This window comes from Nelumbo lutea, chromosome 5 (genome assembly GCF_056320005.1).
Source record: "Nelumbo lutea isolate HS-2025 chromosome 5, American lotus-T2T, whole genome shotgun sequence".
NCBI lineage: Eukaryota > Viridiplantae > Streptophyta > Magnoliopsida > Proteales > Nelumbonaceae > Nelumbo > Nelumbo lutea.
In genome coordinates, this window is record NC_142688.1 from 35,529,098 (window position 1) to 35,601,186 (window position 72,089).

At 44.1% G+C, this 72,089-nt stretch overlaps 1 protein-coding gene and 1 pseudogene across 3 annotated transcripts; both read right to left on the reverse strand.

Moving 5' to 3' along the window:
• Positions 1–17,907: 17,907 nt before the first annotated feature.
• Positions 17,908–32,492, reverse strand: LOC148851673 (bifunctional dihydroflavonol 4-reductase/flavanone 4-reductase-like). 3 transcript variants are annotated; one of them, XR_016098686.1, is made up of 7 exons: positions 32,209–32,442; positions 31,942–32,111; positions 31,010–31,204; positions 19,751–19,910; positions 19,258–19,450; positions 18,590–18,684; positions 17,908–18,358 (listed from the first exon to the last, which is right to left on the reverse strand). XR_016098686.1 is itself a non-coding variant. In XM_088942557.1 (6 exons), exons 1-6 carry the CDS (start codon positions 32,330–32,332, stop codon positions 18,175–18,177), a joined length of 1,026 nt encoding a protein of 341 aa, XP_088798683.1. In that variant the 5' UTR covers positions 32,333–32,492; the 3' UTR covers positions 17,908–18,174. The 3 variants fall into 3 exon arrangements, 2 of the variants coding, with proteins under 2 accessions (XP_088798683.1, XP_088798684.1); XM_088942557.1 differs by lacking the exon at positions 18,590–18,684 and having other exon boundaries at positions 32,209–32,492; XM_088942558.1 differs by lacking the exons at positions 18,590–18,684; positions 31,010–31,204 and having other exon boundaries at positions 32,209–32,418.
• Positions 32,493–64,397: 31,905 nt separating this feature from the next.
• On the reverse strand, positions 64,398–64,745 carry LOC148851674 (small ribosomal subunit protein uS7 pseudogene; annotated as a pseudogene).
• Positions 64,746–72,089: the final 7,344 nt, after the last annotated feature.

Genomic DNA, 72,089 nt, shown 5'->3' on the forward strand with positions numbered 1-72,089 from the left:
ATTGAGAATTTGGTTTGGCCTCTATTTCATTTTCTTGAGAAAGAAGATGATGAATAGTGTGTTTTATTTTTAAGGGTAAATTTGGCATTTTCAAAAGTATTAAATAGCACATCAGGTCACTTGATATACATAACTAACGGTCCATTAATGGTAGGTACTAGATTGTTGCATTTCAAAAGTTTGGGTACTAGATTGTCACGTTTTAAAGTTCGGTTACTAAATTGGCACTTAGCCTAAAGTATAGGGTATCTATCGGGAATTTTCCCTTAAAAATATATTACAATAATCGGTAAAGAAATGATCACAGGTGTCTATTTTTTAAAGTTTAGGGTACTTAAGTTTTGCATTCAAAAGTTCAAGGTACCTATCTTTTATTACCCCCAAAGTTAGGGCTGCAAGTCGGGCCAGGTTAGGTCGGGTTGATGCCAACCCTAGCCCAATCCTAAGTTCTAAACCCTAACCCAACCTGACCAACCCAAACCTAACCCTAACCCTAACTAAATTCCTTCAACCCTAACCCAACCCAACCTGATGTCAATTTTGGGTTGGGTTGGGCTCGGTTTGGGCCCATCCCTTAATTTTATTTTTTTGGTACACAATTAAGAAAAACAAGTGTTAGAAATAACTATAGTTTATTATGAGTTATGGTTTACAATAGATCTTTCTTGGGTGACAAACAACATAGAGGAGATGAAGAACAAAATTTTCAAAAAAACATAAAATAATATTATTAAGGTTTTAGTCTTTCTTATTAGGATTAAGTGAAGTGATTATCTTAAAAGAAATACATGATACTATGTGGTGGGGGTTATAGTATTATTGGGTCGGGTTGGCTAAGGGGTCAACCCTAACCCAACCCAAAGTAAAGTTGGGTTCATGAATTTCAAACCTAACCCTAACCCGAACATCAACCTGACCCAACCCAACCCAATTTTTCGAGTTGAGTTAGGGTTGAGTTTGGGGACACCAGCGGACCGAACTCCCTACTGAGGGTCCGAACTCACCCTTGGCCCAAAACCGTAAAGTAATCCAAACTGGCCAACCTTGTAACAGCTCGGGGTATACCTCGCCGAACTGGCCAAACTTGTAACAGCTCGGGGTATACCTCGCCGAACTGGCCAACCTTGTAACAGCTCGGGGTATACCTCGTCGAACTGGCCAACCTTGTAACAGTTCGGGATACGCCTCGCCGAACTGACCTGCCCTATAGATATCTCCGAACTCAAGACTTCGCCTCGCTCACCACTCCGCATCACCTTCTGGTCACCAAAACCAAAAGTCGTACCATGCCTGACACTGAGGAAGTCCGTGCCCGAGGGCGCCACCCCTGACTGACTTGGGGTCTGACGCTTGGCGGCCGCACTCTAAACGGCCACCTGCCACCACCACTGACACCGCCATCTCCAGTTAGAGAGACGGTTAGGCAGTGACGGTTCTGTCCTAGCAGAAAGGATGACGGCCGAATTGACAAGCGCAAGGGTAATCATACCCGACCTGACAAGGGCCTCGGAGCGAGTGCGCGAAGTGATTATAAGAGCCCCCTGCCCCCAACAAACAAGGTATGCAAACTTTGCGCTATCTGATTTTATCTTGTTTTTGAAGGATTATAACTTAAGCTTCGGAGCCGTTACACCGGGTTCCCCCCGGAGCTTCCTCATCCCCTCCGTTTCAGGTTCCCTGCTACTCAGTTTAGAAGCAAGGTCGTTGACAGCTAAGATTGGCCTGATCGCGCATCATCAATTGGCACCGTCTGTGGGGACGCTTCAAAAAGCCTCCCTCCAAACTTCCATAACCCTTTTTCTTCAAAAAACCCAACACTCATGGCCTCCTCTAGCAATGCAGGACGTGGCACGGAGACAAACACCACCGGGGAACAACTTCAAGTCCCCGTGGTGTGCATTGGACAGTTCACCATCCCCCTTTCGGTGGATGGGATCCCCAGCTTGAACGCGCCACAAGCAGTGGCGCACGTAAACCTTCCTGCCACAAGCATCCCCTTTCCTCCCCCTATTGAGACAACCTTTACTGAACCGACTGTCGTCCCCTGGCAGCCAGCCAAAACCGGTTGGACAACCTGATGCAGTGCATGCGGGCAATGCAAGCCCAAATGCAATAGTTCCAGCAGCACCAGCTTCACCAGCACCAAATGCTGCACAACATCTCCTAGTATCACTATCAACAGCAGTTCCCCCAACTGCCACTGAACCAACCACTACTTCCACTTCGTCATCCCGCTCCGAGGCCGGTCAAGGCCTCCTCACAGGATGGACGCCCCCACCAAGGAAAGGTCTCCCGGCCCCAGAACCCACCTAACAGCCAGGCCTCGTCCCTGGGCCGAAGAGAGAAAAAAACCATCCCCGCCTCGCAGCTCGCAGGCGGGCCGGGAACCTCGCCTGCAAGACCGGCACCTCGGTGCTCCAAGCCCGAGTTCCTGCTCACGGAAAACCGATTCGGCGCCCTGGCGGCAGACTACCAACATTCTAGGCCCATCGAGCTCGGCAACACGGAGGCCAGCAGCGCCAGTACAAGGCCCACTCAACAGCGAAGTCGCCTACCCGCCACCCACGTCTTGTCAGAGCTCAGAGGCAAAGAAGAGACGAGCTCGGACGAGGTAGGAGCTGCCTTGATTCTCTCGGTTCCTTCCCCCCTCGCATCAGAACTCCTGGCGGTCCCCTTACCCAGAAATTTCAAGCTCCCACCTTTGGACAAGTACGACGGGTCCTTCGACTCCAACGACCACATTGACGCTTTCCAGTCCCAAATGCACATCGCCAGGGCCAGCGAATCGTGCATGTGCGTGGCCTTCACCACCATCCTCAGGGGGATAGCCCGCACTTGGTATAGGAACCTGGCCCCCGGGTCGATAAAGTGCTGGGCCCAGTTCGTGCAGGTCTTCACCGCACACTGTCACCAGCCAATGGTGCCCCATAACAGAGGAAAGCATCTTCGGAGTAGTCCAAAGGGAAGGAGAATCCATTCGGGGCTACATCAAGTGATTCAACGAAGCATGCTTGCAAATATCGCGGTTGGACCCCGCAGTGCAGCTCGCGGTGGCCAAAAGAGGGGTAACGCATAAAGAATTCAAATGGTACATGGTGGCTAACCAGCCCACAACCGTGGCCGAATTCCTCAAGCTCGCGGACAAGTTCATGAGGACAGTGGAAGAAATCAACCAACGAACCGAAGGCGGGAACGAGAAAAGAAAGAGGGAAGGTGAGCTCTCCAACCCAGTCGATAGGAAAAACCCGGCCCGGGAGCCGAAGCCGAACCAGTCGTTCCGAGCTCCCCTAGCAGTTCGGACGAATTACACGCCGTTAAACACAAGGTGGACCGAGATCTTATTGACGATCAAGGACGCCCCATACGTGAAGTGGCCACCTCACCTAAAGGGAAGTCCGAACGAGAGAAATAAGAATTTGTATTGTAGTTTCCATAGAGACCATGGTCATAGTACTGAGCAGTGTAATAACCTCCGGGACGAGATAGAGGGGCTCATCCGTCGCGGATACTTGAGAAACTTTGTACAGCACAACAATAATAATAATAAGGCAGGTCGGCAAGGGGAGCACGAAAAGGATGCCCCCAAGTCTAGCAACAGACCTGCCGAACCGTTGTAGCGATAGCCTCCGGAAGAGAGGCCAGTTCGGGGAACTATCCATGTAATTGTGGGAGGTTCGGTGGTAGCAAGGTGTACCTTGGCAGCGGCCCGGACTTCAGTTCACGAAGTGGCCCTCGAGGAACGGAACCCCCCAAAGAGACCAAAGACCGAAGAACCAATCTTCTTCATGGAGGACGACGCGGGAGGGGTCCGCTACCCCCATGATGACGCGCTTGTCATTAAACTAAGGATCAACAACTTCGAGGTCAGACGCGTACTCGTAGATTCGGGCAGCTCAACGGACATCCTCTTTAAATCAGCGTTTGACCAGCTATAGTTACAGAGGAGCGAGCTGAAGCCCGCGAACACTCCCCTAGTGGGTTTCAGTGGAGAGGAAGTCAGGCCCCTCGGAAAAATAACAGTACCTGTGGAAGTTGGCACATGGCCTTGTGCGGTCAGACTCAACCATGATTTCCTGGTGGTCACGACCCCTCCCCATACAATGCCATAATAGGGCGGCCGATCACGCATACCTTACGGGCGGTGGTCTCCACCTACTATTTGGCCATGAAGTTCCCTACGGACTTCAGTGTGGGGGTAGCACGGGGTGACCAACTCGAGTCCCGCAAGTGTTATGTTGCAGTCATGAAGGGAAAAACCAAGGCAGCTGACGACCTCGAACTAGAGCGGCCTGCGGAGCAAGGTGAGGAACGAGATTCGCCCACAGAGGAAACGGTTGCGATCCCAACTTCGGCTACGGACCCAGCTCGCACACTTCAGATCGGAGCTTCCGTCGAGGAACCCCTACGAACCGAACTGGTGAGTTTTTTACTTCAAATTTTAGATATTTTTGTCTGATCCGTGACTGACATGCCCGACATTAGCCCCGACCTGATAACTCACAAACTTTTAATACTAACCCTGTAGTCAGACCCGTTAGACAGAAGAAACGCAACTTAGCCCCAGAACGCTAGAGGGCGATCGACGAGGAGGTCGAGAAGCTCCTCACAACAGACTTCATAAGGGAACTCCATTACTCGAGCTGGGTGGCCAACCCAGTGTTGGTAAAAAAGGCAAACGGCAAGTGGCGCATGTGCGTCAACTACACTGACATGAACCGAGCTTTCCCGAAAGATTGCTTCCCCCTCCCCAGAATTGACTGCCTAGTGGACGCGACCTTGGGACATGAGTTGTTAAGCTTCCTGGATGCCTACTCGGGCTACAACCAAATCCGGATGGACCCATCCGATGAAGAAAAAACCAGCTTCATAACCAAGTTCGGCCTATATTGCTACAAAGTCATGCCCTTCGGATTAAAAAATGCCGGGGTGACTTTCCAAAGGCTTGTAAATAGGCTATTTCGGCCCCTGATTGGCACGAAGATAGAGTGCTATGTAGACGACATGGTCGTCAAGACTCAGTTTTCACAAGAATTAATACAAGACTTGGATTCTGTCTTCCAAATCCTGCGTCAGTTTAGCATGAAATTGAACCCCAACAAATGTGTCTTTGGCGTCACCTCGGGCAAATTCCTAGGGTAAATTGTCAATCGGCGCGGTATTGAGGCCAACCCAGACAAGATAAAAGCCATTCTAGATATGAGACCACCTCGGAAAGTAAAAGAAGTTCAGAGGCTAAACGGCCGCATAGCCGCTCTAAGCCGCTTCATGACCAAATCGACAGACCGCTGCCTACCTTTCTTCAAAGCAATCAAAGGCAAAGGGTTTGAGTGGACCAGGACTGCCAACTCGCGTTTGACGAGCTAAAAGGTCACCTCGCAAGTGTGCCGACCTTAGCCCGGCCCGAGGAGGGCGAGATCTTAGAACTGTACCTCTCGGCAAGCGATGAGGTGGTCAGTTCGGTACTAATAAAAGAAACAGACCGGGTCCAGCAACCCATCTATTGTGTTAGTAAAATTTTGTAGGGAGCAGAGACAAGGTACCCGCAGATAGAAAAGCTAGCATATGCACTGGTGATAGCAGCTCGGAAACTCTGCCCATACTTCTAGGCTCACACCGTCATCGTCCTGACTGACAAACCTCTGAGACAAGTTTTATTCAAACCCGAGGTTTCCGGTCGACTAACGAAATGGGCCATCGAAATCAGCGAGTACAACCTCCAGTACAAGCTAAGAACTGCTATTAAGGCCCAAGCTTTGGTAGATTTTATCGTCGAGTGCACTTTCAGCTATGAAGCCCTGCAGGTCGAGCCCGAGGTCCCCAGTTCGGGCGAACCCGGAGCTCCCGAGCCAATAGAGTCTGAACCCCGTGAAGTAGCAGCCAATGTGGCATCTCTCCTGGTAAGGTGAAACGCGAACTGGGATGAGGAGCCCTGGATCCTTCACGTGGATGGTTCCTCGAACCGGCAAGGCAGCGGAGCTGGAATAGTCTTATAAGGCCCGGGCGACACAAAATTAGAATACGCACTACGCTTTGAGTTCATGACATCCAACAACGAGGCAGAGTACGAAGCACTGATAGCTGGGTTGGACCTAGCGCGAAAGGTAAAGGCAAAACACTTGGTCATCTGTAGCGACTCCCAGCTCGTGGTCAACCAAGTTACGGACGAGTATGAAGCACGCGAGCTCTCCATGATCGCATATTTGGCGAAAGTAAAAGAGGCCCTGCTCAACTTCTAGTCACACTTCATCAGGCAAATCCCGAGGTCAGAGAACACTGAGGCTGACGCTCTGTCCCGGTTAGCCAGCACAAGTCACAACAACATGAGAACTGTGTACATAGAGGACTTACCTCGGCCTAGTATTCTCAGGAAGACAGAGGAGGTCGCTCCCATCCTGTAAGCAGAGCCGAGCTGGATCGACCCACTCGCGAGCTTCTTGATAGACGTAACCCTCCCTGCAGAACGCAATGCGGCCAAGAGGGTGCAGCGCCAGGCAGCCAAATACGTCATAATAGACGAACGGTTATACCGACGGTCCTACACGCTCCTCTACTTGCGTTGCCTGCGACCTGCCGAAGCCGAGTTCGTACTCCGCGACAATCATGAAGGCCTATGCGGCGGACACTTGGGGGGCAGAGCACTCGCCCAAAAAGCACTTCGACAAGGATACTACTAGCCAACGATGATGGCAGAAGCTGTCGAGCTCGTCAGAAAATGCGACAAGTGTCAGAAGCACGCCAATATCTACCATCAACCTGCCTCCAACCTCAAATACCTCGCCAGCCTGTGGCCCTTTGCACAATGGGGCATCGACCTCCTGGGGCCATTCTCACCAGCAACTGGTGGAAGAAAATTCCTAGTCGTTGCAGTAGATTACTTTACGAAGTGGATAGAAGCCGAACCTCTAGCAACTGTTACGGCCCGAAACATACAAAACTTCTTTTGGAAGAACATAGTATGTCGCTTTGGGTTACCTCGGGTACTAATCTCTGACAACGGCAACCAGTTCGAGGATATCAAGTTCCAAGAGTGGTGCCAGAACATGGGGATTCGGCAAAACATCACATCAGTCGCGCACCCGCAGGCAAATGGTCAAACAGAAGTAATGAACAGAGCCATCCTGCGCGGACTGAAAGCACGTCTAGATCAAGCTAAGGGATTGTGGGCCAAAGAGCTACCAAGTTTCTTGTGGGCTCACCGAACTACAGAAAAAACTGCCACGGGAGAAACCCCCTTCAACCTCGCCTACAACACTGAAGCAGTGATCCCGACGGAAATCGAAGTACCAACGTTGTGACTAGAAACATACGACGATCGGACAAACGGAGATGAGTTACGTACCAACCTTGACCTATTGGACGAGGTAAGGGACCTCGCGCACATCCGGACAGCGGCATACCAGCAGCAGGTAGCTTGCTACTACAATGCCAGAGTAAAGCAACGAAGCTTCCGAGTCGGCGACTTGGTCCTTCGTAAGATTATGGTGCCCGAACTCGGCGTGGGCAAACTTGGACCAAACTGGGAAGGGCCCTACAAAGTAAAGAGAGCCCTCAGGGGGGCATACGAACTCGAAACCTTGGAAGGCAAACAAGTACCTCGAGCATGGAACATCGTGAACTTAAGGCGATACTACCTATAAACCGCCAAGCGAAGTGGACGAAATCAAGTCCTATGGGCCATGATGCAGAGCCAAGAGGAACCTCGGCGTAAACAAGCAAAGAAAAGTCGGGCATATTATCAGCTCGGCAAAAAATCAATTCGTTGCAAAAGCCTTCGCGGCAAAACAGGTCACGAAAGTATAATAACCCGGACAAGAAAGTGGCGTATTCAGTTCGACAAAGAATCAGTTCTTGGAAAAGGAACATGGGCAAAAAGATTATCTATTCCGTTGTAAGAAACAGGAGTACATTGGCCATCAGAAGGCACTTAAAAAAAAAAAAAAGAAAAGATTATCTTTACATGCCCGGAGCTACTTCTTCCCCATCAGAAGGCACTTCAACAACACCCGAAGGCCCTGCCTCTCCTTCAGAGTCCGGCTCGCCATCGGCAGCATTGGCCATCTCCTGAGTTATACACGAAGTGGATATGGCACTAACATCGAGGTCGGGGTATGTGTTCCGGATCATCCACCTGCTCAGTTTAAACCCCCTTCTGTCAGAATCCACCATCAGATCATCAAAACGCGGAGAGGCAATGTAGTCTTCAACGGCCTTCTTCTTGGTGTCTTCAATGCCTTGGGAAAAAATCTGTGTTCTCTCCCTGATGTCCTCCTGAAGATATTCGACTTGATGCTGCAAATCCAACTTCAAGTCCGCCATGTACTTGACAACTACCCCCATGGCCTCGACGTCACGCTGAGACCTTGCCTGCCTCGCCATTGCGACGCGAGTAGCCTCTTCGGCAGCATAAGTGGCTGCCTCAGCAGCTCGGGTACTTGCCTCTGCAGCACGGAAAGCTTCTTCAGTAGCATGAGCAGCAGCCTCAGCAGCTCGCGCCTGTCGCGAGCTCCTCTCCACTTGGGCTGCTAAGGCATGAATTGAAGAATTCACCCACCAAAAGAAGCAAGTGAGCAATAACAGCAAAAGCGACAGAAAATGAAAAAGGCAGGCGGAATCTGACTTACCACCATAACATGTGTTACGGCACGGCAGGCGACCTGATTCAAAGGAAGATCGGTCCACGCCGCGATCTCCTCAGGGAAAGTAGCCTCTCTACTCTTCTGAAGAGCGTAGTTCGGCGCAATACGCTCCTAAACTCCCCTTGAGCTCCCGAACCCAAGGGCCCAGCCCACGTATGAGCGGACCCAGAGTGAGCAGGAGTACTTGAGTATGCAGGAGCGCCCATATGAGTGGTCTCAGCGTAAGGCGCCCCGACAGTTTCATGCATCGGTGGAGTCACCTCGGGCTCCCTGGGCAGATCCTCCAGCGTGTGGTCTGGAACTTGGGGCTCCTCATCCAGGGGCAGCTCGGTACGAGTTCGCTTGGCGACCCGCTTACTCCTCTTCATACCTTGGAATAGACGCCCCCCACGAGTTCTCTCCGCGTCCATCACACCTGTAGAAATGAGTTCGACATCATAAAAAATGAAGGAACAAGGCAAGCAAGAAACCGCATAGCTAGAAACCTACCCGAACTCAGGCCGGCCGCAATAAGCTTGGCCTCCGTTAAGTAGTGATGGCACTTTAAACCTTGTCGTGCCCATTGCCGGAGGCCCTTCACCGTCTCTTTATCGAGAGTAACACCTGAATCAGGAGCGGCCTCACCCCACCTGGTCTGAAAGGGCCATCATTGTGCACTTTGCACACTGAAGTAGTCATGCTTCAACGCCGGGACCTTATTAGGAAGATCGTGCAGAAGCTTAAAGCCTTGGCGAGGAAAAAGGTAATACGCCCGTTTTCCCCCAGGAAGAGAACCCGCTTGTCTCTTGAGCATCAAGATGGAGGAGAATATCTCTAAGTCTAAGGGGAAATTCTGCTCACAAAAAAGGGAAACTATCCCCACCAGGTTCCGAATAGAGTTCGGATGAAGTTGGTCAATGGTGACACCAAAGTGGTTTATGACTTCGATGAGAAGGAGGTGGAAAGGAAGTCGCAACCCCGCAGCGAGCTGCTCCCGAAAAATCACGATCTCATCAGGACCGTTTTCCCAAGGAAAGCTACCCGAAGGAATAAAATATGTATACCCCCCAGGAAGGTTGTAAGACATAAGTATAGATTGAAGCCCCTCAGGCGTCATGGTTGAGGGACCAAACTTGTCTAGCATCCGACCTCGGCGAGAGGTAGGCGCCAAACTGCCCGAAGCGGCTCGGCCTACTGGTTCATAGTCCTCGGGTTCCACCTCAGGATCACTGAGGCAGTCGAGGGATATGACTCAGTTTGTAGAACCTACGTCAGCCCTACTTGAAGAGTCGTCTGAGCTATCAAAGCTAGACATTGAGGAAATAGACATTGAGGAAAAGAGGCGGATTCAGAAAGGTACTCACCGGAAGAAAGTTTTGAAGGCTCCGGAGACGGGAACAAGCCAAAAAAAAACCTTGGAGGCTATGTAACCAGCCTAGACGCGGGTTGAAAAAACTTGGACGCGAGCTGAAAAGTTGGACGCGAACTCAGTAGGCAAACTGCAGAAGTGACAAATCGACTGGGGTCCCCCACTATTTATAGCTACAGTAACCAAGAACTGACCGTGCAGATCAAAGATGATCCGACGGCCCACATTTGCGCTGATCGCACGTCCCATGAGGTTGAGACGTGATTGGCGCACGTCTTTCTGAAAAGAGCGAAATGTCAGCGCACGTCTTCTTGAAACCGACGTCCCGCTGACTGCGCCACACGTCTCCCTGACAGCCGCCCGCGCACGTACAACAGTGGCAAGTTTTTTTCAAGTTTGATTGACCTGCTGTCACGTCCCAGCGGCGTGAATTTTTGAAATTCAAAACGCGCGGTCACAACTATCAACATTTATGAGTAGTACGCACGTTTCCCGCCTTCTCGAAAACCGAAGAACCCTGGAAAAAGCAACTCGCACAGTCAGGATTCGAAGGACGGGACAAATCCACCTACCACCTCGCAAAACTCCCCGCACAGGGCAAGACCCTTGGTGCGAGGAGTGGGGGGCAATTGATGAAGGAAGATTTGGCCCGACCTCACAGTTATGTGACACGTGGCAAAAATAACAGCTCGACAAAAAAGCAAGCCTAAGGCGTGAACACCAAGGGGACACCAGCGGACCGAACTCCCTACTGAGGGTCCGAACTCACCCTTGGCCCAAAACCGGAAAGTAATCCGAACTGGCCAACCTTGTAACAGCTCGGGGTATACCTCACCGAACTGGCCAACCTTGTAACAGTTCGGGATATGCCTCGCCGAATTGACCTGCCCTATAGATACCTCCGAACTCAAAACTTCACCTCGCTCACCACTCCGCATCACCTTCTGGGCACCAAAACCAAAAGTCGTACCGTGCCTGACACTGAGGAAGTCCGTGCCCGAGGTCGCCGTCCCTGACTGGCTTGGGGTCTGATGCTTGGTGGCCGCACTCTAAACGGCCACCTGCCACCGCCACTGACACCGCCATCTCCAGTTAGAGAGACGGTTAGGCAATGACGGTTCTATCCCAACAGAAAGGACGACGGCCGAATTGACAAGCGCAAGGGTAATCATACCCGACCTGACAAGGGCCTCGGAGCAAGTGTGCGAAGTGATTATAAGAGCCCCCTGCCCCCCAACAAACAAGGTATGCAAACTTTGCGCTATCTGGTTTTATCTTGCTTTTGAAGGATTCTAACTTAAGCTTCGGAGCCGTTACACTGGGTTCCCCCCGGAGCTTACTCATCCCCTCCGTTTCAGGTTCCCTACTACTCAGTTCAGAAGCAAGGTCGTTGACAGCTAAGACCGGCCGAATCGCGCATCATCAAGTAGGAAATAGGAATTGAGTTTGTTTTCAGAGATTTACAGATTAAAATGATCAATTTCATCATATTAATTACTTATTTAATTTCCATTGCATTAAATCCTTGAGGTATCTTGTCACCAAGAAAGAAGAGACCAGACCTTTTCTTCCTGCATGCGAGACCGGATTCAATCCTCCCAAAATTTATCCTCACACCATCCTCACAATATTTACAGTTGTGCATTTAGAACATCTCCATAATGTATTTTTTTTATTCATGTGGAAATGCTTCCAATATAAGGGGACTATTTGGAGTACAGATTTAATTAGGACATGTTTTCCAGCAAAAGATAGAAATGAAGCTTTCCAATTACTAAGTTTTTCTATCATTTTTTCTAAGGTAAATTGTCTAAAACTCACCATGAGTTTTCAGCATTTCTCTAAAACTCACAACTTTTCAAAATGTCTAAAACTCACCATGTCACTAACTTGGCATTAAAAAGACTAATGGTGTTAATATATTACCATTTTAACCTTCAAAGAAAAATATAAAATATATACAAAATAAATTAACAGGTGTTAATATATTACCATTTTAATATTTAGACATGAAAAAATGATAAAAGTTCAAAAAATATTTTCAAATATAAAATACATTAAAACAAAGAAATTACAAAAAATATGAAATATTATAAAAATTGCAAACAAAATAAAAAATTATTTTCAAAATTATAGAAACTATAGAAATTGAAAAACAAATTCAGAAAATAAAAATTATAGAAAAACACAGAAATTGCAAATAAATAACAAAAAATATAGGAAAATTTATAGATTGTAGAAAATAGAAAAATGTAAAAAAAATTATAAAAAACATTGGAAATTATAACAAAACACTAAAAATGCAAAAAAAAAAAAAAACAAGAAAATTGAAAACTGAAAAAGACCATTTTTCCTCTAACGCACCATTCAAGGGTAATTTGGTCATGAAACTTGTTATTTATGCTGATGTGGACACCTCTGTTAAGAAGCACTAACGGTGCACTAATGGAAGGTGAGTTTTGGAAAATAAAAACGTACTGACATGGTGAGTTTTAGACATTTTGAAAAGTTGTGATGAGTTTAAGAAAAATGTGAAACTCATGGTGAGTTTTAAACAATTCCCCTTTTTCTAAAATGTGTTCAAAAAATGGTGTTTTTGTTTCTTCCATATTGATGGGACCCTCAAATACTTGCTATCTTTGTTTAACTGAGACATCTTCATTTGTCTCCTAAGCATTTTTGGTATTTTTACTAAATAAGCACCAGATTTTTGAAAATGTATAGACAAACCCAAAAGCTCTTGGAATTGTTTAAGTAAATCCATAATATCTGCAACTTCCTCCCTTGCAGCCTTTCGAAATAGAAGAACATCATCGGCAAATAGCAAGTGCAAAATGTAAGAGCTTCTCTACTCATTTTAATCCCCATCAGTTTATTTTCCTCGATTTCCTTCAAAGTTAGCCTAGTCGTTTTCCATAAAAAATGACCTTCAGGAACACCATTGATCATAACTGAAAATTTTTGAATAGCAATAAAGCCCTTATTAAATCACACCATTCTAGAGAAAAAAAAAAAAAAAAACCCAGAACCTAAAACAAGTAATCCCATTCTAATGAATCATAACCATTCGATATGTCAAGTTTAACCGCCATAAAATCTCCCTTGGTTTTCTTAGTTTTGAGGTAATGAAATACCTCTTAGGCCAACACTATATTATTCTGAATTAATCCACCTTTCAGTGAAAGCTTATTGATATGAAGAAACATATTTGTGCAAGATAGGTTATGGTTTTGTTATTATTATTTTATACAAAACATTGCAAAGACTGATTGGCCGAAAATGCTTCACTTGAAATAGATACTTAACTTTTGGAACCAAGGTTAAAAAAGTATGATTAATTCTTCCAACAAACCATGGCTTTTAAAACTGAGCCGGTCAGGGGTCCGGTCACAAGTTCGAACGGTCAGTCAGCCCGTTTTGACGAAAATAAAAAATAAAAAATTGAAAAACAGTCAAAACCATTCAAACGGTTCGAACAGATAATCGACCGGTTCAACGGTTTGCTGACCAAAATCGACGATTTTGGAGAAAAAAATGGTTTTGAGGGAAACAGAACCAATCAAATGACTGGTTCCTGGTTTTTCCGGTCTTACCGTCTAATCCGGTCTGGTTTTGAAAACCATGCAACAAACTTCTTATTTTTAGAAAAACCACAAACTGGTAAATTTCCTCTCGCATAATATCCTAATCATATTGGTAAACAATAACCAAAAAACCATCTTGGTCCTAGAGCTTTGAGATCACCCATCGACATGACCACTTCCTTAACGACTTAACCTCCTCTACAATAGGCATAGCTTTAAGGCATTCATTATCACTTTTATTACAACACCCCCTATATAAATTTGGGATACCCTCAAAATTTTCGGGTCTTTGTGGTTTAAACAAAGCTTCAAAGGAATTAACAAAAACCTCAGCAATAACTTTATGGTCAGACCAAGAGATTTGATTTCTTTGACTTATAAAATTTACAACCTTGTAAAAAATAATTTGTATTTTGATCCCATTATTGCAGCCATAAGTGTCTAGTTTTTTTTGTTTCCAATACATTTCCTGCTAAGAGAATAATTTCTCTCTCATCTGATTTAACTTCAAGATTTCCTCATAATTTTCAAAAACAATAGCATTCTCCTCCAACTTGATCACTTGCTCATTTGCCCAATTTCTAGCTTCAAGATTCACACTTCTATACGTAGTATATATTATTTTCCTTAAAATCCCGTTATGCAATCAGGATACTTGTTTGATGAGAACACTTGTTAGCAGGTAGTTTATGGTTGAGAAGCACCATGATAGTACTAACTATCATCTTCTTAGGACAATATTGCACATCAGTAGATCTGTTCATTGGCTGAGTAGCCTGATGGGTCGACCTGACTCATTCTTTATTGGGCTTGGACATGATTTTAGGATATAGGCTTGAATTGGGGCCTAAAACACTAGGACTAGCTTGGGTGGGGCTTTTTTCATAAAGCTCAGACCTAAACCAAAAAACGCTTGTCCTAGTGTTTTAGGTCCCAATTCAAGCCTATAGCCTAAAATCATGTCCAAACCTGATAAAGAATGAGCCAGGTCGACCCATCAGACTATCCAGCCCATTAACAGATCTACTGACGTGCAATATTATCCTAAAAAACTGGTAGTTAGTACTATCATGGTGCTTCTCAACCATAAACTACCTGTTAACAGGTGTTCTCATCAAACAAGTACCCTGATTGCATTACGAGATTTTAAGTAAAACAATCTATATTACTTATAAAAGTGTGAATGAGTCTTATTTTCTAGAATTTTCTTTTGGCAAAATTTACCCCTTTATCTTGAGCTATCATGGGGCAAATTGCATTTTAATAGAAAAGATTTAAATAAGATAATAAACCAAATGAATAACATTTATGAATAGAAAATTTAAGACCCATCTATATTTATATTATTACAAAATAAAAAGTGTGAAACTTTTGTTTGATTAAAATACCCAAATTTTTTAATTTGGTCCATCTTTAATTATAAGGACAAAAAACTTAATTTAAGCAACCACTTTTTTCCTCATTCAAATCTCTCTCATTAAGTCTCATATTTATCGAACCGGACTGGACGGTTAGACCGGAAAAACTGGTAACCGATCAGCCCCCGGGTCCGGTTATACTATAAACCGGAAATTCCTTAAAAACGTTGAAAAAGTTAGAAAACCATTGACTCGGGTGGTCAGACCACTAAACCATTCGACTCAGGCAGCAGTTTGCGGGTTATCCTTTTATTTTCACTATTTTAAATAAAATAAAAAACAAAAATAAAATGACTTCAATATCCCCATCCCAAATCAAATGTTTAGGCCCTTTAGGGTTAGAACCCCCATTTTCGTTCTAACCCTTCCCTCCTCTCGGCCCTCACACCCAACCAATCACCTACGGCTGTCAGCACCTCCGGTGTCCGATGGTGATTAATAGCAACTGGCGACAATAAATTTGCATTGGCAGCCAGCATATTTTGTAACACTTTCAAGCTCTGACAATAACGATTGTGGCAGAAGAATTTGCAGCGACGGGTAAGGAATTTGCAGTGGCAATAACACCACCATTGGCGATTCTGCAAGTTGCAGCAGCATTTGCAGTGGCATTGGAATGATTACAAGCTTGACTGATTTTCTATTGCTTCCTGTTACTGCCCCGTTGGTGATCATGACCATTGTTGAGCTCATCCGCACACATGCTGTGATTCACTTTCTTTTGTCACTTGGCATCGGATTACCTCTAGTACATTTTCATGCAGTCTTTGGAGTTAGAGATGATGACGAGGATTTCTAGAGTAAAGCTAATTGAATTCAGTCTCAGATTCTCAATTTATGGATAGAGGATGATCTAGTTTTATTTTCTGTTAGTTTTTATTATTTATGAATATGATTTTTATTTTAATATATTTATAATATCATGGTTCAAACCGTTCAATCCGGACAGTTGAACCGCTTAACCGGGAACCAATCTATTTTCTGTTCGTTTTTAAAAACCTTGTAGAAAATCAATAAACATCTCTCTATAGGAGAGCTGGCTCCTCGCTTTTGGTCATGCTTGTACATTGAGTTGTTGTATCCATTGATTTTGACGCATCATTTTAAAATTTTTAAATCAAACGTCGCTGGGCACATACATAAAAATCCACAATTCTTTCGGTTTCACTCTATAGATATCTGAATCACAAATATATTGATAAAATAAATAAATGGAGATGGAATCACTAAGATAGATATGCGGCAGCTATTGCTCAACGTACGTTGCCTCATTTCTTTTCAAGTGCGTTTTGGGATTTAAGAACCGACTTAATTGAAACAAGTATCATTATACCACTAATAGGGGTAAACAGAGGTGCAAAGTGGGCCCTGTGGGTGGTTCGTGCAAAGTGCGGGTCATGCCGTGCTGGTCCGTGGGCTGAGCCTTGGACCAGGTCGGGTCATGCATCGGATCAAAGCTATTTATTTAAAATAATGACAAAAAACTTAAAATTTTAATTTTATATGAATTTTGTGTATAAAATTACTTATATATACAATAAATAAATAAATTAGTATAATAAAATTTAAAAAAATATCTATTTTATTAATATATTATATACTATATATTATTATATAATTATAATTTGTATAATATTATATAAATATATATAATACATATAAATATATATAATATATATGGGCCGTGTTGGGCCATAGGCGGCATGGCCTGCTTGGTTGTGCCGTGCCTTGCTATCCCGTGGACCTAAAACCCTAGGCCCAACACGGCCCGTGGACCGTTGTGCCGGGCCGGTCCAAGTTCGTGCTGGGTCATGCTGGGCCACGAGCGGTATGACCTGATTTATACCTTTAGGGGTAAAGAACGGAAATGAAAAAAAATGACAATGGCGTTTCGGCTCTTTAGCTTTGAACTGGTACTTCGGCTCCTTAGACCCGAATTAGATTGGGTGTCGAGATGTTTCTACACCGAGGTGGTTTTTGGGCCGAAGTAATTGAATGCCCGAAGTCCAATTGTTGTGGACTGGATTTCTTTGACTGAGTTGTTAGCTCCCGAGCAGATCACATCCACATGACCCCTTCTTAGTAGGTCGTGCCAAAATGACCCTTCATCAAAAGCGCTTATGCCAAAAGAACCTAATGCTACAATCACAATGATAGTCTTCACTTGTGTGATATAAAATTTTAATTGTCATTATAATCTTTGTTCTATTTATGTTCTGCTTCTCAGCTCTATGGTTTCATCAATAACAGTTGTTTTGCCTCTATTCTTGCAGCTCGCACAATTGGAAGAGGAATTGTTCCTTTTCATTGTCCAGATCCACTCATGTTTATGGGCAAATTTATTCAAATGATCTACTCAAACAGAATAGTTTTCATATAAAGACATTGGATATCCATATTACCAAACAGAATACTTTGTTTGGTTTTATAAGAAATTTGAAGAGAGGAGAAAAATAGATAAATCTAATGTGCAAAGAAAAGTTTTATAAACCATTTACGTCAAGGTTCTGAAACCTGAAAGTCAAATCTAGTTCTCTGTTTTGTTAAGCTTTGTCAACCTTCATTCTTAATCTAAAATTCTAGCCAAATAAAAGATATTGCACAGGAGGATTGAAAAGAAAGAAAGCTGACTATCCTTCCTAAACAAAAAAGGTGATTAAAAAAGCAACCTGTCCCAACCATGGGACAAGTGGTCTGACTTAAATCAGTAAAGCCTGCAATTAAAATATCAGGAAAAAAAGAAAAAGGCAAAGGCCTAAAGACAAAATGCCCAAATTTTGAAGGTAGACTCAATTTTCCTAATAATAGCAATTAATATTACTTTGTCACACACACATGGTGAAGATTTTTAATCAATTTTTGAATGCAAAATTTTCAATCACAATGAATGCAATTTTTGCATCAATTAGAGGTGCAAATAATAGTTATAAAAACATATGCAAATCTGAACTAGATATAAATTTTACATATGATTTGGATTTACAGTGCAAACAAATGGTGTCATAAATGTAAATGGGACAAAAGTACAAAATTTATACCAAATGGTGTCATAGTGTCTAGTGCAAAATGCAAAATGTGCATCACTTCTAATTTTAATCCACATCTTCAACAATAGAAAAAGAAAGGTACAACAAGAAAGGAAAATCACAGAGACGATACTTTTCAATTTTGTTGATTCAAATGGTTTTCTACTCCATCTCCTTGTCCTTGGCATGTCTTGTAGTGGAAAGTGGAATCAAGCCCTTCTCTCTGGCCGATTGAATGCCCCCGATGTACATGTCCTCAAAATTGTACTTGTAATTGAAACCTAGGCCCAGAAGCTTTTTAGATGATAAAGGAACAACTTCTAAGTTTTCATCCACATCCTCAAACCTGTAAAATAAGCCTCTCACGAGAACACAATCAATAAGCTTAGTAACATATATAATACAATAGAGCTCATACAAATAAGGACAATATGAAATTTAGATGGCAATGACCATTCAACTAACTAGATTTTTGACACATATAACATTAATTGATCCCCAATTTATTAGAGCCTATCTTATACGACCCATAGAGTTAATATAAAGTGACAGGGCAAATTTGAGAAATTTATCACACCTCAGAGGGCAAATTAGTAATTCCATTAGGTGAGCCGAGTATGACATACGAAACTTTAGCTGTTGTTGAGAGAATTCCTGGGAATGCCACGTTACCTTGAAAATGGATAAATTAATAATTATATTATTTTTACTAAAAACCAAAACATGGGTATGAATGAATGAACTGCCCAGAACGTGTCCAGCCCAGAAACTGTTTCAACAGTTCCAACAGCCAAAGTTTAATGACAGTTGCCAAACACATGTGGACCAACCTGACTGGGCCATTAACACTTACATTGAGCCGGTACGGGATGCCCTATTCTCATGTCTAACAGCTCTCCCTTCTATATATAGGTGAGGGCTCTAACGTCTGTCTATGTTTACAGGATTATCATCCCTTCCCTTACCAAGGTCTGCCAACCAAGATTTTAGCTTTAACCTCATCCTGGGATCTAGCATCAACATAATCATACATCATATTTCTCATGTTATAAAAGCAAGCAAAGCCCACCCAAATTTTACTTAAGCTTGCATTTTTAATGAACTCAAATACAGACCAAGGCTTGGCTCATTAAAATACAGCCATATTTATATTTCTATACTGAGACAAGTTAGAGGTATATATGTTGTAATATATTGCAACATGCATATATGCTAGGTATAAGCTAGAAAATGCCAGAGCCTTACTTAGTGGGAATATCATATTCTGGAAACTTCTCTTTCAACATTTTTGCAAGTCTAATAATGGTAGAATCGTGAGATGAGCAAATGTATCTTCCTTTTGCTTCAGGGTGTTCAATCAAGTATATAAGAGCATTGCAAAGGTCATCCACGTGAACATAACTACATTGCTTTAGAAAATAGTAATAACATTCAGCCCCTGCAAAGAATTATGATTAACAAGCCATAGCTAAGAAAATAGAGAAAAAAATATAGCAATGATAATCGTGATAATGAGCTATACAAATGATTAAAGAAAATATCTATAATACTGGAAAAATATGATATCGGAAGAGTTTTGATCAATCAAAGTACCTTATGAATTTTAATGAATACGACTCGATTGATCACCCCCTTTATGATACCGATTATTGATTAATTGATTGTAACTTTTACTGATATCATATCTTTCTGGTATTATAATCACATATAGCAGAAGAAGAAGAAGGAAAAGACTTACCCGTGATCAAAGCAAATGCGACGTAATTGCTGGGAGGCATGGATGGTATGATAAAGGGCCCAACCACAAGGGAAGCTATGACGCTGATTAGGTGTATATTGTTTTGCTCAGCAAATTCCCAAGCTGCTTTCTCCGCCAATGTTTTAGAGACAAAATACATCTGCACATTGAAAATACATTTCAAGCTATAAATAACATCAATCTTTTGCCCCATAAATGGGTTTCAATTTATATGAGGAAATTTGATAATAATTAAACAGGCTAAAGGAAAATGAGCCCATTGGTCTGAAATGGTGTGAATTGACAATGATGCCCCATACCCGTACTTAGTGAGGTTGATTCTTTCAAAGATATGCATATTCTAAGGTTATGTTTGGTTTTGATAAAGGAAGATTTGGCCCGATCTCACAGTTACGCAACGCGTGGCAAAAGCAACAGCTCGGCACAAAAGCACACCTAAGATGCGAGCACCAAGGGGAGAAACTGGCTGACCAAACTCCCCTACCAGCGGCCGAACTCCCTACTAGGAGCCCGAACTCACCCTTCGGCCCCAAACCAGACAGTAATCCAAACTGGCCCGCATGTAACAGTTCAGGACATACCTCACCGAATTGGCCTGCCTTATAGAAGTTTGAGACACACCTCGCCGAACTGGCCTGCCTTTTAGTAGTTCGGGACACACCTCGTCGAACTGGCCTGCCCTATAGCAATACAGGACATACCTCCGAACTCAAGACTTCGCCTCGCTCACCACTCCACCACATCGCCCTCAGGACACCAAAACCAAACAAGCCGTACCATGCCTGACACCAAGGAAGTCCGTACCCAAGGGCAGCGCACCTGACTGACTTGGGATCTGACGCTTGACGGTCGCACTCCAAATGGCCACCTGCCACCGCCTCCTGACACCGCCATCTCCAGTTATAGAGACGGTTCCAACAAAAAGCAGTGACAGTTCTGTCTCAGCAGAAAGGACGACACCCGAACTGACAGAAGCAAGGGTAATCATACCTGACCTGACAAGGGCTTCGGAGCGAGTGCGCGAAGTGGTTATAAAAGGCCCCCTACCCCTAACAACAAGGTATGTGAACTTTGTGTCATCTGGTCTTTACTTTGCCTTTGAAAGAATACTAACTTGAGCTTCGGAGCTATCTCACCGGGTTCCCCCGGAGTTCCCTCATCTTCTCCATTTTCAGGCTCCCCATTGCTCCAGTCAGAGGCGAAATCATTGACAGCTAAGACCGGCCGAATTGCGCACCACCAATTGGCGCCGTCTGTGGGAACGCTTCTAAAAGCCTCCCTCTAAATCTCTCTTACCTACCCTTCTTTCAAAAACTCCAACACCCATGGCCTCCTCCAACAGTGTCGGACGTGGAACAGAAACAGCCACCACCGGAGAGCAACTCCATGTTCTAGCGGTGTGCATTGGGCAGTTCACCATCCCTCTTTCAGTGGATGGGATCCCCAATTTGAATGTGCCACAAGCAGTGGCGACCCTGAACCCTCCTTCGTTGAACATCCCTCTTCCACTCTCTATTGAAACGAACTTCGCTGAACCAACTGTTGTCCCATTGGAAACCCGCCAAAACTAGCTGGACGATCTAATGCAATGCATGCGGGCAATGCAAGCCCAAATGCAACAATTCCAGCAGCACCAGCTCCAGCAACACCAGGTACTACACCACCTCTCCCAACACCATTATCAGCAGCAGTTCCCTCAGCTACCCTTAAACCAGTCACTGCTCCCCCCCGACACCCTGTTTCAAAGCTGGTTAAGGCCTCCCCTCAAGGTGGATGACCTCACCGAGGAGAAGCTTCCCAACCCCAGAATCCCCCTAATAGCCAGGCCTCGTCCCCAGACCGAAAGCAAAGAAAAATTGCCCCCTCCTCGTAGCTCGCAGATGGGTCAGGAACCTCGCCCACAAAGTCACCTTGACGCTCCAAGCCCGAGTTCCCACTCACGGAGAACCGGTTCAGTGCCCTAGCAGCATGCCAGTAGTCTGGGCCCATCGAGCTCGGCAACACGGAGGCAAGCAGCGCCAGCACTAGGCCCGCTAAAAGAAGGCACCGACAAAGTCACTGAACTGCTACCCGTGTCCTACCCGAGCTCAGAGGCAAGGAAGAGATGAGCTCAGGCGAGGTAAAAACCATCCCAATTCTCTCAATTCCTTCCCCCCTTTCAATAGAACTTCTGGCAGTCCCCTTGCCCAGAGACTTCAAACTTCCATCTCTAGACAAGTATGATGGGTCCTTTGACCCCAACGACCACGTCGACGCATTCCAGTCACACATGCACCTCGCTAGGGCCAGCGAGTCATGCATGTGCGTGGCCTTCACCACCACCTTCAGGGGGGTGGTTCGCACTTGGTACCAGAACCTAACTTTCGGGTCAATAAGAAGCTGGGCCCAGTTCGTGCAGATCTTCACCGCACACTTTTTTACCAGCAAGCAGTGCCCCAGAACCGAGGAAAGTATCTTCGGGGTAATCCAAAGAGAAGGAGAACCCATCCAGAGCTACATCAAGCGGTTCAATGAAGCATGCTTGCAGATCCCACGGTTAGACCCCATGGTACAGCTCGCATTGGCCAAAAGAGGGATAACGCACAAAGAATTGAAATGGCACATGGTGGCCAGCCAACTAGCAACTATGACTGACTTCCTCAAGCTTCCGGACTAGTTCATGAGAACAAAGGAAGAGATCAACCAAAGAATCGAAGGCGGGGTTGAAAAAAGAAAAAGAGAAGGCGAGCCCTCCAACCCAGGTGACAGAAGAAGCCAGACCCGAGAGGCGAAGCCAAGCCAGCCGTCCCGAGCTCCCTTAGCAGTTCGGACGGATTACAGGCTGTTGAACACAAGACAGACCGAGATCTTGATGACGATTAAGGACGCCCCTACATAAAGTGGCCACCCCGCCTAAAGAGCAACCCAAACGAAAGGAACAAAAATTTATACTGTAGTTTTCATAAAGATCACGATCATAGTACCGAGCAATGTAATAATCTCCGCGACGAGATAGAGGGACTCATCCATCGCGGGTACTTGAGAAATTTTGTACAAAATGACAATAGTAATAAAGCAGGTCGGTAAGGGGAACACGGGAAGGATGTCCCCGAGTCGAGCAGCAGATCGACCGAAGCCTTGTAGCGACCTCCCTTAGAAGAGAGGCCAGTTCAGGGAACCATCCACATGATAGTGGGCGGTTCGGTGGTGGCAGGTTGCACTTTGGCAGCAGCACGGATGTTAGTTCGCGAGGCAGCCCGAGGGGAGCAGAACCCTCCCAAGAGGCCGAAGACAGAAGAACCAATCTTTTTTATAGAAGACGATGTGCGAGGTGTTCATTATCCCCACGACGACGCGCTCGTCATAAAACTAAGGACCAGCGACTTTGAAGTCCGGCGTGTACTTGTGGACTCAAGTAGTTTGGCAGACATCTTATTCAAATTGGCATTCGACCAATTACAGTTGCAGAAAAGCGAGTTGAAGCCTGCGCACACTCCCCTAGTGGGCTTCAGCAGAGAGGAAGTCAGGCCCCTGGGGAAGATAACAGTATCTGTGGAAGTCGGCACGTGGCCATGCGCGGTAAGACTTGACCACGATTTCCTGGTGGTCGCAACCCCCTCCCCGTACAACGCCATAATAGGGCGGCCAATTATGCACATTCTGTGTGCAGTTGTCTCCACCTATTATCTGGCAATGAAGTTCCCCACGGACTTCGGTGTGGGGGTAGCGTGGGGCGACGAACTTGAGTCCCGCAAATTCTATGTTGCCGCCCTAAAGGGAAAAACCAAGGCAACCGATGACCTCGAACTGGAGCGGGCTGCGGAGCAGGGCTAGGAACGAGCTTCGCCCACTAAGGAAATAGTCACAGTCTCGACCTCAGCTACAGATCCGGCATGAACGCTACAGATCGGTGCTTCCGTTAAGGAGCCTCTGCGAACCAAACTGGTGAGTTTCTTACTTCAAAATTTAGATATTTTTTCATGGTCCACGGCGGATATGCCCAGTATTGACCCTGGCCTTATAACTCACAAACTTAACACTGACCCTGTAGTCAGACCCATTAGACAGAAGAAACGCAACTTAACCCCAGAGCGCTGGAGGGCGGTTGACGAAGAAGTCGAAAAGCTCCTCGTAGTGGACTTCATAAGGGAAGTTCATTACCCGAGATGGGTAGCCAACCCAGTGCTGGTGAAAAAAGCTAACGTAAGTGGCGCATTTGCATCGACTACACCGACCTGAACTGAGCTTGCCCAAAAGACTGCTTCCCCCTACCCCGAATTGACCGCCTAGTGGACGCGACCTCGGGACATGAGCTGCTAAGCTTCCTGGACGCATACTTAGGCTACAACCAAATCAAGATGGACCAGTCCAACAAAGAAAAAACCAGCTTCATTACCGAGTCCGGCCTGTACTGTTACAAGGTCATGCCCTTTGGGCTAAAGAATGCTAGGGCAACCTTCCAAAGACTTGTAAATAAGCTTTTTCGGCCCTTAATCGGCACAAAAATAGAATTCTGTCTGCAAAATTCTGCGTCAATATAGAATGAGACTAAACCCAAACAAGTGTGTCTTCGGTGTCACCTTGGGTAAGTTTCTAGGGTACATTGTCAACCGGCATGGTATTGAGGCCAACCCGGACAAAATAAAGGCTATCCTTGATATGAGACCACCCCAGAAAGTAAAAGAAGTTCAAAGGCTAAATGGCCGCATAGCTACTCTGAGCCGCTTCATGTCCAAATCGGTAGATCGCTGCCTGCCTTTCTTTAAGGCAATCAAAGGCAAAGGGTTCGAATGGACCCAAGATTGCCAGCTCGCGTTCGACGAGCTAAAAACCTACCTCGCCACTGTGCCAACCTTAGCCAGACCCGAGGAGGGCGAGGTCTTAGAACTGTACCTCTCGGCGAGTGACGATGTGGTCAGTTCGGTACTAATAAAGGAAGTAGATCAGGTCCAGCGACCCGTCTATTATGTTAGTAAAATTCTGCAAGGAGCAGAGACGAGATACCCGCAAATAGAAAAGATAGCGTACGCATTGGTGATTTCAGCTCGAAAACTCCACCTGTACTTCCAAGCTCACACCGTCGTCGTCTTAACCGACAAACCCCTAAGACAAGTCTTGCTGAAGCCCGAGGTCTCCGGTCGGCTGATGAAGTAGGCCATCGAACTCAGCGAGTACGATCTCCAGTACAAACCATGGACCGCAATTAAGGCTTAAGCCTTAGCAAATTTTATCGCCGAGTGCACTTTTAGCCTTGAAGCCCCTCAATAGGTTGAGCCCGAGGTCCCCAGTTCGGGCAAACCCAGAGCTCCCAAGCCAATAGAGTCTGAACCCTGTGAAGTAGTAGCCAGTGTGGCATCTCTCCTGGTCAGGCCAAGCGCGAATTGGGATGAGGAGCCCTGGATCCTTCACGTAGATGGTTCCTCGAACCAGCAAAGTAGCGGGGCTGGAATAGTCTTATGCGGCCTGGGTGGCACAAAATTGGAATACACACTATGCTTTGAGTTCGCGGCATCTAACAATGAGGCAGAATACGAAGCACTGATAGCCGGACTGAATCTAGCACAAAAGGTAAGAGCAAAGCACATAGTCATCTGCAGCGATTCCCAGCTCGTGGTCAACCAGATCACGGGCGAGTACGAAGCACGCGAGCTCTCTATGATCGCATACTTGGCGAAAGTAAAAGAGGCCCTGCTCAACTTCTAGTCACACTTCATCAGGCAAATCCCGAGGTCAGAGAACACTGAAGCCGACGCTTTGTTCCGGTTAGTCAACACGAGTCACAACACCATGAGAACCGTGTATATAGAGGACTTATCTCGGCCTAGCTTTTTCGATGGAGCAGAGGAGGTCGCTCCCGTCCTTGAAGTGGAGCCGAGCTGGATTGACCCACTTGCGAGCTTCTTTCTAGATGGAACCCTCCCTGCGGACCGCAATGCGGCCAAGAGGGTGCAGCGCTAGGCAGCCAAATACGTCATAATTGACGAACGGTTGTACCGACGGTCCTACACGCTCCCCTACTTGCATTGTCTGCAACCTGCCAAAGCCGAGCTCATACTTCGCGATACTCATGATGGTATGTGTGGCGGACACCTGGGGGGGCAGAGCACTCGCCCAAAAAGCACTTCGACAAGGACACTACTAGCCAACGATGAAGGCAAAAGTCGTCGAGCTCGTCAAAAAATGCAACAAGTGTCAGAAGCACGCCAACATCCACCATCAGCCTGCTTTCGACCTCAAATACCTCGCCAGCCCATGGCCCTTTGCACAATGGGGCATCGACCTACTGGGGTCATTCCCACCAGCAACAGGTGGGAGAAAATTCCTAGTGGTGGTAGTAGATTACTTCACAAATTGGATAGAAGCCGAACCTCTGGCAACAATTACTGCCCGAAACATACAGAACTTCTTTTGGAAGAACATAGTATGTCGCTTCGGGTTACCTTGGGTACTGATCTCCGACAACGACAAGCAATTCGAGGATATCAAGTTCCAAGAGTAGTGCCAAAATATGGGGATTGGGCAGAACTTCACATTGGTTGCGCACCCATAGGCAAACGGTCAGACAGAAGTAATGAATAGAGCCATCCTGCGCGGACTGAAAGCATGTCTAGATCGAGCTAAGGGGTTGTGGGCGAAAGAGTTACCAAGTGTTTTATGGGCTCACCAAACTATAGAAAAAATCGCCACGGGAGAAACCCCCTTCAACCTCACCTATGACACTGAAGTAGTAATTCCGGCGGAAATCGAAGTACCAACATTGCGACTAGAAACATATGACGATCAGACGAATGGAGATGAGTTACGTACCAGCCTTGACCTACTGGATGAGGTAAGAGACCTCACGCACATCTGGACAGTGGCCTACCAGTAGCAGGTAGCTCGGTACTACAATGCCAGAGTAAAGCAGTGAAGCTTCCGAGTCGGCGACCTGGTTCTCTGTAAGATTATGGTGCCCGAACCCGGCGTGAGCAAACTTGGACCAAATTGGGAAGGGCCTTATAAAGTAAAGAGAGCGCACGGGGGGGCATATGAGCTCGAAAACTTGGAAGGCAAACAAGTACCCCGAGCGTGGAACATTGTTAACTTAAGGTGATACTACATATAAACCACCAAGCGAAGTGAACGAAATCACTACAAGAGCCTTAGGGCCAAGATGCGGAGCCAACAAGAGGAACCTCGGCATAAGCGAGCAAAGAAAAGTTGGGCATATTATCATCTCGGAAAAATATCAATCAAAAGAATAAAGCAGAGCAGAGACCAAGTATTAAACATCAAAACAGGTCGCGCGAGTACAATGACCCGGGTAAGAAACAGATCGGGCATGTTATCGGTTCGGAAAAAAGAACACTTAACCAAAAAGATTGTCTATTTCCTTGCAAGAAAAGAAAGAGTACAAAATAATTACAATCCCGGAGCCACTTCTTCCCCATTAGAAGGCACTTCAACGACACCCAAAGGCCCTGCCTCGCCCTCAGAATCTGGCTCGCCATCGGCAGCATTGGCCATCTCCTGAGTTATACGCAAAGTGGATATGGCACTAACGTCAAGGTCGGGATACGTGTTCCGGATCATCCACCGGCTCAGTTTGAATCCCCTTTTGTAAGAATCCACCATCAGGTCGTCAAAACGCGACAAGGCAATGTAGTCTTCAACGGCCTTCTTCTTGGCATCTTCAATACCTTGGGAAAAAATCTGCATCTTCTCCCTGATGTCGTCCTGAAGGTATTCGACCTAATGCTGCAGGTCCAACCTCAGGTCCGCCATATGCTTCACGACTACCCCCATGGCCTCGGCATCCCATTGAGACATCGCCTGCCTGGCCATAGCAACGTGAGCAGCCTCTTCGACAGCATGAGCGGCTGCCTCAGCAGCTCGGGTATTCGCTTTGGCAGCATGAGCGGCCACCTCAGCAGCTCACACTTGTCGCGAGCTCATCTCCACCTGGGCCGCTAAAGCGTGAATAGAAGAGTTCACCTACCAAAAGAAACAAATGAGCGACAACAGCAAGAAGGATAGAAAATAAAGAAGGCAGACAAAATCTGACTTACCACCATAGCATGAGTTACGACATGGCAGGCGACCTGATTCAAGGGAAGATCGGTCCATGCCATGATCTCCTCAGGGAAAGTAGCCTCCCTACTCTTCTGAAGAGTGTAGTTCGGTGACAACACGCTCCTGAACTCCCCTTGAGCTCTCAAACCCGAGGGCCCCGCCTGCGTATGAGCGGACCCAGAGTAAGCAAGGGCACTAGAGTAGGCGGGAGCACCCGTGTGAGTGGTCTCAGCGTAAGGCGCCCCAGTAGCTTCATGCATCGGAGGAGCCACTTCGGGCTCCCCGGGCAGATCCTCTGGCGAGTGGCCCAGAACCTGAGGCTCCTCATCCTGGGGCAGCTCGGTACGAGTTCGCTTGGTGACCCGCTTCCTCCTCTTCATGCCTTGGAATAGGCACCCCCTTGAGTCCTCTCTGTGTCCATCACACTTGTAGAAAAGAGTTCGGCATCAGAAAAAATGAAAGAATGAAGCAAACAAGAAACCTGAGCTGAGAAACCTACCTGAACTCAGGCCGACCGCAATAAGCTTGGCCTCCGTTAAGTACTGATGGCACTTTAAACATTGCCGTGCCCATTGCCGGAGGCCCTTCACCATCTCTTTATCGAGAGTGACACTAGAATCAGGAGCGGCCTCCCCCCACCTGGTCTAAATAGGCCACCCTTGTGCACTTCGCACCCCGAAGTAATCTCGCTTCCATGCCGGGACCTTGTTAGGAAGTTCGTGCAGAAGCTTGAAACCCGGGCGAGGAGACAGGTAATACGCTCGTCTTCCCCCGGGAAGAGAACCTGCTTGTTTTTTGAGCATTAATATAGAGGAGAATATCTCCAAGTCTAAAGGGAAGTTCTGTTCGCAAAAAAGGGAGACTGTCCCTACCAGATTCCGAATAGAGTTTGGATGAAGTTGGTCAATGGTAACACTGAAGTGGTTTATGACCTCGACGAGAAGGGGGTGGAAAGGTAGTCGCAGCCCCGCAGCGAGCTGCTATCGAAAAATCACGATCTCATTAGGACCGTGTTTCCAGGGAAAGCTACCCGAAGGAATGAAATAGGTATACCCCCATGAAGATTGTAAGAGATAAGTAGAGATTGGAGCCCCTCGGGCGTCATAGTCGAAGGACCAAACCTGTCTAGCATCCGACCTCGATGAGAGGTAGATGCTAAACTGCCCGAAGCGGCTCGGCCTACGGGTTCAAGGTCATCCTCAAGTTCCACCTCAGGATCACTAAGACAATCTGGGGATACGGCTCGGTTCGTAGAACCTACATCAGTCCTACTTAAAGAATCGTTTGAGCTATCAAAGCTAGACATCGAGGAGAAAATGTGGATTCAGGAAGGTACTCATCGGAAAGTTTTGAAGGCTCTGGAAACTGGAACAAGCCAAAAGCCTTGAAGGCGAAGTAACAAGCCTAGACGTGAACTGAAAGGCCTGGACGCGAGCTGGAAAGTTGGACGTGAGCTCAAGAAGCAAACCGCAGAAGTGACAAATTGACTGGGGTCCCTATTATTTATAGCTACAGTAACCAAGAACCAACAGTGCAGATCAAAGCGAATCCGACGGCCCGCATTCGTGCTGACCGCACGTCTCCTGAGATCGAGACGTGATTGGCGCATGTCTCTTCGAAATGAACGAAATGTCAGCGCACGTCTTTTTGAAACCGACGACGCGCCGGCGCACATCTTTCTGAAACTGACATTGCGCCGCACACGTCTCTCTACAACTGACAAAACTGCCAGCGCACGTCCCCTCAAAACGACAGTGGTGCGCCTTTTTCAAAATAAAAAGACCCGTTGTCACGTCCCAGCGGTGTGGTTTTTTGAAATTTAAAATAAACGAGTGCTGCCATGCCCGTCAACATTCATAAGCAGTAGGCACGTATCCCACCTTTTTCGGACGCTCTAGAAACCCGAAGAACCCTGGCAAAGCACCTCGCACTGTCAAGATTCAAAGAACGGGACAAATCCACCTACCACTTTACAGACTCCCCATGCCAAGGCAAGACACTTGGTGCGAGGAGTGGGGGGCAATTGATGAAGGAAGATTTGGCCCGACCTCACAGTTACGCAACACGTGGCAAAGGCAACAGCTCGGCACAAAAGCACGCCTAAGGCGCGAGCACCAAGGGGAGAAACCGGCTGACCAAACTCCCCTACCTGCGGCTGAACTCCCTACTAGGAGACTGAACTCACCCTTCGGCCCCAAACCAGACAGTAATCCGAATTGGCCCGCATGTAACAGTTCAGGACATACCTCGCCGAACTGGCTTGCCTTATAGAAGTTCAGGACATACCTCGCCGAACTGGCCTGCCTTATAGCAGTTTGGGACACATCTCGCCGAACTGGCCTGCCTTATAGCAGTTTGGGACACACCTCGCCGAACTGGCCTGCCCTATAGCAATACAGGACATACCTCCGAACTCAAGACTTCGCCTCGCTCACCACTCCACCACATCGCCCTCAGGACACCAAAACCAAACAAACCGTACCATGCCTGACACCGAGGAAGTCCGTACCCATGGGCGGCGCACCTGACTGACTTGGGATCTGACGTTTGACGGCCGCACTCCAAACGGCCACCTGCCACCGCCTCCTGACACCGCCATCTCCAGTTATAGAGACGGTTCTAACAAAAAGCAATGACAATTCTTTCCCAGCAGAAAGGACGACACCCGAACTAACAGAAGCAAGGGTAATCATACCCGACGTGACAAGGGCTTTGGAGCGAGTGCGCGAAGTGGTTATAAAAGGCCCCCCACCCCCAACAACAAGGTATGTGAACTTTGCACCATCTGGTCTTTGCTTTGCCTTTGAAAGAATACTAATTTGAGCTTCGGAGCTATCTCATCGGGTTCCCCCGGAGTTCCCTCATCTTCTCCGTTTTCAGGCTCCTCGTCGCTCCAGTCAGAGGTGAAATCATTGATAGCTAAGACCGGCCGAATTGCGCACCATTAGGTTTGAAGGAAAAGATAGGGAAAGGAAGAAAAAAATAGAAAAACCTATACAATGTCTATAAAGGTTTTCCTACCTTTCCTTACTTTTTCCTTCACACCAAAGATACCCTAAAATAAATCTAACCATTTTATCTAATCGTAAAATGGACAAGGCTTGGATTCCAGTACATACACAAGTTGAATACATATACAAATGTTGTATAGATTTTCCCACCTTTTCTTTCAAAACAAACACAGCCTAAAGTAAATGGGATGCTCACCCATCCGGTCATCTTGGCCCTCCTGGCAAAATCTATGTCACTCCAATGGCTCTCATCATACATGGGAAGTGGGTGTTCTCGTATCTGAACTGTTGTCATCGATGATGTGAAGACAATTCTTTTGATTGTTTTTGCCCGGACACATGACCTCATAACATTCAGTACCCCATTGATGGCTGGTTTTATTACTTCATTCTGCAAAACAACACCAGCAAATTTTGTAAACGTTATCAAGTTTAGAATTGTTTAGGCTCCAATAAATAATCAACCATAAGATTGATTCATTACTTAGTTGCTATTGTATTATAAATGTTTAAGTTAGATTGGACTAGCCCGGCTGAGCTAGTTCCATACTTTGGGTTAAGATTGATTTACACCCAAAATCAGCTTAATTTGGGCAAGTCCACTGATTTTGGTCTAGAAATGTATCTTTAGGCGAGTTGGATGACATCAATCCCAACCCATACTCTGCACATGCAAACATAGAAGCTAGTAAGCTCCCTTTTCTCCATGCATGAGCTATCCTATTTTTGCCACGTGGAAACCTGTGTGGCATGCAGTGAAAGTTAAAATTTCCACCATGGATGTGGATATAAAGAGGAAAAGGAAGGCCCCATTGTGCCACAAAGGACGATGCCATGTGAAAGCCGCCTTGAATTGGGCCATGTTCTATTTGAGACCACCACGAAAAAGGTTTTTTTGGAAATATTTGGCCCCAAACAAAGGCATGCTTTCTGTTTTGGAAAGGCTGGCCTAGTCAGATTGGCAGTTAAGTTGGGCTAATTAGCTTCAGATCTATTCAGCCCAATTTACAGCCCAACTAGGTCTTAGGTTTGAGAGCATGGAATTGTAATGGAGTACAGAAAGCGGTACGATTGGATTATTCTACTTTTCCATCTTCTTCAGTTTCAGCCGTAGAATCTCTCACTCACCTCGGGGTCCTCGGACTCAAATATCACTGGACTGGCGACATGGAATATTCCTGTGCAACCTTGGATGGCTTCATCAAAGCTACCCTCGTCGTCTAGATCAGCCTTCCATAGAGTCAAGTGTGTCTGAGCTTTTGGCAAATCTAACAAATGCTTCACTTTCTCTGTGTTGTCTGTAACTCTCATGTTAAACCATGCAACAGTCTCATAAGAAGGAAATGAAAATACAAAAAGCAAAGAAGAAACTAAGGTGGGAACGAAGACGCATACTGGGATCGCGCAGGGTGGCCCTAACAATGTAACCCTGCTGGAGAATCCTCATAACAAGCCATGATCCGATGTAACCAGATGCTCCTGTTACACACACTGTGCCATGTCCTGTTCCTGATTCCATGGTCAACAGGATGAAGGAAAACAGAAGAGAATAAGCCCTTTGTTAGATAACAATATAGGGGATAAGAAAGAAGTGAAGAATCTGGAGATGAGATCTCTTGGGTGGTCTTGTGACGTGGGGCTCGCTGGACTACACAAAGACTAAAGACTAAAGTGGATCAGCATAACTGTCTACGGTACAGAACCCTTTACTAAACGACAATACTTCTATAAACTATCAAGGAGGGTACCCTAATGATGCACCAAGAGCTGGATTTAGGGTCATTCTGCGCTCGACCCAAAAATTTGGGTTTAAGGTCTGTGCCTCGACTGAACCTAAGGTCAAGCCCAATCTTCTCAATTCAAATCCAACCTATATTATAATTTGATGCATTTAAATTGGGCTCAGACTTGGTCTGGATTTGGGCCACTTAAGGGTCAAATCTGGGCATATCCTAAAATTTCAGGTTAGGCCAGTTCAGACTCAGGCTGAGCCCGCCCAAAATTGCACCCCTACTCTTATTTTTCTCAAACCAAAATCACAGCCTAAACTTTCTTGGGTCTAGGTAAAATGCTTGTGCTTCGAGGAACTTCACCCCATAAAGCCTAAATATTTGATATCCAACATTCATGGAGGAGGCCTGATGCGAGGGATTGGAACGAGAACTGTCTTGGGCCACTTTTCCATGGGCTTTGAGGGAATGACCTCAATCCCATTATACAATGTAATATCGGTTTTAGTAACAAAGCTTAGTCTCCTCCCGATTAACTAACCCATTTGTTTTTGTTACATTAATCCAACATAAATTATACTTTTATTTACGAGATAAAAAGGTTCAGAATTTGGGTATTATTCGTTATGCCCTAGTTTCAATTTATCGATTACTTTTGAAAGATTTATCCAAATATACAAAGGAATCACGTGACTACAAGTTTCAAGTTCAGTCTAAGAAATTAAAATATTGCGGTTAAGACGTCCAACAAGCTTTTACAGTCCGTGGTCAACCTGGCCAGTTCAAAATTAGACGTGAAATATTGAAATTTAGACCAACCCAAGATTAGGGCCTGAATTTGCAAGCAAAGTCCAGTCCACAGTTATTTTAAATGGACTGAATTGGCTGATGGCTCCACAATGGGACAGCATAGCTCAGTGCACCCATAGTTATTGGACGATGCCAGCAAATAACTTTGTAAATGTTTGGCATCGGTGCTGGGAACACAGCAATTTTTTTAGAAAATGATGTTGATTTTTTGTTTGAAAATAGTGCTGTCACATAGGATGTTTTTTGGAAAACAATACTTGTTTTGCTTGATATCATTGGTGTAGAATCATTTTCAGCATTGGTCTAAATTATCCAACGTCCAAGATGATACCACATTGATGTCACATCATTGCACCACTGGCAACAATGGGCTATTTTTCTAAGAAAACACTGAATTTGTCATTTTTTCATACCACACTTCCGATTTTCAAGGTGTGGTCTAGAGTAATGTTTTTTTTTTTTCTAGAAAAATGGTACCAAATAAGAGGCTGTTTTCTAAAGCACCACTTTTTCTGATGTGGCGCTTATATGGTGCTGTTTTCATAGGAAACGACGTCAATGCCAAACAACGCTTTTATAGCTCGGATCTTCTACTTGCAAAGACGCTACCACACATACCCACAATGCATGCTTATTGTAGTGTCCTGTGGGTATCGGATTCAGACTCTCTCGATTTTTATATGATTACTAGGACTGAACCCATCTATATGTGAGTTCGGCTTCAGTCAATGCAATGCCCATTTGTACAATCTTTACAGCCTTGGATTTGGAATATCTCTATACTTGTGTAATTTATTTCTTGGACAGATATTCACAATGCATGGTTGCAAGAGGCTATTGAAAGCCGAACTCTCTGCATTTGTACCTCATGTACTTTACATCGTCCTTGGCTCCACATTGGACTCTAACCAAGGCAGAATTGTCTAATACAACTTAGCCCCTGTTTGAGAACACTTATAAGAAGTACTCATTTTAAGAGTTGGGACCACACATTAAGTGGTTGTGTGTTTGGTAAAAAAGTGCGGAAGAAGTACTTCTTTAAAAAGGTGACTTCGAGTTAGTTTTTTTTTTCAGCACTTCTTGAAAAAGTACTTCTCCAAAAAAATGGGACAAACTCGTTCCTAATATTTTCTTGTAATACCTAAAATACCCCCACGCAAGGGTTATACCTCATCCTTTCATTCGAGCATCTCTACTAGGTGGCGGCGCACCTAGTTACAGGTCCGCCAGCGACAATCAGCGGTGAGGAAAAGTGGCTGGAGGACCTGTCGTTTGGCCACTTTCTTCTATTTTCTGAGTTATTTTTCTCATTTAATCATTTTTTTTTTTGGTTTTTTTCTAACTTAAACTCCCATGTTCTAATGACGATAGTCTCATCGTCCAGCCACCGGCGATAAGAGGTTAATTCACAAATCTACACTTGACTGTCTGTTTTTTCTTCTTAGTGTATTTTTTTTTTTTTTAACTTGAAACTCTATATTGATCGAACTCTGTTTTTTCTTCCTAGTTTAGTTCGCAAGTGTGGGATCAAACTTTGTTTTCTTCAACATAGTTTCAACCTAAACATTTTATATCAGGTGGAAGGAAGAAAAGGAAGATACAACGAAGCTTCCTTTCTGACTCTAATTAATTATAGCCATCCCATTGACCTTGAGACGTTGTTGTGGCCACTTTGTCGAGTGAACACTGTAACAACATTTTGGGTCAACAAGATGACATAATCAGGGTCAATAGGTCAGGTCTGGGTCTAGTTCTAAATTAACAATTAACCATATTTTTTTTTTTAATTTATGAATGAACAACTTTGGTGATTTTGGGATATTATTAAATTATTAGTTTTGGTAATTTTTTATTTTGTAAGTTATTAATTTATGAAAGTGAAGTAATTATAGCCATTCACTCCAGGTCGATGGTTTCAAATTTCTAAAGATAAGTCCAGACGACGACAGACAGAACATCATTATAATTGATTATTATTATTATTATTATTATTATTATTATTATTATTATTATTATTAATAATTGGATCCACATGGCGATTCATGTGTTGGTCCATGTGGATTTTTAGTTGTTATGAAGTGGGGTCCTTTCATTCGAGCATCTCTACCAGGTGGCGGTGCACCTAGTTACAGGTCTGTCGGCGACGATCGGCAGTGAGGAAAAGTGGCCGAAGGACTTGTCGTTTGGCCACTTTCTTCTATTTTCTGAAATAATTTTTCTCATTTAATCATTTTTTTTTTGTTTTTTTTTTCTAACTTGAACTCTCATGTTCTAACGGCAATAGTCTCACTGTCCAGCCACCGGCGGCAAAAGGTTAGTTCGCAGGTCTACACTTGGTTGTCTACACTTTGTTTTTTTAAACATAGTTTCAACCTAAACATTTTATATCAGGTGGAAGGAAGAAAAAGAAGATACAACGAAGTTTCCTTTCTGACTCTGATTAATTATAGCCATCCCATTGACCTCGAGACGTTGTTGTGGCCACTCTTGCGAGTGAACACTGTAACAACATTTCAGGTCAACAAGATGACATAATCAGGGTCAATAGGTCAAGTCTTGGTCTAGTTCTAAATTAACAATTAACCATAATTTTTTTTCTAATTTATGAATGAACAATTTTGGTGATTTTGGGATATTATTAAATTATTAATTTTGGTAATTTTTTATTTTGTAAATTATTAATTTATGAAAGTGAAGTAATTATAGTCATTCACTCCAGGTCGATGGTTTCAAATTTTTGAAGATAAGTCCAGATGATAGATAGAACATCATGATGATGATGATGATGATGATGATTATGATGATGATGATGATTATTATTATTATTATTATTATTATTATTATTATTATTATTATTAATTGGGTTCACATGGCAATTCATGTGTGGGTCTACATGGGCTCTTAGTTGTTATGAAGTGGGGTTCAGTTGAAATGTATAATATAACATGTGAAAAATATTGTATATATGTATGAGTGAAGTAAATGATAAAATTGTCATTTGTGTCAATATAAACAGTTATAGTAAAAGTAACTTATCCCCACCCTAATAAGTGCTTAAAAACATAATAAATAATTTGAAAAATGAGTTACAAAACAGCCTTAAATGATTGTTAAAATAAGTACTTCTAAAAAATACTTGTGTAACAAGTACATGAAAATACAAGGGCCGTAAGACAAATAATTGCAATTTCTTAGCCAATCCACTTACCCTTTCTCTTTTAACTTTGAACTGAATCAACAAAACCCGGTTAAGTAAGGATTGGATTTCAGTTTTATCCGACTTGTTAACAGCCCCTGCTGCACCGAAAGAAACACAAACACTTATACAGCTGGAATCTTCCTACCGTTTGGTAACTTGATTAATTAACTTCTCATTTGTTATTAATAATAGGGCTATTCATAGGTTGGGTTGGGTTGGTTTACTGCAGTTTTTTCAACCGACCCAACCTGGTCAGGTTATCCGACAAAGAAACCGAAACCGACCCAATGTTAAGCAAAACCGACCTCGTCGGTTTGAGTTGGGTTGGATCGGTTTCGGTTCTGAGTTCATCCCTATGATAAAATCTTGCTAATTTTAAAAACAATCATAAATTGAACATCATTTCAACCATCTCCTATGATAAAATTTAAATGAAAAGTTAATCACAAAAGTTGTTCATTAATCACTATTCACTAATCCAAAGTTTCTTTTAACCATTCAAAAACTAGGTGGCCTAATGGGCTTTGGAACTTCATGTTTGAACTAGGAACTAAGTCGGTTCAGTTCGGGTTGGTTTTGGTTTTCTTGTGTGAAAACCGAAACCGACCCGAATAATCGGTTTAGAAATTTGCACAACCCGAAACCGACCCGTACTGATGAAAACCCGACCGACTCGGGTTAGGTTGGTCCGGATTGGTCGTTTGGTTAGATTGAGCCTTCTTATAAACAGCCCTAATTAATAATTACCCATGGTCTTAAAACCTGACTTCAAAATCAAACCATTTAAGCCATCGGTTCCCAAGTCAAACGATCCGACTGCCAGATCTGTTTTAACAATTACCCATGCTTCTATCCTTTAGGATACTTCAAAGGATCAGTTCGACATGGCCAATGGCATGAGCCCATGCGAGCCTGTGCAACACCACGGCTTGAGCTGTACAGGCTACAGGCTGTTCTGGGCTGGGCTATGGGCCAGTCTTTTGTTTTTTTGTTTTTTTTTTTTTGACATTTTGAATTTTTCTTTTCTTTTTTGTTACAGTGTCAAAGTGATATAAATTAAAAAAAATAAAAATTTAACAAAAAGTTTATCAAAATTCAAAATAGACAAACAATTAAAAAAATAGTAATTTTATTTCATTTAAATTTGAATAATACAATGAATGAATGAATGAAATATTAGAAATAAATAAAATATAAAAACAATATATAAATTGAAAGTAAAAAATTACATTGTTGAAAAAAACCTAGAGGGTATTTATGTAAAAAAAAAATGAAAAATAGAAACTAGCCATTGGGGGCTCCCAACAGCTAGTTTCCTTGGGCAGGCCACGCTCGGCCATTATGGGGCCTAGAGGCTAGGCCGTGCCATGTGCTGGGCTGTATCGTGCCGTCTCAGCCCATAGGCCTAGAACCCAAAGGCCAACAAAGCCCAGCCTATCGTGCCATTCCCGGCACAGCCACGCCAGCCCTGGGCAGCACAACCTGATTTAGAGGTCTATGATCAGGTCCATTCCAATAATCAAGACCATGTAAATTACCTTGCCAATTTGCCATACTTGAGTCTTTTATATTACTGGGTTATCCACCATCAGCGGCTCCCATGAATTCTGATGTACGCCTTACTGACACTCACAGCACATCCCAACCATATATTGAAAACATCCCTTAATGAGAAGTGTAGGTGATGTTCCCACTGCATGCCAGGATATGCATGTGGGGCGCCAATGTGAACTCGGCTCCTACAGTGCAAACATTAGGATATGACTTCAGTATCTCTTTATTGCCCGCTTTAAATCCCGTCATCTCTGAATAAATTTGCCTCGTCTTCTTATATAGATCCAAGGCATCACAACCAAAAACCAAGCACTGTAATTGTCAATGTTTATGATTGGAGAACCTCCCCCCTCCCCCCTACATGATCCAAAAATCAGTTTCACCCAACCAATGAATTAAATTGTTAAGTTAGATCTAGTCATACTAATTTTTGGGTAAAAGCACACTTTCCAGTAATAGATCCATCTAATTAAGTATATGGTCTAACAAGTCATTTAATACCAAAGAGTTAAGTTTTCATTAAAGATGTCGCTAGTTCGCACATTTAGTGCTTGTTTGGCAAATCTTTTCCAAAAGATCTGTTACAAGATTTGATAGTTAAAAGATAAGGCAAGTTTTTGCAAAAGATCTCGAAAGACCAAATTTAACAAGTGGGACCCACATACATTCTCTAAGGTGAACCCCACATATCATTTGGACATGTATGTGGGGCCTACATGCATTTTACAAGGTGGGCTCGAAACACCATTAATGGGCCCAAATACATATTTTCAAGGTGGGCCCCACATACCATTGGTGAACATGTATGTAGGGTCCACGTACATTTTACAATGTGGGTCCGACATACTATTGGTGGACATGCATATGAGGTCCATGAGTGGACATGTATGTGGGGCCACATATTTTTCAATGTGGGCCCCACATAACCACTGGTAGGTCCCACTTACACATTTTTTTTTGTGAAAATATAACTCATTTTTTCGCAAGCGTATGCATCATGTCACATGTTCGAAGAAGACAGGGGGGCACTAAAAGATGGTAAAAGCTTCATTTGAAGCTTCCTGAAAAGGCCCAAATTGGGGTTATTGGCGTCTTTTTTGGGCTGGAGCTTTTTCCCAATAGATCTTTCTATTGCCAAATGGGAAAATCCTAGAATTCAGGCTTCTGAAATTCTAAACAACTTGAAACCTGCATTGAAAGATTTGCCAAACACGGCATTAAGTCAATGGGAACAAAACAAGAAAAGGAGCTTCAGATGATCTTCCCTAGTTGGATCCTCATGTAGTAGCTTATGTGAAGGGGTCATTGAATTTGCTCTTCATATTTTCTTGGTGAATTGAGTACTTTATATATTAGGAGTTTTGGTGTAGCTTCCCATGGAGAATAAGGGCCAACTCCCTTACTTGGAACACTATGCAATATCGTCAATGGTTTACTAGCCATGTTTCCTTATAAAAATTCGAAAATGGCTACTTGAGGGCTATTTCTAATAGCCTAACCAATTTGATTAAGAATCTGAGTAATTCTAAGGAAAATATGGAGGTCAGTGTGGATCAACCTTTCAATGTGATGCCGCAATCAAAGGCAAAGCCCCCAATTCTGGCTCGTAAGATTTGTTTGCTTCCCAAATAAAGAATCTTTTTTTGTGGCTGCAGCAATAATGGAATCTTAAATGTTTCTTGCAAACAAGGATTCCTGCATTTGATAATATCAATTAAACCAATTATTAAATATAAAATAAGCAGAAATGAGAATATTTTGGATATTACTTACTACTAATAAAGCATAAACAAAAATTAAGGAGAGCCTTTATGTTAATGTATCTATCATGTTCAATGCCCTACATATATAAAATCAAAATCCCAAAAATCTACACTTGTCAATGTATCCATCAACCACTCCATAGTACTTCCGGCGCCAATTCTTACTAAGAAACAGTGGGATAATAACACCCCAAAAACCCACACCATAACAGATAAGCACATATGAATAGAAATACAAGTCTCCATCCATGACCCTTGATAACCATTTCTTCCTGCTTCCGTCGCCATTGTCCTGAGGTTGTGATGGCTGGTTCTCCAACAAAGAACAGTTGATTTGCAGCGGTCGTCCACAGAGTTCATCATTGCCAATAAAACTATTCTCATTGAAGGTGAGAATCATACGAATGCTGCCTGAAAAATTATTGAACGCCACACTAAATGTGGAAAGAAAATCGAATTGAGTTATTTGCTGTGGAATTCTTCCATCCAGTTTGTTGTGAGAAAGATCCAAACTTTCCAACTGTTTTAGATTTTGAAAGGAATCAGGGAGATGGCCTGTTAGAAAATTGTTGGAAAGATTCAATGAGAGGAGCTCTATCAGGTTTCCTATTTCAGTTGGAATATGACCAGTTAATTGGTTCATTGACAAATCAACTCCTTTCATGTGCCGTAAAGGCTTACCACCCTTTGTGGACAAATTGACTTTGATTTCACTTGAGATGTAGGTGGCTCCAATATTGAAAAAGTTATCAGTTCAGATTTTTCCTTCCATGATGTAATGTTGTCGAGACAAGAGGGTACTTTCCCTGGTATGGAGCCCAAAAAATTGTTTTCTCTTAGAAGTGCACCCAATTTTGGAAAAATAGGCAACCAATTTGAAAGATAGCCCGACAGATTACTTCCACTAACATCCAGAATTTGTAGAGATGGAACACTTGATGCATTGATCAGGATGGGTTCTGTGAAGCAATTTCTTTCAAGAAATAAATTGGTTAGTTTATCCATTTTGAAAAGTCTCGGCATACCATGTGATGGAGGGTGATTTGGCTCGACCTTGTATCACGGGTATATGTGGCCGTGACCTTGTTCAAGCGATGACTCAGCGTGACAACACAGTAGGCATAGGTGCAACTCGGTGGGAAAGTCACACCGAGTTCAGTCTGGAAACTCGGCGGGATAGACTACTCGTCGGGAGCTGCCTAGCCCGTGCCTCCTCCCTTGGGCTAAGGCACCCCGAGCTTGGGGCCCCCTGACCTCTCCTAATACCCGAGCCCCTCCCAATGGATCTCAGGCCACTCCCAGACAAGAACACACCGTTCCGCCTCTAGATGCCCCGAGTGAAGACACCTTGGGCCAGACAGTTCGGCATAACTTGCCACAGGCAGCTCGCCGCTTACAGGATAGCCCGACACAGGGTAACTCATGAAAGAGTAGTTCGGCATATCGCAAGAAGATCTCCTGCCCGACCACCGTACCCGACAAATCTGGGGACAACAGCCATGTCCCTAGTCAGACAGCGTCGTGCCTACCACCTTTAGAGGGTGCCTTACACCTGACAGGCACGTACCCTGCAATGACGGCCCCGTGCATGCCACCTCAGCCCTTGCCTGTAACGGCTGTAGTAGGCTGACAGTGGCGGTTTGATGAGACCAAAACGAACCCTAATTTTATCCCCTAATATTCACTCTTTTACATTTATTTAGCACTTAAATGGACTCATTATTCTTGTATTTCGATTTAGGGCAATAAAGAAGGCAATTGGAAGAAAACAAGGCAAATCGGGTGATTTTGCACAGTTTCGGCGACAGTCAGTAATCTGGGCCTAACTCTCAATTCCGGACACCGAATTGGACAATTCAAGAAGAATTAGAAAGATGAAAGGAAGGCCCACAACTTTTATGTTTTGGGTTTTGATAGATTCAGCTCGCATCAAGTACAACAATGAGCCCGAAGTCGAAGCAACTTCGCAGCCAGGCCCATTTCACAACTTAAGCCCAACTCGCAGAAGTACCTTGAAGCAGCCCAAGTTTTAAAGCAGCCCAACTCGAACTCAAGAGTTAAGAGTCCGAATTTCAAATGTAATCTCCAAGGAGAGAGTTTTATCAGATCTAAATTCTTGAATGTAATCCTAGAGAGATAAGAAGATTGAGATTAGAGCATTAGATAAGAGATAGGATAGGATTAGTTCAAAGAAGATAAGATCAAGATTCCCTAAGCATAAGATGATCTCCTAGAAGGAGTTGGAAAACAGCCCTCTCCTTTGGCTATATAAAGAGGGGGGCGAACCAGCTCTAGCAATCACTCATTCCAAGATCCAAGAGATCATCAAGAAGACCAAGAAGCAAGAAGGCAGTTCGGCTATGGAGAAGAAGAGCATGGAGGTTGTGCAGATCATGAGTAGCTAAGCTTCTTTTTTCTGGTTCAAGGGGGGAGGTTCGATTGTGTCATTGTGAGGTTCTGTAGTTACTTTATTTTCTTTTTTTTTTTAATTCAAGTATTCATTGGTTCTTGTGCACAATTTTTATTGGATGTTAATGTTAATTAGTCTGACAAACTGAATTAATGTTGATTTTTCTACTGCTATCCATGATTTCGGTGATCCGTAATTGTCACGAATAATGGTACAAGTAGCAATTAGGTTGATATCTTTTTGGGTCAATTGTTCGTGATAGCCTTTGACCAATGTTTTAACATGGTTCAACCTAAAAGAATCGATGGAACAAAATTCAGTAATTGCAGCTATCTCAATTATTGTTATTTTGGTTTAACTGTTTTCACAAATCTTAATGCTATCATTGTTTAACATGGAACGCTATCGTACCCAGTTGAGTGGTGATAAGTGTTGATCGAATGCTGGGTTTAGTCAACTGAATTAGGAAAACACAAGGTTTATTATGGCTATCCTAATAAATCTAAGGTTAAATGCTTGAATTGCAAGAATGCTGAATTGTACCTAGGATCGATGGCCAATCGATTCAACCTGAACCCTTGAACCAGAATTCGGTAAGACTGATTTTCTCTTGTTTGTTTAGTTTGTTATTCTTTTGATTCTAGTTATTTAATTTTCCCACACAATTACTTTACCCATTCGGCTAAGAGATTATTGATTTGCTCCCTGTGGGATTCGACCTAGAACCACTTTTTCTGCAAATATTTTATTGTGGGACTAGTAATAATTTTGAGGGCTTCGACAAACCCGTCAAAATTTTGGCGCCGTTGCCGGGGAGCAACTTTAATTTCTTAGCTATTACCTTCCTCTTGTTAACCTCTTTTATTTTATGACTCGTGCTTCTCAACGAGGTGAACTCGAGTACAACCCTGAAATTGAGAGGACCACCCGTCATTTAAGAAAGGAGGCGAAGCAAAGGAAGGATCGTTCACCAAAGAAGGTGAATTCAGATTGTGATCTTCCCATCTTCGAAGAAGTAGAAAGAATGGCTAACAGAGAGAGAACATTAAGGGAGTTGGCTGCACCAATTATGAACCAACAACCTTTATGCATCACGTACCCCACTCTTGAGGTAGCCTTTGAACTCAAATCTGGTTTGATTCAATTATTGCCTCTGTTTCATGGTTTCCCAGGTGAGGACCCTCACAAACATCTAAAGGAATTTCATGTCGTCTGTTCAAGCATGAAACCCCACGGTATGACCGAGGACCAAGTAAAACTCATAGCCTTTCCATTTACTTTAAGAGATAAAGCAAAGGATTGGTTGTACATTCTTCTTCCCGATTCAATACGCGCACATGGGATGAGATGAACCAGATATTTTTAGATAAATATTTTCCTACACCCCGGGCTGCAAATATAAGAAAAGAAATATGTGGAGTTCGGCAATTTGGTGGTGAGACACTATACGAATATTGGGAAAGATTTAAACAACTTGTTGCTAGCTGTCCACATCACCAAATACCCGAACAACTATTAATCCAATACTTCTACGAAGGGCTTCAGCCCATGGATAGAAGTATGGTCGATGCAACCAGTGGAGGAGCTATAGTGAACAAGACACCTGAAGCGGCCAGGGAATTAATCTCCAATATGGCCAAAAATTCTCAGCAATTTGGTACAAGGACAGAAGGTACCATTAGAAGGGTTAACGAGGTAAGCCATGCAAATTTAGAAAACCAGATTTCTGATTTAGCTGCCTTGGTTAAGCAGCTCGCAGCAGGACAGTTACAAACTGCTAGGGTGTGTGGTATCTGTTTGATCCCTGGACATCCTACGGACATGTGTCCATCATTACAAGATGGCCCGATGTAGCAAGTCAATGCCGTGGGAGGATTCCCGGGCCAGCCCTAACGAAAGTATGATCCTTACTCCAATCATTACAATCCGGGGTGGAGAGATCATCCAAATTTAAGCTATGAGACCCAAGGAGGACAACAGAAATATCAGCCCCAATTTTTCAGTCGACAGCCCCAGTTTTCAACACCCATCACAGCGCAAGGCCAACCCCTGAATTCAGGTATGTCTTTGGATGAAATAGTTAAGGCTCTAGCTAATAATACTCAACAATTTCAGTAGGAAATGAGAGCTAGCATTCAAAATTTGGGAAACCAAATTAGCCAACTTGCCACTTCCATCAGCAAGTTGGAGGCGCAGAACTCTGGGAAACTACCCTCACAAACGGTAGTTAATCCGAAAGAGAATGCAAGTGCGGTGGTGTTGAGAAGCGGAAGAGAGTTGCAGTCCCAACCAAGTTCACCATCGAAGACAGCCAAGGAAGAGAAAGGACAAGGGTCAAACGACAGCCCCATTGAGGTAAAATCGGACCCCCCTCTCCCTAAGGTTACTAATGTTGTACCACCTTTTCCTAGCAGGTTGGCAAATTCAAAAAAAGAGGAATATGAACAAGAAGTGTTAGAAACCTTCAGGAAGGTGGAGGTCAACATTCCCTTGCTAGATGCAATAAAACAAATCCCCAAATATGCAAAATTTTTGAAAGAGTTATGCACTAACAAGAGGAGGCTGCGAATTGATGAAAAGGTAAGAGTAGGAGAGAACGTTTCAGCCGTGATCAAGAGGACCCTGCCAGAAAAGCGTGCTGATCCAGGTATGTTTACCCTACCCTGTGTGATTGGAAATAAACGAATCGAGCGTGCCATGCTGGACTTAGGTGCATCTATTAATGTCATGCCATACTCAATTTACTGTGCATTGAGACTAGGTCCTTTAAACGATTTACTGTGCAGGTTAACGATTTGATCTTTCTAGCTAATTTTTACATCCTGAAGATGGAAGAAGACACAACTACGAGTTCAGCCCCACTTCTATTAAGTCGTCCATTCATGAAAATGGCCAAGACCAAAATAGATGTGGATGAAGGTACCCTCTCCTTCGAGTTTGATGGAGAGATTGTAAAATTTAATATTTTTGATGCAATGAAATATCCTAGTGAGTGTTATTCGATCTGCTCTATTGATACTATCGATTTGATTGTCCAAGAAGTCCTTGGAGAGGAGGAAATGGATGATGAGCTAGAATATAAGGCACACTTAGACAGGGAGGAGGAGATCAATGCATCCTATGATACTCCGGAACCTGAATAGGAGGTAAGTACTTCTGATGTTCAATCGAAGGTTTCTCACACAAGGTTGCTGCCCTCTGTTTTGCAGGCTCCGGAGCTAGAACTAAAGACCCTACCTGATCACTTAAAATATGCCTACTTGGGCAAAAAAGAGACACTGCCTGTGATCATTGCAAAAGGGTTGACTGAGGAGCAAGAGGAGAGGCTCATCAAAGTCCTAAAGGACCATAAGGAGGCGATTGGCTGGACCCTAGCCGACATAAAAGGGGTTAGCCCCTCGGTTTTCATGCATAGGGTCCTTTTGGAAGATGATGCCAAACCAGTTAGAGAACCACAAAGGAAACTCAACCCAGTAATGAAAGAGGTAGTAATGAAAGATGTGCTTAAACTGTTAGATGAAGGGATAATTTATCCAATTTCAGACAGCAAATGGGTAAGTCCTATTCATGTTGTGCCTAAGAAAACTGGGATCACTGTAGTAAAAAATAAAAATAATGAACTAATTCCCATGAGGGTACAAGGTGGCTGGCAAATGGTAATAGATTTTCGAAAGCTCAACTTGGCCACTTGAAAGGACTATTTTCCCCTACCCTTCATTGATCAGATGCTAGAGAGGCTAGCAGGTAAGGCTTTCTTCTGTTTTCTCGATGGATTCTCCGGGTATTATCAGATTGTTATTGCGTAGGAGGACCAAGAGAAAACGACATTCACTTGTCCATTCGGCACCTTCGCCTATAGACGAATGCCCTTTGGTTTGTGTAACGCTCCGGGCACTTTTCAAAGATGCATGATGAGCATATTTTCTGATTTTATTGAAAAATGCATTGAAGTGTTCATGGATGATTTTACTGTTTATGGTGATTCGTTTGATGACTGCTTGAATAGTTTAAGTAAAATTCTGAATAGGTGTGTGGAAACAAATCTTGTCTTAAACTATGAAAAATGTCATTTTATGGTGAAGGAGGGCATTGTGTTGGGACATGTAGTTTCAGCCAGAGGAATAGGTCGACAAGGCAAAAATTGATTTGATTGTGAGTTTACCTTACCCTACAAATGTTAGGGAGGTTCGTTCTTTTCTTGGACATGCAGGCTTTTATCGCAGGTTCATCAAAGATTTTTCAAAAATTTCCCTGCCATTGTCCAGTTTGCTGCAAAAAGATGTGTCTTTCGATTTTGATGATGAGTGCAAGGAAGCTTTTAACAAGCTTAAAAATTTATTAACCATTGCACCAATCATTCAACCACCCGATTGGAACTTGCCCTTTGAGATCATGACAGATGCAAGTAATTATGCAGTAGGGGTCGTTCTAGGGCAGCGAATAAATGGGAAGAGCCATGTCATTCACTATGCTTCCAAAATGTTGAATGCTGCACAGAGCAATTACACAACCACTGAAAAAGAGTTTTTAGCTATTGTGTTTGCTTTAGACAAATTTAGGTCATATTTGTTTGGCTCTAAAGTGATTGTTTTTTCTGACCATGCAGCTTTGAGATACCTACTAGCAAAGAAGGAGTCGAAACCAAGGCTGATAAGGTGGATACTCTTGCTCCAAGAGTTTGATCTAGAAATCAAGGACCGAAGGGGAGCTGAAAATTCGGTGGCTGATCACCTAAGTAGGTTGGTGAAAGACGAGGACTCCTCTCCCATTTGTGAGTTGTTTCCTGATGAGCAGTTGTTCCACATGAGAGGTATGACTCCATGGTATGCTGACATTGTGAATTACTTAGTCACGGGAATTTTGCCTAATGACCTTAGCAGATCCATAAAGAATAAAATCAGCTATGAGGCGAAATATTATGTATGGGACGAACCTTACCTATGGAAATTTTGTTCTGACCAAATGATTAGGAGATGTGTCCCTAAGGAGGAGCAGATGTCAATTCTAAGGTTTTGTCATAATTATGCTTGTGGGAGCCATTTTGGGCCAAAGAGGACTGCTCGAAAAGTCTTGGATAGTGGGTTGTATTGGGCCACCCTATTTAGAGATGCCTACTTGTTTTGTAAAAACTGTGAAAGATGTCAACAAACAGGTACACTATCTTGCAGGAATGAGATGCCCCAAACCCCCATTCTTATATGTGAAATATTTGATGTTTGGGGCATTGATTTCATGGGACCCTTTCCCCCCTCTTGTGGTTTTTCTTACATACTTTTGGCAGTCGATTATGTCTCAAAATGGGTGGAAGCCAAAGCCACCAAAACTGATGATTCTAAATGTGTTGTAGGGTTTATAAAGTCTAACATTTTCAGTAGGTTTGGCATTCCTCGAGCCATCATAAGCGATCAAGGGACCCATTTTTGCAATAGAACAGTTGAAGCCTTGTTGAGAAGATATGGGGTGCATCACCAAATTGCCACTGCTTATCATCCCCAGATTAACGGGCAAGCTGAAATTTCCAATAGAGAGGTAAAGTCCATCTTGGAAAAGACGGTGAATCCAGGAATGAAGGATTGGAACCTACGTCTAGATGATGCTCTCTGGGTATATCGAACAGCTTACAAGACCCCAATAGGTATGTCCCCTTATAGGTTAATTTTTGGCAAATCTTGCCACTTGCCGGTGGAAATTGAACATATGGCCTATTGGGCAATCAAGCAATGCAACATGAATATGGAAGAAGCAGGGAAGGAAAGGAAGCTCTAGTTGCAAGAGTTGGAAGAGTTGAGGTTAGAGGCATACGAGAATTCAAGAATCTACAAAGAAAATACCAAATCGTTCCATGACAATGCACTCTTAAGAAAACAATTTAAAATTGGACAAAAAGTCTTATTGTATAATTCTCGACTTCAACTCATGTTAGGTAAGCTGCGTTCCAGGTGGATGGGTCCGTTTACTGTGACTAATGTTTTTCCCTATGGTGCAGTAGAGATCAAAAGTCTCGACACAGGTAAGATCTTCAAGGTGAATGGACATCGATTGAAGTTGTTCCATGAGGATGCAAATGTCCCCTCTACGGTAGACATCTCGTTGGACATTCCACGGTATTCATTGGATTAAAGGAGAAAAAAGAGGACGTCGAGCATAACGACGTTAAACAATTGCGCTTCTGGGAGGCAACCCATTATGTTTAGTTAATTTGTTATTTTGTTTGGTTTTGATTTTTGTGTTTAGTAGGAACCCAACAAGACAAACAGGGAAGTACCCCCAAATCCTTCTACTTTATGCATAATCACATACATTGGGGACAATGTATAACTTAAGTGTGGGGGGATTAGGAAAATCTGATGGAAATTTGGGATACCTTACCTTCTTCAAATTTCTGCTCCCGAAAACTTATCCTTGAACGATTTCAACTTATCAAGAATCATGTGCTTAGGTTGAATAGATAAGATAGGATGTAAGCATGACTAACTGAATCTTTCTTGGCTGCATATGGTACCTCATGATTTTAATCGATCAATAGGCAAGATGCATAAGGGTTGATTGATTTTCACATAATTATCTATCAAACATGGGTTGATTATTCTAGAACTTGCTGTGTTAGGCATATAGAGACCGCGATCAATGAATCCATGGATCAGGCGGTGTAACCCTGTGATTCTTATGAAAAAAAAAAAGAAAGGGAGTTTGAAACTAAAATCGTGACTAATGTGAGATGGAGCATAAAATTCACTCACATCTAGAAACAAAAAAGCAAGTGTGAGACGGAGCATAAAATGCACTCACATTTAGAAATGAAAGCAAGTGTGAGATTGAGCATAAAATGCACTCACATCTTGAAAAGAAGGCAAGGGTGAGATGGAGCATAAAATGCACTCACCCTAGAACCCCAACCCCATTCTCACCTTCAGATCCTAGGAATTCACACTAAGTGGTGGAGATGTGATACATAGCAAGCTTATGGCAATAAGCACACATTGTTTTGATTCAAAGGAAAGTAATTGCATCTGGCTGAATTGGTTTGTTAAAAGCAATGAACACCCATGCAGTCCAATGAGTTTCAGCCCTGGAAGGCTTGTATCCTTGACTATCGATTTAACTTGGGACCATGAGGAAGGGTGATTTGCGATCACTCTTGGATAAGAAAAAGGGGAGAGAGAGATGAAAAGGGAAAGGTTACCAAGTCTGAACTAAAGTATGAAATGAACCAGGCCTCATGTAGAGAAAAAGAAAAATTGAAAATCAATAGTTAGTCTCTCTTGTGTTACTTGAGTTTTTGCCTTGCCCGAGGACGGGCAAAGTTTAAGTGTGGGGGGATTTGATGAGACCAAAACGAACCCTAATTTTATCCCTTAATATTCACTCTTTTACATTTATTTAGCACTTAAATGGACTCATTACTCTTGTATTTCGATTCAGGGCAATAAAGAAGGCAATTGGAAGAAAACAAGGCAAATCGGGTGATTTTGCACAGTTTTGGCGACAGTCAGTAATTTGGGCCTAACTCTCAATTCCGGACACAGAATTGGACAATTTAAGAAGAATTAGAAAGATGAAAGGAAGGCCCACAACTTTTATGTTTTGGGTTTTGACAGATTCGGCTCGCATCAAGTACAACAATGAGCCCGAAGTCAGAGCAAGTTCGCAGTTAGGCCAATTTCACAACTTAAGCCCAACTCGCAAAAGTACCTTGAAGCAGTCCAACTCGAACTCAAGAGTTAAGAGTCCAAATTTCAAATGTAATCTCCAAGGAGAGAGTTTTATCAGATCTAAATTCTTGAATGTAATCCTAGAGAGATAAGAAGATTGAGATTAGAGCATTAGATAAGAGATAGGATATGATTAGTTCAAAGAAGATAAGATCAAGACTCCCTAAGGATAAGATGATCTCCTAGAAGGAGTTGGAAAACAGCCCTCTCCTTTGGCTATATAAAGAGGGGGGAGAACCAGCTCTAGCAATCACTCATTCCAAGATCCAAGAGATCATCAAGAAGACCAAGAAGCAAGAAGGCAGTTCGGCTATGGAGAAGAAGAGCATGGAGATTGCGTAGATCATGAGTAGCTAAGCTTCTTTTTTCTGGTTCAAGGGGGGAGGTTCGATTGTGTCATTGTGAGGTTCTATAGTTACTTTATTTTATTTTTTTTAATTCAAGTATTCATTGGTTCTTGTGCACAATTTTTATTGGATGTTAATGTTAATTAGTCTGACAAACTGAATTAATGTTGATTTTTCTACTGCTGTCCATGATTTTGGTGATCCGTAATTGTCACGAATAATGGTACAAGTAGCAATTAGGTTGATATATTTTTGGGTCAATTGTTCGTGACAGCCTTTGACCAATGTTTTAACATGGTTTAACCTAAAAGAATCGATGGAACAAAATTCAGTAATTGCAGCTATCTCAATTATTGTTATTTTGGTTTAACTGTTTTCACAAATCTTAATGCTATCATTGTTTAACATGGAACGCTATCATACCCAGTTGAGTGGTGATAAGTGTTGATCGAATGCTGGGTTTGGTCAACTGAATTAGGAAAACACAAGGTTTATTATGGCTATCCTAATAAATCTAAGGTTAAATGCTTGAATTGCAAGAATGCTGAATTGTTCCTAGGATCGATGGCCAATCGATTCAACCTGAACCCTTGAACCAGAATTCGGTAAGACTGATTTTCTCTTATTTGTTTAGTTTGTTATTCTTTTAATTCTAGTTATTTAATTTCCCACACAATTACTTTACCCATTCGGCTAAGAGATTATTGATTTGCTCCCTGTGGGATTCGACCTAGAACCACTTTTTCTGCAAATATTTTATTGTGGGACTAGTAATAATTTTGAGGGCTTCGAAAAACCCGTCACGGTTATACCTGCCCTGTCAGAGGCCAATGGGCCTGATGCAATGGAATTCTGTTATAAGGAGCCCACTCTCAAATAACAAAGGTATCTTCTATCACTCGCGCTATCTGCACTCTTAGCCTTCACCTTCTCCTTGCTTCTTCCATAGAATACTAACTTAAGCATCGGAGTGTTCCTACTGGGCAAGCTCCCAGGGATTCTTCTTCTTCTTCATCTCAGGTACCTTTCGGGAGCCACACAAGTGCTAGCTAGGAGTGACCGGATTGCACTCCATCATTTGGCGTTGTCTGTGGGAAATGCTTCTAAAAGCCTTCCCCTAAACATTCACAGTTCTTTTTTCTTTGAAAACTCAACACTCATGGCTTTCTCAAGCAATATCGGATGCAGCGTAGAGATGGATAACGCCAAGGAACAACTCCAGGTTCCCACGGTCTGCATTGGGCAGTTCACCATTCCCCTCTCGGTGGACGGAGTCCCTTGCCTGAACATGCCGCGAGCAACGTTGCCTGTGGGTGTTCCCCTTCCTCCCTCTGTTGAAACAACCTTTGCTGAACCAACTGTCATCCCTCTGGCCACTAGCCAGAACCAACTCGATGATTTGATGCAGTGCATGCGGGCCATGCAAGCCCAAGTGCAGCAGCTCCAGCAACACCAACTTTACCAGCAACAAGTGTTGCACCACGTCTCCCAGTACCACTACCAACAACAATTTCCTTAGCTGCCTCAGCCTCAGCTTTAGCTTCAGCAGCCGCAACTTCCTCCTCGGCACCTAGCCTCACATCGAGCTAGGTCTCGCCGCCAGGATGAACGCCCTTCTCGCCAGGAAGAAGCCTCCCAAAACCCTCCGAAGAGCCAGGCCTCCTCCTGTGGCAAACAAGAAAGACCGGCTATCCAGTCTCGTCACAGGCGGTTAGGTCGGGAGGACCCCAACTCACCAGGTCTACATCACCTCGGTAGTCAAAGTTTGAAACCCCGCTCTTGGAGAACCGGTTTGAGATCCTTGCTGCTGACTCCAAGCAGGATCCCTCTGTACGCAGCCATCACCAGCGGCCCGAGCTACTTCCTACACAAACCATTCTTGACAGCACGGAAGTGAGCAACATAAATGCGGAGCCCGCCAAGAAGCAGAGATGCCACTGCCGAGCTCGTCGATCTGCTATCCACAACCTACCCGAGCTCGGAGGCAGAGAAGAGGTAAGCTCAGGCGAAGTCAAGGCTCCCCTCCTCTTAGTTCCATCCCCCCTATCTCCCAAGCTCCTGGCAGTTCCAATGCCTAAGGACTTCAAGCTCCCCCCTCTCGACAAGTATGACGAGTCATTTGACCCAAATGATCACGTAGATGCCTTCTAGTCGTAGGTACACCTGGCGAGGGCCAGTGAGTCGTGCATGTGCATGGCCTTCTCCACCACTTTCAGAGGAGTGGCCCGCACATGGTACCAGAACTTGGCACCTAGATCGATAAGAAGTTGGGCACAGTTCGTGCAAACCTTTACGTCCCACTTCATCACCAGCAAGCGGTGCCCGCGAACTGAGGAAAGCCTCCTCAACATAGTAAAGAGAGAGGGAGAATCCATCGAAGGCTATATTAAGCGGTTCAACGATGTGTGCATGCAGATACCGCACCTAGACCCCACCGTGCGCCTTGCAGCAACCAAGAAAGGCGTGATGCATAAAGAGTTCAAATGGCACATGGTCGTTAACCAACCGACAACCATAACTGAATTCCTTAAGCTCGCAGACAGGTTTATAGCCACGGAGGAAGAGATCAACCAGAAGGGCGAGGGCGTGCTTGAGGAGAGGAAAAGGGAAGGAGAGCCTTCCAGTTGAGGGGATAGCAGAAAGAAAAAAGACACAGCTCAGGGGGCAAAGTCGGGTCAGTCATTCCGAGTTCCTATAGCGGGCCGAACTGATTACACCCCACTGAATGCGAAGCGGGCTGAAATCCTGATGGTGATCAAGGACACCCCATATGTGAAGTAGCCACCACGTCTGAGGGGGAATCCCAATGAGAGAAATAAGAATCTGTATTGTAGTTTTCATAGAGATCACAGTCATAGTACCGAGAATTGTAAAAATCTCTACGATGAGATAGAGGAGCTCATCCATTGCGAATATTTAACAAACTTTGTACAAAATAATAATAATAATAATAATAATAAGGCAGGTTGGCAAGGGGAGCATGGAAAGGATGCTCCCGAGTCTAGCAACAAGTAGGCCGAACAGTCATACAGGCAGCCTCTAAAAGAGAGGCTGGTTTGGGGCACCATCCACGTGATAGTGGGAGGCTTGATCGTCGCAAGTTGTACTTTAGCAACAGCTCGGACGTCAGTTCATGAAGCTGCTCGGAAAGAACAAAATCCTCTAAAGCGGCCGAAGACAAAAGAACCGATTTTCTTCACGGAGGGCGATGCGCGAAGGGTCCACTACCCCCATGACGACGCGCTTTTCATAAAGCTGAGGATCAACGACTTCGAGGTCAGGCACATCCTCGTTGACTCAAGTAGCTCAGCAGATATTCTCTTCAAAGCCGCGTTTGACCAACTTCAATTGCAGGGAAGTGACTTTAAGCCCGCGAACACTCCTTTGCTGGGCTTCAATAGAGAAGAAGTCAGGCCCCTTGGGAAAGTGACAGTACCTATAGAAGTCGGCACATGGCCCTGCGTAGTCAGACTCAACCATGACTTCCTAGTGGTCGTGACCCCCACCCCCTACAATGCCATAATAGGTCGGCCGATCACCCATGTTCTACGGGCAGTGGTCTGCACTTTTCATTTGGCAATGAAGTTCCCTACAGACTTCTGTGTGGGGGTAGCGGCCTACGGAGCAAGTGCTATGTCACTGCCCTAAGGGGAAAGACAAAGGTGGCCGATGACCTCAAACTGAAGCGGCCTACGGAGCAAGGTGAGGAACGAGCTGCACCCACGAAAGAAACAGTCATTGTTCTGACTTCAGCAGCAGACCCGACTCGGACGCTTTAGATTGATGCTTCCGTCCAGGAACCCCTATGATCTGAACTGGTAAGTTTCTTACTTTGAAATTTAGATATTTTTGCAAGGTCCGCGGCAGAGATGCCCAGTATAGACCTTGACCTTATAACTCACAAGCTCAATATTGATCCTGTAGTTAGGCCCATTAGACAGAAAAATGCAACCTAGCCCCGGAGCGGTGGAAAGCGGTCACGAGGAGGTCGTGAAGCTCCTCGTAACTGACTTCATAAGAGAAGTCCATTACCCGACCTGGGTAGCCAACCCCATTCTGGTGAAGAAGGCTAACGGCAGGTGGCACATGTGCGTCGACTACACCGACCTAAACCGAGCCTACCCAAAAGACTACTTCCCACACCCCAGCATTGACCGCTTGGTGGACATGACCTTAGGGCACGAGTTGCTGAGTTTCTTAGACGCCTATTTGGGCTATAACCAAATTAAGATGGACCCGGCAGACGAAGAAAAGTCTGCCTTCATCATAGAGTTTGGTCTATACTATTACAACGTTATGCCCTTCGGGTTGAAAAACGCAGGGGCAACCTTTTAAAGGCTTGTAAATAAATTGTTTGAGCCATTAATTGGCAGAAAAGTAGAATGTTATGTCAAAACCCAATTTTCGCATGAATTAATTCAAGATTTGCATTCTGTTTTTGAAAATTTGCGTAAGTTTAATATGAAGTTGAATCCAAACAAGTGTGTCTTCGGTGTTACCTCGGGTAAATTCCTAAGGTATATCACTAACCGGTGCGACATTGAGGCCAACCTAGATAAGATTAAGGCCATCTTAGATATGAGACCACCCCAAAAGTTGAAGGATGTTTAGAGGTTGAATGGCCGCATAGCCGCCCTGAGCTGCTTCATGTCCAAGTCGGCGGACTGCTGTCTGCCGTTCTTTAAGACAATTAAGAGCAAAGGGTTCAAATGGACCCAAGATTGCTAACTCGCGTTTGACGAGCTCAAGAAATACCTCGCTAGTGTGCCAATCTTAACGCGGCCCGAGGAGGGCGATGTTTTAGAACTGTACCTCTCGGTGAGCGACGAAGTGGTCAGTTCGGTATTAATAAAGGAAGTAGATTGGGTCCAATGACCCATCTCTTATGTTAGTAAAGTATTGCAGGGAGCAGAGATGAGATACCCGGAGATAGAAAAGCTAGCATACGCACTAGTAATTGCAGCTCGGAAGCTCCGCTCGTACTTCCAAGCTCATACTATAATCATTCTCACTGACAAACCTCTGAGGCAAGTCTTACTTAAGCCTGAGGTCTCTAGTTGGTTGACGAAGTGGGCCATCGAGCTCAGTGAGTACGACCTCCAGTATAAGCCGCAAGCTGCTATCAAGGCCCAAGCCTTAGCAGATTTCATCGTTGAGTGCACATTCAGTTCTGAAGTCCCCAGGCCAGTTGAGCACGAGATCCCCAGTCTGGGTGAGCCCGAAGCTCTCAGGTCGATTGAGTCTGAGCCCCGTGAGGTAGCAGCCAGTGTGGCATCTCTCCTAGTTAGGCCAAGCGCGAAATGGGATGAGGAGCCTTGGATCCTTCACGTAGATGGCTCCTCAAACCAACAAGGCAGCGGAACCGAAATAGTTTTGCACGACCCAAGTGGCACGAAATTGAAGTACGCGCTATGCTTCGAGTTCGCGACATCTAACAATGAAGCGGAATACGAGGCATTGATAGCTGGACTTGATTTAGCTAGAGAAGTAAAAGCCAAGCACGTAGTTATCTGCAGTGACTCCCAGCTCGTGGTCAACCAGGTCACTGGCGAGTACGAAGCTCGCGAGCCAACCATGGTCACCTACTTAGCTAAAGTCAGAGAGGCCCCGCTCAACTTCCAGTCACACTTCATCAGACAAATCCTGAGGTCGGAGACCGCTGAGGCTGATGCCCTATCCAGGTTAGCCAGCACCAGTGACACCACCATGAGAATCGTGTATATAGAGGACCTACTTTGGCCTAGCATTGTCGGGGGGGCAGAAGAGGTTGCTCCCGTCGTTCAAGTAGAGCCGAGTTGGATTGACTTGTTCGCGAGCTTCTTGCTACACAAGACCCTCCCTACAGATCGCAAGGCAGCTAGAAGGGTGCAGCACCAGGCAGCCAAATACGTCATGATAGACAAACGGCTATACTAGAGGTCCTACACGCTCCCCTACCTACGTTGCTTGTGACCTACCAAAGCCGAGCTCGTACTCCGTGACACTCATGAGGGTATGTGCGGCGGACACTTGGGGGGCAGGGCCCTCACCCAAAAGGCACTTCGACAGGGGTATTATTGGCCAACAATGAAGGCAGATGCCATTGAGCTCGTTAGAAATGTGACAAATGCCTGAAGCACGCCAATATTCACCACCAACTTGCTGTCGACCTCAAGTATCACACCAGCCCGTGGCCTTTCGCACAATGGGGCATTGACATACTTGGATCGTTCCCGCCAGTAGCAGGCCAGAGGAAATTCTTAGTAGTAGCAGTGGATTACTTCACCAAGTGGGTAGAAGTCAAACCTCTTGTAACGATCACAACCCGAAATGTCCAAAACTTCTTTTGGAAGAATATCATGTGCCGTTTCGAGTTACCTCGGGTACTGATTTCTGACAACGGCAAGCAGTTTGAGGACATCAAATTCCAGAACTGGTGTCAAGACATGGGAATCCGATAGAATTTTGCTTTAGTCGCACACCCTCAAGCAAACGGTCAAGCAGAAGTCACAAACAAAGCCATCCTCCGCGGACTGAAGGCACATTTGGACCGAGCTAAAGGATTGTGGGCAGACGAGCTACCTAGTGTTTTATGGGCTTACCAAACCACGGAGAAAACCACCACAGGAGAGATCCCCTTCAGCCTCACATACGGTACCAAAGCAATTATCTCGACAGAAATCGAATTACCTACGCAGCGACTGGAAGCATACAATGATAAGACGAATGAGGACGGGCTACGTACCAACCTCGATCTCCTCGACGAAGTAAGGGACCTCGCGTACATCAAGACTGCAGCTTACTTGCAGAGAGTAGCTCAGTACTATAACGCCAGGGTCAAGAAGCGGAACCTCCGCGTCGGTGACCTGGTCCTGCGTAAAGTTATGGTACCTGAGCCCAGTGCTAGCAAACTCGGGTCCAAGTAGGAAGGACCTTACCGAGTTAAATGAGTGCTCGATGAAGGAACATACGAGCTTGAGACTCTTTAAGGGAAACAAGTACCTCGGGCATTGAATATTGTCAACTTAAGACAATACTATCTGTAACAACTGAGTAGGATACGATCCACTCCCCGAGCTTAAGGGCCAAAATGCCGAGCTAACATGGTCTCAGCACTATAAGACCCTATTGCCTCTTTGGCATAGGCGGACTCCAGAAGAACGGACTATAAGCCGCTCCTCCAGCCTAAGGGCTAAGACGCCGAGCTAATGAAAGACCTCAGCACCATATAAAGCCTAGTCGCCTCATCGGCATAAGCTAAGTACTTGTAATTCTTAAGGCATAGGCGGTTTGGGCACGAACCTTGTGATGTATAGCCCGCCCCGGCATGCAACAAGTTGAACCCGTTAAGGACAATTGATATCAACCTAACCCAGGAGTAGACAGGTCGGGCATGTACCCTACTATGTTACTCACCTCGGTGTACATAAAGCTACCCCTACTAAGTATTGGAATACGGTTCGGGGTCACGACAATGGAGGAACCCTCACTTCGGGTAATTAGCTTGATAGCCTAACAGTTCAGAATAAAATAACCACTTCAGCAAGTGAAGGAAATTACACAAGTGTTTAGCAAAGTTAATTTCTCATTATGAAAATTTCATTACAAAAGTTTTGTTACAAGAAAAAGAAAGGAGATTAAGCTTGCAAATACAAGGACTGAGCAATTTTGGAGGCTTGTTGTCTTTGCTAGGGACCTCCTTGGGGGCAGTAACCGGGCCAACAACTTTTGCTTCACCGTTGGTGTCTTCGTCCTTAGAGTCTAGATCATCTGCCGACTAAGGCACTATGTCATCAGTGATCCGGAAAGTGGTGATAGTGCTTGTGTCTAGATCAGGGTGGAGGTGCTTGATCAGCCACCGGATGAGCTTGAAGCCCTTGCGGTAGGCCTTGGTCATCACGTCGTCAAACTTCGATGACTGGACGTAATCAATAATAGCCTGCACCTTGTTCTCCTGGAGGGCGTCCTCAAAGATTTCTGTCTTCTCTTTGAGATCGGCTAGGAGGTACTCCACCTCGCACTCTAGTTTCCCTTTTGCTTCCCTGAGGCCCTGCACCTCGAGCTTCAGGGAGTCCCGGTCTGCCTTGAGACTGTCCCAGTCTGCCTTGAGACTATCAACCTCAAGCCTCAAGGCTTCTTGGCCGACCTTAAACCCAGTTACTTTGGCCCTCAGTCTGTCCTTGTCTTGGGCCAGCTCGCCCTTCTCCGCCAACAACACTTCAATAAAGCTCTTCTGAGCTAAAGCATCATTTTGCAGGCGGTGGATCTGACCGCGAGCTGCCCTCAGCTCGGTATGGGCTGCACGTGATGACTTCTCAGCTTCCAAAGCCTGTCTCAGGTGCCGATCAGATTGAAAGGTCAAGGCACACACGACTGAGTTCAACTACAAGAAGGAGACCAGTCAAAAAAAAAAGAGAAAGAAAAGAGAATCTTTCACAGGGAACTCACCACCATGGTATGAGAAGCAACCCGGGCACCAAGCTGACCAGGAGTGAGATCAACCCATTCCGGGACCTCCTCCGGGTACGCGACCTCCTTGCTCTTCTAGAGACTACACCGGGGGTTCAGAATGCTTTCACCCCTAGCTCTCTGAGCTAGACGCTGTCATCTCTGCCGCATGGGCGGACTCCTCGGAGGCCTTAGCGGCGGCACCAGCAGGGCATGCCCTGGCTGTAGCCCCTACAGGACGTGCCTTAGGAGCGGCTTCTGTAGCACCTCTAGCAGCTATCTCGGTAGGCTCAGTGGCGGGCCTATAGGGAGCTCGAGCTTCAGAGCTCGAGCTTGTGAAGGGTGAACACCAGGGAGCTTGAGCTTCAGAGCTAGAGCTTGTGAAGGCTGAGCCTCGGTGGAGGCCTGCGGAGACTCAATGCGTGCCTTCTTGGCCACACGCTTCTTTCTCTTCATTTGGCGAAATAGCCTCTGGCCGTCAATCTTCTCCACCTCCATGGGATCTATAGTGAAGCTCAGCGTTAGTAACCCCAAAGTAAATATGTGGACAAAAAGCCGAAGTGAAGGAAAACCTACCCAAGCTCAAGCTGGCCTGGATGAGCTTCTCCTCGGTTGTGAAGTCTTTGTAATTTAACCCGAGCTAAGCCAGTGACAGGAGTGCCTTCTTTGTCTTTCCATCTAAGATGACAATGGGGTCTTGAATGGCCACCCTCCAGTTAGTAGGGAAGGGCCACACCATGCTGCTCCGAACTACGATGTAGTCCCGCTTCCAACCGAGTTTTACTCGGGAGCTTGTGCATGAGTTTAAAGCCCGGGCGGGGAGACAAGTAATAAGCCTGTCTGTGCCCAGGGAGAGTGCCCGAAGCACTCTTCTTTATGGCCAAGATAGTATTGAGGACGTCTAGGTCAATGGAGAGAGAACAGTCAAAGTAAAGAGAACTAGTCCCCACCACATTCCGTATGGAGTTCGGGTGAAGTTGGTCCAAAGTGATGTTAAAGTGCACTAGCACCTCAACAATCAGGGGGTGAAGAGGAAGTCGGAGTCCAGCTATCAATTGCTCCCTGAAGACCACGATCTCGTCAGGACCGTGCTCCCATGGGAAGTTATTGGTAGGAAGACTGTACGAATATTGCCCAGGGAGGTTGAGCCTCTATATGAGATCCTGGAACCTCTTTGGAGTCATGGTGGAAGGGCCGAATTGATCTGGCACTCGACCTCGGTGGGAGGAGGATGCTAGATGACCCGAAGCCGCACGTACATCAGACGGCTGGGCGGCAGAGGAGCTGCCCTGAGCCAAGGTACCCACCTTGGGCTCATCAATGAGACTATCTACACTAGACGACATTGCAAGGCAAAAAGGAAAGAGTACTCGAAAAAGAAAGAGGAGCTCAGGGACTCACCATAGGAAATGCGAACTGACTAGAGGAACAAACTGAGCTAGAAGACCCGAGCTGGGAACCTTAATCGCAAGCTCAACACTGATGTTGGAAATTTTGTGGTGAAGAGATGGCCAAGGGTTCGCCACTATTTATAGTCGTTGCGTCCGAGCATTAACGGTCAAGATGAAGATGATTCAAGGGCTCTCAGAAAAACCGACTATGGGTTCCTCGAGGTATATTCACTTTAGCGCGTTTTTCCGCAAGCGCGAAGACCAAACCGCATGACGTCTGCGCGTAAACTTAACACGACCCAGGTTCCTTTTGATTGAGCCAGGGACTAGACTGATCCAACTGGGAAAAATGCATGATGGAGCGGCATGAGTACCGAAGCCAAATCCACCCAGCGCAACATGAACTCCCCGCGCTGGGTCAACACCTCCAGTGCATGGAGTTGGGGGCAATTAATGGGCGTGACCTTGCTCAAGCGATGACTCAGCGTGACAGCACAGTAGGCACAACTGCAACTCGGTGGGAAAGTCACACCGAGTTTAGTCTGGCAACTTGGCGGGATAGACTACTTGTCGGGAGCCGCCTAGCCCGCGCCTCCTCCCCAGGGATAAGGCACCCCGAGCTGCCTCCGAGCTCAGGGCCCCCTGACCTCTCCTAATACCTGAGCCCCTCCTAGTGGATCTCAAGCCACTCCCAGACAAGAACACACCGATCCGCCTCTATATGCCCCGAGGTAAAGACACCTCGGGCCAGACAGCTCGACATAACTTGCCACAAGCAGCTCGCCACTTACGGGATAGCCCAACATAGGGTAACTTGTGAAAGAGTAGTTCGGCATATCGTAGGAAGATCTCCTACCCATCCACCATACCCGACAAATCTGGGGACAACAGCTATGTCCCTTGTCAAACAACGTCGTGCCTGCCACCTTTAGAGTGTGCCTTACACCTGACAGGCATGTACCCTGCAATGACAGCCCCACGCGTGCCACCTTAGCCTCGCCTGTAATGGCTGCGACAGGCTGACAGTGGTGGTTATACCTGCCCTGTCAGAGGCCAGTGGGCCTGATGCAACAGAATTCTGTTATAAGGAGCCCACTCTTAAAGAACAGAGGTATCTTCTATCACTCGCGCTATCTACATTCTTAGCCTTCACCTTCTCATTGCTTCTTCCAAAGAATACTAACTTAAGCGTCGGAGTATTCCCGCCAGGCAAGCCCCCGGGGATTCTTCTTCTTCTTCTTCTTCATCTCAGGTACCTTTCAGGAGCCACGCAAGTGCCAGATAGGAGTGACCGGATTGTGCTCCATCACCATGCAACTTGTTGTTTGATAAGAATAGTTGTGATAGCATGATTTTGTTTTGGAACAATCCATTGGGCACTTCTCCTATTAGGCCATTGGTAGACAAGTCTAACACTTGTATGCCACATACTACTAAATGAAGAAGGGATCTTCTCTTCAAGTTTATTTGTTGACATGCATGTCAAGATATCTTATGTTTGGAAAGATGTCACCAATGTTTTAAGGAAGTTGCCCTTCAATTTGGTTGTCAGAAATATCAAGGATATGGAGTCTTGTTGTTTCATTTTGGAAGGGGGTGGGAACTTGGCCAAATAGACTATTACCCCTCAATGACAACTGTTCCGGTGAAGTATTATTATACAACAGCCAAGAAGCAATGGTTCCTTGAAGAGAAGTATAAGCTAAAGACACGGAAACCAAATTGTATTGAGTGGAAAGAAAATTTGGAAGGACATGATTGCTATGCTTGTTGAGGTTGCAATTGTCTAGACTTAAATAATTTAGTTGGAATGAGGGAACCCATGTTGGTGACTCAGTCTCAATATCTAGATGTCTATTGTTGGAAAGATCAATTTCTATTAACTGGGAAAGATTAGCAAAGATAGAAAAGGAGAGCTCTCCAGAAATTTTGTTACTTGAAAGACCTAGGGACTCAAGTGAAGTCAAGTTGCTAAGAAGAATTTGAGGAATGATGTTGCCTGTAAATTGATTATGTGAAAGAAGTAAAACTTTCAAGTAGTTCATTTGGCTTAAACATGGCCAGATGTTTCCCTTAATCATGTTTTCCAAAAGCCATAGTTCACAAAGCCCTATAGAGAGAGAGATATCTGTCAGTATTACCATATTATATTATGTTTGTTTAATTCGTTGTTTATTGGATGTGCTTTTATCAATGTACTAAAAATAACACAACATTTTAAGGGTCCGTTTGATTCACATCCAGAATCAGAATTGAAATCCTTCAGAATTGGAATCGGAATGGTCTAACATTCCGATAATCTGTTTGGTTCAAACAGGAATAGGAATGGGAGTTAGAATCAGCACAAGGGAGGGGAAGGGAATGACCATTCCCTCAAGTGGGGGAGTACCATTCCAGCAGGAATGGGAATGGGTCAATTCAGTTCAATCAAACAGTTGGAATAGGAATAGCCCATTCTAATTCTAATTCTAGACCCCTACTCCTATGAACCAAACGTGGCCTAAGTCTGAGGGGCAGGGTTATCCCATTGAATCTTAAGTGATAATTGAAGAATATGTGGGGGAGATGATTATATCTATTTTCATTTCCCCTTATTTTAACAAATGAAAGAACAATAGGGAGATAGCCTTGACCCAAATGCCTTGCCAACTCCAACCACATGTTGTGGGTTGACCTAATTAATTAATTATTATATATATATATATATATATATATATATATATATATATACATAAAAAAACTTTTCCAAATATAAATGAGTTAAATCAAGGTTGGTGAGGTGGTATTAATATATTGGTACCTGTTGGTAAACTCTCAAGCTTGTTATATGACATGTCAAGGATTTCCAATGATGAGAGGTTATGCAACCGGCCTGCTGATAGGCCTTTATTTGTTAGAGAGTTAAGTGTTAGATGCAATTCCTTGAGATTTCTCAATCCACCCAATCCTGCAAGCAAGTACACCCACCTTTATATAATGTTAAACACAAATTTATATATATATATATAGAGAGAGAGAGAGAGTAATTAGCTAACTGAAGATATAAGAAAAGACCCTTCCATGCTCCATCTTTTTATAATGTATCCATGACCGGAAAAGTGAATTGTGGTAAACGCATACATATATACAGGTCGTCTTTTCCTCTTCCATGAAAATGCAGCCTTTAGAAAACTCTGCTTTCTGGACATTTCATCTCGGCATACTCGTTACAAACGCGGGCTACAGTACCAACCGCGTCGTAATAGTAATACATCAACCTCTAGAAGTCGTGAGTCAAAACAATTCTTGAAATCAAATTTTAATGTTTTCAGAAAGTATAACTTCATTCTAAATTGGAAGACAGACCAGACCGAAGGCTAATGGGGTGACGAATGAAGCTAAGACTGAGATATCGTAGGCGTTCTCAAAGAGAAGGCTTCTATAAAATGTTGAATCTCCAAAAAGGCAAGAACTCCCGGGCCCTCTGCAATGGAAATGGAAGACACTAAGACTAGTCTGTTTAGGGAAGTTCTCTTACTTTTTGTCTCCTCCTGTAATCCCTCCCGGGTCCTCTGCAATGGAAATGGAAGACTAGTCTGTTTAGGGAAGTTCTCTTACGTTTTGACTCCTCCCGGGCCATCTGTGTTAGCACAATTCTTATTTTACCACAATTAGTATTCTATCTCCTAATCTTATCTTTTCCTCTTTGTATAGTTCCCTGTAAGGGTTGGCTTCTTATCGCCGACCTTATTAGCTCCATAATAAATAGGTTGTAACCCATTGAATTGATAGAGTGAATTATTATTCTCCACTCATCTTCTGTGCTTTCGTATCATGGTATCAGAGCCAAAGATTCTAAAGATTCGGCCCTTTTTCGATTTAAAGATTCAATCTTTTTTTTCCCGATTTTGTTTGTTTTCAGTCGTTTTCTGTTTCGAGGTTGGATGATTTGTTTAGAGTGGTTATCCATTGTCGATATTATTTCAGCATGATTCTGCAATACGACTTTATTCTTTTTAAATCAGACGGTCATTAGCTTGAGGCCTGGTGGTGGAGGCAACCGAGGCAGCAGAATCCTTGCCCCTCGCTTCGACTCTGTTTTTTTTGGAAATTCCGGCGCTGGCGGTGTTGGTGGTTCTTCGGTGATATCAACTTCGTCTTCCTCCGATCTCCAGCACGCACCTACATCCGCGGCCCACAGAGCTTTAATTAATCGCTTCTAACGGTTGGCCTTGGCAGCACGATCAATCTCATCCTTCTTCTTAATGGCATAGCTGTTGGAAGCCCTTGGCAGCATTAATAAGTTCATCGGCCAAGTATTCAGCCATGGACTTCATATTCCTGAAAGCACACTCTCGGGCACCCTTCGTAAGAAGGTATAGTGCTAGGTCAACACGCTTCAGAGGAGAGATATCAACAGCTTGACGCTTCACAACAGCAGAAGAACCGATACGAGTTGCATCTTCTCTCGGCCCACTGTTGATTATAGCATCCACAATAACTTGAATAGGGTTTTTTTTTTTTTTATCCATGAGCACATGGATTGTCTCCATTGCTTTCTTGACTATGTGGACAGCCATGAGCTTAAAGGGATGAGAGATCCATCCCATGGACGCCCAAAAATTGTGGAATAAGGGGGCGAATTTCAAAAATTTTTTTCTCCCGGGAATCACATTCCCTATTTAGAAAATCATATTTTCAATGATCAATCTTGAACCTTAAACTGAATCAGGTCTGAACCAAAAGGAATGGGAGAGAATAATACCTGATACGGAGAAGTAATATCTCCCAACGAAGGTGTTCACTCCCAATGAAGGATCCAAAGACTGCTCCCACTGAATATGGCGCAGTGCAGGATGGACCAAAATCAACAGTGTTCTTCCCCAAGAACTCTGTCCTTCGCAAGAATTAGTAGAATGGTACGTGAGCACAGCTTCCTTTTCAATCATTTCTCAAAGAACTGATGTCAAGATCCAACTAGCAAACAGGGCGACAAGAGCAGGGAGGCGGCAAGAGAGTATTCGTAGGGTGCAGAATTCTCTCTTCTTGATTTCAGCACTAAAGAGGATCTGATGTGTTTCTTGGTCTCTCTCAAGGCTGCCGCCCCCTCCTTCTTTTTTTAACTTAAAAGATCAGCTTCTAATCCCATTAGGAGGTGCTTATCCAAATCATATTTGGATCAGCCTTATCTTCTAGTGATAAGGATAAACCCTTATCTTATCTGCAGATTAGATTAGCTTTATCCTAATCCCATTAGGAGGTTTCTAGATCTGAATCACATTCAGATCTGGACTCTCTGAGTGGATAGGATTAAGACCCTATCCTATCTGCTAATCCATCTCAGAATTCGCCCCTTTAATTAACTAAATAAATAGCCCAGTTCGAGATGGGCTTTAAGCCCATCAAGCTTATGTGCTCACTTAACCTTCCTATCTGCTGCCCAGTTGGGCTTCCTTGTATGGCGTGGGACCCAAGCATTGATCTACACATCAGCCACATGGGTTCGGCCCAGCCTTTGTTACAAGGCCTGGTCGAATACACTGTTAAAGACAGTGAACCCCTTGAAACCCATCGAATGGGCTCTATGGGCCCAACACTTACCCTAAGTGGTCCTTGGTCCAAGCCACCTTGTAACACATAGGGACTGTGGGCAGATGCAAGATTAGCACATCAGGTATTATACTCAATGGTCTTACACTTAACCTCTCAGCCCTTAATGATCATACACTGCCCGACAAGAGAGGACCTCTCCCTCGGCTGCAAGGAACAGTGTTGCACTCTCCACTTATATGGATCCTGAGAATTAAAACCTTTTGCAAATATTTTAGAAACCATAATATATATACTTTTATATCTCATATAAAATATACTTTGCAAAACAAATCTCAACGGTTGAAATCGGCTGCCGGCAGTCTTGGTTTCCAACAGTGAGAGCGCATCCCCGATCATTACCTTTGTCCGACAAAGGGGCTGATCCTCTCACTATGATCACCCACTCAGATGAATTCTCGGATTGTCCCAACATACCCAGGTTTTGACCCCCGCTAAAGATCTCACTGATTGGTACATCAAAGACAACCCGATCCGACACCAAGTGCAGTATCATAATCGAGTCTAGGGATCGGGTGTAACTTTCCAGTTTTGCCCATCAATCTCCAAGGTCCCGGGCAATACTGAAAATCTGGTCCAGTTCAAAGATTCAATTAATCCCACACTGTATGTGCCTAGGGTCTCACTCCGGTAGCTGAGACAAGCCACCCCAACCGACTTGATGGGACCACAGTGTCAGCCTTGTTAGGATAGGTCTCCCCAGACCAACCCACTGGCTGTGAACTTTCTAAACTAACATGAGTCTCAATAAGTGTCCAGTTTAAGGGTATTACACAGAAACATACCAAGGGAACATGAATCAAATATGCACTTTTATTCATTTACAATAAACTCATAAAGTACATCAATTTTGATTGAAGCTAAGGGCATACAAAACTGTCTAACAGAGCTTCTTTCCATTGTTCTGCTTGAGCATCATAACGGAATTGGCCAACCTCTTCTTCCGTAAAGGTCTGCGTGTACCAGAATTGAGGCTACCCCGACGAAGAAGACATTAGGGATTCTGCCCTGTTTTTTTTAAGGCCAGTATTGAGATTTTCCCATGATTTGTGTTGCTCCAAAGTTATGTGTTTCTCCTTATGGATTCATCCGAAGCTGCTCAACATATCTCTCATCCCATCACTGTTACCTTCGATGGCTCAAATTATGATTTATGGTCCCAAGAGATGTGTAGTTTTCTCAAGGAACGCATTCTATGGTGATATGTGACTGGTGAGATTCCCAAACCTACTAAAATTGCTGATGAAACAGAGGATAAATTTGTTGAACGAATAGAAAAATGAGATGGGAAAAATCATCAAATATTGGCCTGGTTTTGCAATACAAGTATTGCAAGCATCAAGTTGGAATTTCACAGATATGATTCTCCTAAAGAGGTATGAGATTTCTTACAAGCTCGTTATTCTATTTCTGATGATGTGCATAGGTTTCAGCTCTATAAGCGTCTTCACCGCATGAAACAGCAACCTGAACAGACCATTCACAGTTATGTCTCTGAATTACAAGTTCTTTGGGATCAGTTAGCACAGTGTGAACCTGAATGGGATAATACCTCTGCGGCCACTACTTATTCCAAGCTTCGTGATTGCCAACGTGTTTGGCATCTTTTGATGACTCTCAGGGATGAGTATGAAACTGTTAGTGATACTCTATTTCATCGTAGCCCATTGCCTTCTCTTGAAGTTGTGATCAAAGATCTGCTTTTTGAAGAAACTCATCTAAAAACACTTCGAGATGAGTGATCCTTATTATCTACTGATGTTGTTCTTGCTACTCCAGTCACCCCGGTTACATCTACTACTTCTTCAACTTCCTCTAAATCCTCAAAAATGAGTTTTTGCAAATACTACAAGAAGACTGGTCATACTATTTCTGAGTGCCGCCGCTTGCAAGCCAAAAAGGCGTTTGGATAGAAGTCCTCATCCATGGTTTCTCAGACTACGAATTCTACTACAACTGCTACCACAGAGGATTCTTCTAATAACACATCTCCAAATTTTTCCCTTAGAGAACTCCAAGCTCTTATTCATCAGCTCCAACCTAATTCTGGTATTTCTTCTAATCCAGTCTTGTCGGTCACTTCAAGTACTTCCTCATCATGGTATCTTGATTATGCCTGTTGCAATCATATGATCTCCAATTCATCTCTATTTACTTCTAAGTCACATCTTTCTATTGCAACAATTGTTCATATTGCCGATAGTTCAACCCTAACTGTTAAAAGTATAGGAATTATTTCAACCCCTCACTTGTCACTACCTAATACTTTTTTTCTACCTAAATTGTCTCTAAATCTTATATCTGTTGGACAATTATGTGAACTTGATTTTGAAATACATTTTTCAAGTTGTGGTTGTACTGTGCAGGATCCACGGACAGGGAAAATCATTGGGACATGCTGTAAGGTTGGGAGACTGTTTAAGCTATCATCTCTTCAATTACCGTCCCTTGTTGTTGTTGTCACCTCTAGCATCTAGCATTCTCACCTTGGTCACATCTCTACTTCTATATTAAAATCTTTAATTTCTAATGGATGTTTAGGTCCTGTTAAAACAATACACTTTGATTGTGTTTCATGTCACCCTTCAAAACATCATGCTTTGCTTTTTCATACAAGTGATTTTGTTTCTTACACCTTTTGATCTTATTCACTCTGATATTTGGGGCCATTCACCTCATAATACCATGGGTGGTTCGCGTTATTTTGTGATATTCGTTGATGATTTCTCTCGATATACATAGATTTATCTTCTGCGTAATAAATCTGAATTACTAGCAATTTATATTCAATTTTCCATCATGATCAAAACATAGTTTTCCTCTACCATCAAAATTTTTCGCACTGATAATGCCATGGAATATAGAGATTCTATCCTTACTCAATTTCTTTCACAAAATGGAACTATTATTCATAGATCTTGTCCTGGTACCTCTCAACAAAATGGGCGTGCAAAACAAAAACATAGGCATATTCTTGATACTGTTCGAGCTCTTTTAATCTCCTCCTCTTGTCCTGAATGTTTTTTGGAGGAAGCATCTCTCACAACTATTTACACCATCAATCGCATTCCTTCTCCTGTTATTGGTAACATTTCTCCTTATGAACGATTGTATGGCCATTGCCCTGATTACTAGTCTCTTCATGTTTTTGGTTGTGCTTGTTTTGTTCTATTACAACCTCATGAACATTCTAAATTGGAACCAAAAGTGCATTTATGTTGTTTTCTCGGGTATGGTATTGAACATAAAGGATATCGGTGTTGGGATCCTCTTTCCCAAGACTTCGCATATCTTGTCATGTTACCTTTTGGGAACACAAAATATTCTCGAGTCTCTCCTCATTTCGAGTTACCACAACATCTCCACAATTTTTTACTGATCCTACTATTTCATTTTTTCTTGATGATTTACCTGCATGTCCTACTACTCCTTCCTCTGATAGCTCTCTCAATACTGCACAACCTACAACCACTCCTATTGCATCTACCTTGGCTATGGATCCTCCGGATCAGCCTTCTTTCGAGCCCTTGATTCCTCTTGATGAATTAGACCCTGATCATTCTGATACTTCACTACATCATTCTGGTAGGGTCACTAAACCTTCTATTATCCTTCATGATTTTCACTGTTATTCTACCATTGTATATTTATACGAGCCTTGTACCTATCGCGAGGCTAGTACTAACCCTCTATGGAAGAAAGCAATGGTAGAAGAAATTCAAGCTCTTACAAGCACTCATACTTGGGATTTAGTTGACCTGCCTCTAGATAAATCTGTGATTGGTTGTAAATGGGTCTACAAAATCAAGATTCAGGCAGATGGTTCAGTTGAAAGGTATAAATCTAGATTTGTAGCCAAAGGGTTTACACAGGAGTATGGCATTGATTATGAGGAGACGTTTGCCCCAGTAGCTCGTCTCACTTCTGCTTGCAGTCTTATTGCGATTCCTGCTGCTAAGCACTGGCAGCTATTTCAGATGGATGTTAAGAATGCTTTTCTCAATGGCGATCTTTCTGAAGAGATTTATATGCAACCTCCTCCTGGTTATGATCATCTCCCTAATCAGGTCTATCGTCTCCGTAAGGCTTTATATGGTCTTAAGCAAGCGCCTCGAGCATGGTTCTCCAAGTTCAGCTCTATTGTTTGTCAGTTTGGTTTTCAATCTAGCACTTATGATCATGCCTTGTTCATTCGTAAGACCTGTCAAGGTTGTGTACTTCTTCTCCTTTATGTGGATGACATGATCATCACTGGCGATGATTTACAGGGCATTTCAGCTCTTAAGTCTTTTCTTAGCAAATAGTTTGACATGAAAGATCTTGGTCGACTGAATTATTTTTTAGGCATTGAGCATAATGCCCATTTTTCAGGCACTAGTGGTACTCCTCTTAGTGACTGCACCTTATATCGGCAACTAATTGGCAGTCTTGTATATATTACTATTACTTGTCCTGATATTGCATATGTTGTCCATATTGTGAGTCAGTTCATGTCTGCTCCTCGCACTACTCATTATGTTGTTGTGCTCCGTATCATCCGTTATGTCAAGGGCACTTTGTTTCACGGACTTCACTACCCCAGTTCTTCCTCTCTTCATTTGATCGCATATTCTGATGTTGATTGGGCCAATGATCTTACTGATAGACGCTCCACTACTGGTTATTACTTCTTTCTTGGAGATTCTCTTATATCCTAACATAGTAAGAAGCAAACGGTTGTCTCTCGTTCCAGTACTGAAACTGAATATCGAACTCTTGCTGACACTACCTTTGAGCTGTTATGGTTACGATGGTTACTCCATGACATGGGAATTACTCATTCATCTGCTACTCCTCTTTACTGTGACAATCGTAGTACCATACATATTGCTCACAATGATGTCTTTCATGAGCGCACCAAGCATATTGAGACTGATTGTCACTTTATTCGTCAACATGTGCTCGATGGTACTGTTCGACTTATTCCTGTCTCTTCTAAGGATTAGTCTGCAGATATCTTTACAAAAGTTCACTCTCCTCTTCGCTTTCGTGCTCTATTTGGCAAACTCCAGATGACTGATACATTGCCATCTTGAGTTTGAGGGGGGATGTTAGCACAATTCGTATTTTACCACAATTAGTATTCTATCTCCTAATCTTATCTTTTACTCTTTGTATAGTTCCCTATTAAGGGTTGGCTTCTTATCGCCAACCCTATTAGCTCCATTATAAATAGGTTGTAACCCATTGAATTGATAGAGTGAATTATTATTTTCTCCACTCATCCTCCGTGCTTTCGTATCAATCTGCAATGACCGGAAGACTCTGACTGGCAGATAAAATGTTGATTCTCCAAAACTCGGCTTTTTGAGTTTTCTTCCTTTCTTTACTCCTACCCTCCTGCGCTTCTTCTTTCTAGTTGCTCGTCCGATTTGTCATCTGGTTTTCAACCTTCTCCTTTTATTTGTGCTTAAGTTGGGCTTTTCTGATGAAACATGGGCATCCAGGGTAATGGAAAGAGAAGAATTTCCAACAGTCAGAAATTCGGTCTTCAATTCCACATACTGTGAATTGTGAGGCCCAGCTTGGTAGACGATTGGCGAACACATCTAATACGACCAAGGAAAGCTTGGTGTTGATCATGGTGGTTCGAACAAGAAGAGAGCTCCAATTAATGCCAAGTATTATGATAACATTCATGCGAAAACATGGCTTTAACTAACAAGGATATCGAAGTAAATGAATTTAAAACCAGCTCTCCAGTGGCAAGATGGTATCAAGAATATCCAAGTACACGAGGGTAACTATTAGAGGATTCAATCTCGCCCAAGTGAGATGTTAGATGGTTGCTTCAACCAAGCCCACAATGGTCAGTTAAGGAAAACTCAAGTTCAAATTTGAAAACTAGCAAGAAAATATTTGAACAAATAGATGGTGAGTCAGGCTTCTTAATTACTGATTCAACAGCGGTTAGGTTGCATTCAGCTAGAGATCCAGGAGAATTTGATACAAGTCATCAGTCACCACTGACTTCATTAATCGGTTCGCAAATAGGGGTGATCATTCTTGACCTGGCTTAATCCGCAAGCTTGGGCCCAGATTTTTGTGTACAGCCTGAAACCACATCAAACCCAAAAAAAATCAGGGACAGTTTGGGCCTAATATCTCAAACCCAGTCTAGGCCAGGCCTGGCTCATGTCAACATTTGAGCCAATTCATGTATGAAAATTGTCATCCTAAGCAAGGCCCTATATAGGTGAAGGCAAAGCCTTCATTCTCATTCCTAAGCAACCTGGGACTTGGAAAAACAGTCAATAGTTGCACTAATTGTTTAGCACTGTTTTCAAAACCGGGAAATGGTCATT

Bases quoted from the DNA above. Each gene is read 5' to 3' on its own strand.
- LOC148851673 (XM_088942557.1), bottom strand. From the start codon at position 32,332: ATGGAATCAGGAACAGGACATGGCACAGTGTGTGTAACAGGAGCATCT. The intron at 32,112-32,208 runs GTATGCGTCTTC...TGAGAGTTACAG, and splicing joins GGCCACCCTGCGCGATCCCA to ACAACACAGAGAAAGTGAAG. The intron at 18,359-19,257 runs GTAAGGCTCTGG...CTTATTTTACAG, and splicing joins GAATATGATATTCCCACTAA to GTTTGAGGATGTGGATGAAA.